This window comes from Sinohyriopsis cumingii, chromosome 10 (assembly GCF_028554795.1).
Source record: "Sinohyriopsis cumingii isolate HCF-2022 chromosome 10, ASM2855479v2, whole genome shotgun sequence".
In the NCBI taxonomy this organism is placed as follows: Eukaryota; Metazoa; Mollusca; class Bivalvia; order Unionida; family Unionidae; genus Sinohyriopsis; species Sinohyriopsis cumingii.
In genome coordinates this window covers 37,783,208-37,850,340 of record NC_142970.1, presented here as the reverse complement: position 1 = coordinate 37,850,340, position 67,133 = coordinate 37,783,208, and the positions used below count along the sequence as shown (strand labels likewise).

The following is a 67,133-nucleotide window of genomic DNA, read 5'->3' as shown; positions in this document are numbered from 1 at the left end:
TAGACCATGCTGGTATGACAGTGCTTTCTTAAATACATTCCTTCCTTCCTTCCATCTTTCGTTCCTTTTATTTATTCATTCATTCATTCATTCATTCATTCATTCATTCAGCTAGTCTAGTAAGTCATGTCTTGTCATGTCATGTTATTTTAATTTTGATTTTTTTAATCTTTATTTATTTTGCTTTTTAATTTCTTTATTTGTGTCTTCATATTCAGAGAAAACTGTTTCGACCTCTCCATAGGTCTCATCAGGTGGTAGTAAGTAACACAACTGCACATAACATGCGTTGTGTTACCTACGGATTTCCCCACTACAGTTTTCCCTTCTGTACAATGTGTTATTCATGGTGTATTTGAGCGCTTTCATTTTGCACATGGAATTAAGATAACTTTTTCTGTCTGCAGTGTCCATTGGCTCCTGCTAAACCTTTGCATAGGAGTGATCGCCCTTGGTATCTAGCAGTCCTTTGCAGTAGTCAGACTTCCTATTGCCTTGCTGTGTCCTGTACCTCAGATGGGCCTGTATCATATTTCCTCGTCTTGTTAGAATACGTTTCCTGGTTTTGGGATGCTTTTGATACAACTGCTGGTAAGTGCAGTCTTTATCCATTGTCTCCAGTGATCTCAGAGTCCTTGTTGAAAGTTTACCTCCCAAGTGTGTCACTTTTTTTTTCAGTGATGATCCCAGGCTGTTATTGAGTCTGTGTATTGTTGAATGCACTCTTGCCTCAAAGTTTCTGGAATAGTTCACATTCTTAGGTAATGAAACACTGATTGATCTGTTCACTGCCTCACATTTCTGTGTGTTTGTGTTCAGTCGCAATCTTTCTACAACATCACAGGAGAGTTTCATTTTCAGAACTTCTAGCAGGATGTTCTTATCATTTTCTGTCATGTTGAGATGAGTCATTTGATGAGGGCCCAGGTATGCTGATCGCATCCACCAGCTGTTAGTACTTCCTCCCCCACAGACCTTTGAATAATGCCGGCATTTGGAGCAGTCCCCTGAATAACAGCGCAGAGTGGCATCCAATACTTGGGGAAGTTGACATTTAATTTTTTTAACATCACCACTATTGTCCTCCATCATTTGTTTGAAGATTAAACCGCAACGTGCTTTAATGTCTTGGCTGAAAATTTTCTGTTTGAGCCTTTTTCCTTCTCTTGTTCTTATTCCTGGAAACATGTTTTCACTAAATATTGCAGAATTACACCGTTTGAACTGTAAACGACCCAAATGGATGGGATCCGACAGTCTTTCTACTTTCCACATTGGATGCAGAATGGTATAAGCATTTTGGAAGCCAGCAGCAGCCTGTGCATCTCCATCTGTTGTTGCATGTCTGATGAGAATCTCTTGCAGAACAAATTTTTGTCCCATTTCTCTTGCCATTTCATACTCTGAATGTGGTGCAACTGGTGACAGATTTGCTGTGCAGTCAACATGGCCTCCTGGACATTTCACATCAAAACCTTTTCCCTTCAGCCATGCTCCAGTCCAACACAGCTTGTTTTCTATTGTAGTTCCCACAGTGTATTGCTTCTCTGTAACAGTTTCGCAGGCAATTCCAACAGCTTGTGATGAACTTTGACCAGGTTTCTTTTCATGTCCAAAGCTAATGGCATTGTATCTCGCATCAAAAGCAACATTTATTTGCTCAGGATGCTGAACACCACGCATAACATTAACTTGTCTGACTAGTTTCAGCTTCTCTGTCATGTCCATTTCATTCAGCTCCACAGTTGCTTTGCCTACAATGTTGGAGGCCCTTTGCATAGATGTTTTGCTAGGTGGCGGAATGTCAGTGGCTGCAAGCAAGTATCTAGCCCTGGTGTTGCCCATTGGTGTATCTTGTAATCCAGCTTGAAACATCATATTTACAGCAGCAGGATTTGGCCCAGGTTTATTTGTTTTTATCTCATCATACAACTTATACTCTGGTGACTTAAAGCTGCAGTTTTTACACATCATAGTATGCTTCCAAGCAAGTCCCCATTTTATTTCATTAGCAATTTGGAACTCTGGTCTACCACATATGTTGACTTGATTGCCATGGCGATGAATGATATCATTCCACATTTCAACATTTTTTTTCATACAGATCATACGTGTCCCATCATGCTCATTCAAATTTGTCTCTTTCAGGTCCAGTTTTGCTTTGGATGATGGTTGTAGAATGTTTGCAGTCCCATGTGTGCCATTACAGTCTGGTGCCTGAACTGACTTGAGACCCCCATTTGTCGGCTTTGTCACTGCTGTGAGAGAGAACTTGTCTGCATCCATTCTTCTTGTCACTGGAACAGATGCAGCACTGGAACTTGGTAGAGTATTATCAGTCAGATATGTGACTCCTTTGTTATGTGGAATATATCCAGGTTTAAAAAAAGTTGTCTTCCTCTTCTTGTACCCTTTCATGGTTTCAGTTACGATAACTGCATGTAAAATACAAGAATCATCCTCTCTCTCTCACTTATATAGTTAGGAGAAGGCATGCTAGCTTGGTTTCAGAGAACTTCACCAACTCTTCAATACTACTGGAAGCCTGACATCTGAAGACTCCTCCCCTTCATGGGTGAAAATGATGTCATGTACTTGGTTAGACCTAGCTTGCGTATTTAGATGCTACCAGATTTCAGGTGTTACCTTTCATTGACAAGCTTTGGTTTAATTGCTTCACACCTGATAAGGAAAACCATTGATGTTTATGACAAAGGATTGGAGAGACTTTGCCATAGAACAAAATTTGTCAACTTCAGGTTTTTAAAATTTCATTAAAATTTAAGTTAAATTTAAATTTTCATATCAAAATATGTATGATTTTTTAAAATTGAATTTTCTAAGAAAGTTAAACAGTCTAGTTTAATTTCTAGTAATTTCCAGATTGGTGTTAGAACTAAAAACTAATTACAGTTTATTTGAAGTGTTTATCTTGATTAGCAAAATCACAATTAAACTTTAAGTTTTGTGCATTTTTGAAATTCGGCCATTTGGAATTGAGTTGTGTCTGTGTTACAGTGGTGTCAGCTAAAAGCCTGTATCTGTCCTATTCATGGATGAAAGTCCTTAAAACTTTGCAGCAGCATTTAAGAGACATTGATTTGATCATGGATGGAAGTTTTATCCATGGAGGTGAAATTGTCTAACCCTGTCAGGAATCAGTTCACAATTAATACTTCCAGTTCAGTACCCACGAATGTAGTTCTAGTCTATTTTTAGAACATTTTTTCCTCTCTCATTTTGGTGGTGATAGAAGAGTTTTATTTATGCATTTTTGGTAGGGATTTAAAGGTAACTGTTTATTCTTCATAATATGAGCTCAGGGTGTTGTTGTATGTGTGTATTTCGGCGACAGTGCACAGTGAGTAATAAGGCCTTGGTGATGCTCCGGAAGTGAAATGTGTGTTCTGTTTACATGGTGATGTGTTGACAGTTCAGCATCTAAAAAAAGAGCAGGTCAACCTTTGACGAGAACTTCACCGTGAAGTCATCTTTGAAGGTAGTTTAGATTAGCATATGATTTGTATTGATTGTCACACAGTGGAAAGGTCAGTACTGAGAAACCAATGTAGATAACATATAGTAAAATTAATTGTGTCCTATGTCCTGTCAGGGAAGCATTGATTCAACTTTAAATTGCTATAATATTTTTATTATTAATGATAGACACATGAGATTTTCACACCTTGTGTATATTGACTGTAGCAATCCGAAAATATAATTAAAATTTTAAAAAATTAATTAATTTTTTTTTTAAATTAATTTTAAAAAAATTTAAAAATTAAAAAAAAAAAAATTCCCTATAAATTCACAGAAATGGTATCTGTTGGAGATGACACTCATTATTATTAGCAGCAATGTATTCCTACACCATATTGAAGTTGCAATGGAGGATTTTTTTGAAAGCCTGTCAGCAAAAATTTCATTGAATTCTGTAATAGCACATAATAGTGTTTGTAAAATATGGACAGGAAATGTAACAGCCAATGGATTATATGGCCTATTGTCATATAAGGATCCCACAACAAACACGTGGAGGAAAAAACATGTTCACAGACTGGCACTGATGGTGAAGTTGAGAAGTCTGACTATACCAAAGGAGCTAGATGCATCCCATTTATGCCATAATAGTCTGTGTGTGAATGTGGATCATCTAGTTCTAGAGCGTCATTCCATTAATAATAATAGACAGTATTGCAAAGGTTATGGTCATTGCATTGGCCATGGTGACTATCCTGACTGCATGTTAAAGTTGAAATTGTAATATGGAATAAATTCAGGTATCATGATATATCCTTTACACCCACCCACATCCATATCAATGTATGTCTGGCATGGAAGGAAGGAAGGAAGGATGGATGGATGGATGGATGGATGTATGTATGTGTTGAGTAACAAGGAGAAAGGAAAGAGTGTGGTCTTTATTTTAGTAGACCATGCTGGTATGACAGTGCTTTCTTAAATACATTCCTTCCTTCCTTCCATCTTTCGTTCCTTTTATTTATTCATTCATTCATTCATTCATTCATTCATTCATTCAGCTAGTCTAGTAAGTCATGTCTTGTCATGTCATGTTATTTTAATTTTGATTTTTTTAATCTTTATTTATTTTGCTTTTTAATTTCTTTATTTGTGTCTTCATATTCAGAGAAAACTGTTTCGACCTCTCCATAGGTCTCATCAGGTGGTAGTAAGTAACACAACTGCACATAACATGCGTTGTGTTACCTACGGATTTCCCCACTACAGTTTTCCCTTCTGTACAATGTGTTATTCATGGTGTATTTGAGCGCTTTCATTTTGCACATGGAATTAAGATAACTTTTTCTGTCTGCAGTGTCCATTGGCTCCTGCTAAACCTTTGCATAGGAGTGATCGCCCTTGGTATCTAGCAGTCCTTTGCAGTAGTCAGACTTCCTATTGCCTTGCTGTGTCCTGTACCTCAGATGGGCCTGTATCATATTTCCTCGTCTTGTTAGAATACGTTTCCTGGTTTTGGGATGCTTTTGATACAACTGCTGGTAAGTGCAGTCTTTATCCATTGTCTCCAGTGATCTCAGAGTCCTTGTTGAAAGTTTACCTCCCAAGTGTGTCACTTTTTTTTTCAGTGATGATCCCAGGCTGTTATTGAGTCTGTGTATTGTTGAATGCACTCTTGCCTCAAAGTTTCTGGAATAGTTCACATTCTTAGGTAATGAAACACTGATTGATCTGTTCACTGCCTCACATTTCTGTGTGTTTGTGTTCAGTCGCAATCTTTCTACAACATCACAGGAGAGTTTCATTTTCAGAACTTCTAGCAGGATGTTCTTATCATTTTCTGTCATGTTGAGATGAGTCATTTGATGAGGGCCCAGGTATGCTGATCGCATCCACCAGCTGTTAGTACTTCCTCCCCCACAGACCTTTGAATAATGCCGGCATTTGGAGCAGTCCCCTGAATAACAGCGCAGAGTGGCATCCAATACTTGGGGAAGTTGACATTTAATTTTTTTAACATCACCACTATTGTCCTCCATCATTTGTTTGAAGATTAAACCGCAACGTGCTTTAATGTCTTGGCTGAAAATTTTCTGTTTGAGCCTTTTTCCTTCTCTTGTTCTTATTCCTGGAAACATGTTTTCACTAAATATTGCAGAATTACACCGTTTGAACTGTAAACGACCCAAATGGATGGGATCCGACAGTCTTTCTACTTTCCACATTGGATGCAGAATGGTATAAGCATTTTGGAAGCCAGCAGCAGCCTGTGCATCTCCATCTGTTGTTGCATGTCTGATGAGAATCTCTTGCAGAACAAATTTTTGTCCCATTTCTCTTGCCATTTCATACTCTGAATGTGGTGCAACTGGTGACAGATTTGCTGTGCAGTCAACATGGCCTCCTGGACATTTCACATCAAAACCTTTTCCCTTCAGCCATGCTCCAGTCCAACACAGCTTGTTTTCTATTGTAGTTCCCACAGTGTATTGCTTCTCTGTAACAGTTTCGCAGGCAATTCCAACAGCTTGTGATGAACTTTGACCAGGTTTCTTTTCATGTCCAAAGCTAATGGCATTGTATCTCGCATCAAAAGCAACATTTATTTGCTCAGGATGCTGAACACCACGCATAACATTAACTTGTCTGACTAGTTTCAGCTTCTCTGTCATGTCCATTTCATTCAGCTCCACAGTTGCTTTGCCTACAATGTTGGAGGCCCTTTGCATAGATGTTTTGCTAGGTGGCGGAATGTCAGTGGCTGCAAGCAAGTATCTAGCCCTGGTGTTGCCCATTGGTGTATCTTGTAATCCAGCTTGAAACATCATATTTACAGCAGCAGGATTTGGCCCAGGTTTATTTGTTTTTATCTCATCATACAACTTATACTCTGGTGACTTAAAGCTGCAGTTTTTACACATCATAGTATGCTTCCAAGCAAGTCCCCATTTTATTTCATTAGCAATTTGGAACTCTGGTCTACCACATATGTTGACTTGATTGCCATGGCGATGAATGATATCATTCCACATTTCAACATTTTTTTTCATACAGATCATACGTGTCCCATCATGCTCATTCAAATTTGTCTCTTTCAGGTCCAGTTTTGCTTTGGATGATGGTTGTAGAATGTTTGCAGTCCCATGTGTGCCATTACAGTCTGGTGCCTGAACTGACTTGAGACCCCCATTTGTCGGCTTTGTCACTGCTGTGAGAGAGAACTTGTCTGCATCCATTCTTCTTGTCACTGGAACAGATGCAGCACTGGAACTTGGTAGAGTATTATCAGTCAGATATGTGACTCCTTTGTTATGTGGAATATATCCAGGTTTAAAAAAAGTTGTCTTCCTCTTCTTGTACCCTTTCATGGTTTCAGTTACGATAACTGCATGTAAAATACAAGAATCATCCTCTCTCTCTCACTTATATAGTTAGGAGAAGGCATGCTAGCTTGGTTTCAGAGAACTTCACCAACTCTTCAATACTACTGGAAGCCTGACATCTGAAGACTCCTCCCCTTCATGGGTGAAAATGATGTCATGTACTTGGTTAGACCTAGCTTGCGTATTTAGATGCTACCAGATTTCAGGTGTTACCTTTCATTGACAAGCTTTGGTTTAATTGCTTCACACCTGATAAGGAAAACCATTGATGTTTATGACAAAGGATTGGAGAGACTTTGCCATAGAACAAAATTTGTCAACTTCAGGTTTTAAAATTTCATTAAAATTTAAGTTAAATTTAAATTTTCATATCAAAATATGTATGATTTTTTAAAATTGAATTTTCTAAGAAAGTTAAACAGTCTAGTTTAATTTCTAGTAATTTCCAGATTGGTGTTAGAACTAAAAACTAATTACAGTTTATTTGAAGTGTTTATCTTGATTAGCAAAATCACAATTAAACTTTAAGTTTTGTGCATTTTTGAAATTCGGCCATTTGGAATTGAGTTGTGTCTGTGTTACAGTGGTGTCAGCTAAAAGCCTGTATCTGTCCTATTCATGGATGAAAGTCCTTAAAACTTTGCAGCAGCATTTAAGAGACATTGATTTGATCATGGATGGAAGTTTTATCCATGGAGGTGAAATTGTCTAACCCTGTCAGGAATCAGTTCACAATTAATACTTCCAGTTCAGTACCCACGAATGTAGTTCTAGTCTATTTTTAGAACATTTTTTCCTCTCTCATTTTGGTGGTGATAGAAGAGTTTTATTTATGCATTTTTGGTAGGGATTTAAAGGTAACTGTTTATTCTTCATAATATGAGCTCAGGGTGTTGTTGTATGTGTGTATTTCGGCGACAGTGCACAGTGAGTAATAAGGCCTTGGTGATGCTCCGGAAGTGAAATGTGTGTTCTGTTTACATGGTGATGTGTTGACAGTTCAGCATCTAAAAAAAGAGCAGGTCAACCTTTGACGAGAACTTCACCGTGAAGTCATCTTTGAAGGTAGTTTAGATTAGCATATGATTTGTATTGATTGTCACACAGTGGAAAGGTCAGTACTGAGAAACCAATGTAGATAACATATAGTAAAATTAATTGTGTCCTATGTCCTGTCAGGGAAGCATTGATTCAACTTTAAATTGCTATAATATTTTTATTATTAATGATAGACACATGAGATTTTCACACCTTGTGTATATTGACTGTAGCAATCCGAAAATATAATTAAAATTTTAAAAAATTAATTAATTTTTTTTTTAAATTAATTTTAAAAAATTTAAAAATTAAAAAAAAAAAATTCCCTATAAATTCACAGAAATGGTATCTGTTGGAGATGACACTCATTATTATTAGCAGCAATGTATTCCTACACCATATTGAAGTTGCAATGGAGGATTTTTTTGAAAGCCTGTCAGCAAAAATTTCATTGAATTCTGTAATAGCACATAATAGTGTTTGTAAAATATGGACAGGAAATGTAACAGCCAATGGATTATATGGCCTATTGTCATATAAGGATCCCACAACAAACACGTGGAGGAAAAAACATGTTCACAGACTGGCACTGATGGTGAAGTTGAGAAGTCTGACTATACCAAAGGAGCTAGATGCATCCCATTTATGCCATAATAGTCTGTGTGTGAATGTGGATCATCTAGTTCTAGAGCGTCATTCCATTAATAATAATAGACAGTATTGCAAAGGTTATGGTCATTGCATTGGCCATGGTGACTATCCTGACTGCATGTTAAAGTTGAAATTGTAATATGGAATAAATTCAGGTATCATGATATATCCTTTACACCCACCCACATCCATATCAATGTATGTCTGGCATGGAAGGAAGGAAGGAAGGATGGATGGATGGATGGATGGATGTATGTATGTGTTGAGTAACAAGGAGAAAGGAAAGAGTGTGGTCTTTATTTTAGTAGACCATGCTGGTATGACAGTGCTTTCTTAAATACATTCCTTCCTTCCTTCCATCTTTCGTTCCTTTTATTTATTCATTCATTCATTCATTCATTCATTCATTCATTCAGCTAGTCTAGTAAGTCATGTCTTGTCATGTCATGTTATTTTAATTTTGATTTTTTTAATCTTTATTTATTTTGCTTTTTAATTTCTTTATTTGTGTCTTCATATTCAGAGAAAACTGTTTCGACCTCTCCATAGGTCTCATCAGGTGGTAGTAAGTAACACAACTGCACATAACATGCGTTGTGTTACCTACGGATTTCCCCACTACAGTTTTCCCTTCTGTACAATGTGTTATTCATGGTGTATTTGAGCGCTTTCATTTTGCACATGGAATTAAGATAACTTTTTCTGTCTGCAGTGTCCATTGGCTCCTGCTAAACCTTTGCATAGGAGTGATCGCCCTTGGTATCTAGCAGTCCTTTGCAGTAGTCAGACTTCCTATTGCCTTGCTGTGTCCTGTACCTCAGATGGGCCTGTATCATATTTCCTCGTCTTGTTAGAATACGTTTCCTGGTTTTGGGATGCTTTTGATACAACTGCTGGTAAGTGCAGTCTTTATCCATTGTCTCCAGTGATCTCAGAGTCCTTGTTGAAAGTTTACCTCCCAAGTGTGTCACTTTTTTTTTCAGTGATGATCCCAGGCTGTTATTGAGTCTGTGTATTGTTGAATGCACTCTTGCCTCAAAGTTTCTGGAATAGTTCACATTCTTAGGTAATGAAACACTGATTGATCTGTTCACTGCCTCACATTTCTGTGTGTTTGTGTTCAGTCGCAATCTTTCTACAACATCACAGGAGAGTTTCATTTTCAGAACTTCTAGCAGGATGTTCTTATCATTTTCTGTCATGTTGAGATGAGTCATTTGATGAGGGCCCAGGTATGCTGATCGCATCCACCAGCTGTTAGTACTTCCTCCCCCACAGACCTTTGAATAATGCCGGCATTTGGAGCAGTCCCCTGAATAACAGCGCAGAGTGGCATCCAATACTTGGGGAAGTTGACATTTAATTTTTTTAACATCACCACTATTGTCCTCCATCATTTGTTTGAAGATTAAACCGCAACGTGCTTTAATGTCTTGGCTGAAAATTTTCTGTTTGAGCCTTTTTCCTTCTCTTGTTCTTATTCCTGGAAACATGTTTTCACTAAATATTGCAGAATTACACCGTTTGAACTGTAAACGACCCAAATGGATGGGATCCGACAGTCTTTCTACTTTCCACATTGGATGCAGAATGGTATAAGCATTTTGGAAGCCAGCAGCAGCCTGTGCATCTCCATCTGTTGTTGCATGTCTGATGAGAATCTCTTGCAGAACAAATTTTTGTCCCATTTCTCTTGCCATTTCATACTCTGAATGTGGTGCAACTGGTGACAGATTTGCTGTGCAGTCAACATGGCCTCCTGGACATTTCACATCAAAACCTTTTCCCTTCAGCCATGCTCCAGTCCAACACAGCTTGTTTTCTATTGTAGTTCCCACAGTGTATTGCTTCTCTGTAACAGTTTCGCAGGCAATTCCAACAGCTTGTGATGAACTTTGACCAGGTTTCTTTTCATGTCCAAAGCTAATGGCATTGTATCTCGCATCAAAAGCAACATTTATTTGCTCAGGATGCTGAACACCACGCATAACATTAACTTGTCTGACTAGTTTCAGCTTCTCTGTCATGTCCATTTCATTCAGCTCCACAGTTGCTTTGCCTACAATGTTGGAGGCCCTTTGCATAGATGTTTTGCTAGGTGGCGGAATGTCAGTGGCTGCAAGCAAGTATCTAGCCCTGGTGTTGCCCATTGGTGTATCTTGTAATCCAGCTTGAAACATCATATTTACAGCAGCAGGATTTGGCCCAGGTTTATTTGTTTTTATCTCATCATACAACTTATACTCTGGTGACTTAAAGCTGCAGTTTTTACACATCATAGTATGCTTCCAAGCAAGTCCCCATTTTATTTCATTAGCAATTTGGAACTCTGGTCTACCACATATGTTGACTTGATTGCCATGGCGATGAATGATATCATTCCACATTTCAACATTTTTTTTCATACAGATCATACGTGTCCCATCATGCTCATTCAAATTTGTCTCTTTCAGGTCCAGTTTTGCTTTGGATGATGGTTGTAGAATGTTTGCAGTCCCATGTGTGCCATTACAGTCTGGTGCCTGAACTGACTTGAGACCCCCATTTGTCGGCTTTGTCACTGCTGTGAGAGAGAACTTGTCTGCATCCATTCTTCTTGTCACTGGAACAGATGCAGCACTGGAACTTGGTAGAGTATTATCAGTCAGATATGTGACTCCTTTGTTATGTGGAATATATCCAGGTTTAAAAAAAGTTGTCTTCCTCTTCTTGTACCCTTTCATGGTTTCAGTTACGATAACTGCATGTAAAATACAAGAATCATCCTCTCTCTCTCACTTATATAGTTAGGAGAAGGCATGCTAGCTTGGTTTCAGAGAACTTCACCAACTCTTCAATACTACTGGAAGCCTGACATCTGAAGACTCCTCCCCTTCATGGGTGAAAATGATGTCATGTACTTGGTTAGACCTAGCTTGCGTATTTAGATGCTACCAGATTTCAGGTGTTACCTTTCATTGACAAGCTTTGGTTTAATTGCTTCACACCTGATAAGGAAAACCATTGATGTTTATGACAAAGGATTGGAGAGACTTTGCCATAGAACAAAATTTGTCAACTTCAGGTTTTAAAATTTCATTAAAATTTAAGTTAAATTTAAATTTTCATATCAAAATATGTATGATTTTTTAAAATTGAATTTTCTAAGAAAGTTAAACAGTCTAGTTTAATTTCTAGTAATTTCCAGATTGGTGTTAGAACTAAAAACTAATTACAGTTTATTTGAAGTGTTTATCTTGATTAGCAAAATCACAATTAAACTTTAAGTTTTGTGCATTTTTGAAATTCGGCCATTTGGAATTGAGTTGTGTCTGTGTTACAGTGGTGTCAGCTAAAAGCCTGTATCTGTCCTATTCATGGATGAAAGTCCTTAAAACTTTGCAGCAGCATTTAAGAGACATTGATTTGATCATGGATGGAAGTTTTATCCATGGAGGTGAAATTGTCTAACCCTGTCAGGAATCAGTTCACAATTAATACTTCCAGTTCAGTACCCACGAATGTAGTTCTAGTCTATTTTTAGAACATTTTTTCCTCTCTCATTTTGGTGGTGATAGAAGAGTTTTATTTATGCATTTTTGGTAGGGATTTAAAGGTAACTGTTTATTCTTCATAATATGAGCTCAGGGTGTTGTTGTATGTGTGTATTTCGGCGACAGTGCACAGTGAGTAATAAGGCCTTGGTGATGCTCCGGAAGTGAAATGTGTGTTCTGTTTACATGGTGATGTGTTGACAGTTCAGCATCTAAAAAAAGAGCAGGTCAACCTTTGACGAGAACTTCACCGTGAAGTCATCTTTGAAGGTAGTTTAGATTAGCATATGATTTGTATTGATTGTCACACAGTGGAAAGGTCAGTACTGAGAAACCAATGTAGATAACATATAGTAAAATTAATTGTGTCCTATGTCCTGTCAGGGAAGCATTGATTCAACTTTAAATTGCTATAATATTTTTATTATTAATGATAGACACATGAGATTTTCACACCTTGTGTATATTGACTGTAGCAATCCGAAAATATAATTAAAATTTTAAAAAATTAATTAATTTTTTTTTTAAATTAATTTTAAAAAATTTAAAAATTAAAAAAAAAAAATTCCCTATAAATTCACAGAAATGGTATCTGTTGGAGATGACACTCATTATTATTAGCAGCAATGTATTCCTACACCATATTGAAGTTGCAATGGAGGATTTTTTTGAAAGCCTGTCAGCAAAAATTTCATTGAATTCTGTAATAGCACATAATAGTGTTTGTAAAATATGGACAGGAAATGTAACAGCCAATGGATTATATGGCCTATTGTCATATAAGGATCCCACAACAAACACGTGGAGGAAAAAACATGTTCACAGACTGGCACTGATGGTGAAGTTGAGAAGTCTGACTATACCAAAGGAGCTAGATGCATCCCATTTATGCCATAATAGTCTGTGTGTGAATGTGGATCATCTAGTTCTAGAGCGTCATTCCATTAATAATAATAGACAGTATTGCAAAGGTTATGGTCATTGCATTGGCCATGGTGACTATCCTGACTGCATGTTAAAGTTGAAATTGTAATATGGAATAAATTCAGGTATCATGATATATCCTTTACACCCACCCACATCCATATCAATGTATGTCTGGCATGGAAGGAAGGAAGGAAGGATGGATGGATGGATGGATGGATGTATGTATGTGTTGAGTAACAAGGAGAAAGGAAAGAGTGTGGTCTTTATTTTAGTAGACCATGCTGGTATGACAGTGCTTTCTTAAATACATTCCTTCCTTCCTTCCATCTTTCGTTCCTTTTATTTATTCATTCATTCATTCATTCATTCATTCATTCATTCAGCTAGTCTAGTAAGTCATGTCTTGTCATGTCATGTTATTTTAATTTTGATTTTTTTAATCTTTATTTATTTTGCTTTTTAATTTCTTTATTTGTGTCTTCATATTCAGAGAAAACTGTTTCGACCTCTCCATAGGTCTCATCAGGTGGTAGTAAGTAACACAACTGCACATAACATGCGTTGTGTTACCTACGGATTTCCCCACTACAGTTTTCCCTTCTGTACAATGTGTTATTCATGGTGTATTTGAGCGCTTTCATTTTGCACATGGAATTAAGATAACTTTTTCTGTCTGCAGTGTCCATTGGCTCCTGCTAAACCTTTGCATAGGAGTGATCGCCCTTGGTATCTAGCAGTCCTTTGCAGTAGTCAGACTTCCTATTGCCTTGCTGTGTCCTGTACCTCAGATGGGCCTGTATCATATTTCCTCGTCTTGTTAGAATACGTTTCCTGGTTTTGGGATGCTTTTGATACAACTGCTGGTAAGTGCAGTCTTTATCCATTGTCTCCAGTGATCTCAGAGTCCTTGTTGAAAGTTTACCTCCCAAGTGTGTCACTTTTTTTTTCAGTGATGATCCCAGGCTGTTATTGAGTCTGTGTATTGTTGAATGCACTCTTGCCTCAAAGTTTCTGGAATAGTTCACATTCTTAGGTAATGAAACACTGATTGATCTGTTCACTGCCTCACATTTCTGTGTGTTTGTGTTCAGTCGCAATCTTTCTACAACATCACAGGAGAGTTTCATTTTCAGAACTTCTAGCAGGATGTTCTTATCATTTTCTGTCATGTTGAGATGAGTCATTTGATGAGGGCCCAGGTATGCTGATCGCATCCACCAGCTGTTAGTACTTCCTCCCCCACAGACCTTTGAATAATGCCGGCATTTGGAGCAGTCCCCTGAATAACAGCGCAGAGTGGCATCCAATACTTGGGGAAGTTGACATTTAATTTTTTTAACATCACCACTATTGTCCTCCATCATTTGTTTGAAGATTAAACCGCAACGTGCTTTAATGTCTTGGCTGAAAATTTTCTGTTTGAGCCTTTTTCCTTCTCTTGTTCTTATTCCTGGAAACATGTTTTCACTAAATATTGCAGAATTACACCGTTTGAACTGTAAACGACCCAAATGGATGGGATCCGACAGTCTTTCTACTTTCCACATTGGATGCAGAATGGTATAAGCATTTTGGAAGCCAGCAGCAGCCTGTGCATCTCCATCTGTTGTTGCATGTCTGATGAGAATCTCTTGCAGAACAAATTTTTGTCCCATTTCTCTTGCCATTTCATACTCTGAATGTGGTGCAACTGGTGACAGATTTGCTGTGCAGTCAACATGGCCTCCTGGACATTTCACATCAAAACCTTTTCCCTTCAGCCATGCTCCAGTCCAACACAGCTTGTTTTCTATTGTAGTTCCCACAGTGTATTGCTTCTCTGTAACAGTTTCGCAGGCAATTCCAACAGCTTGTGATGAACTTTGACCAGGTTTCTTTTCATGTCCAAAGCTAATGGCATTGTATCTCGCATCAAAAGCAACATTTATTTGCTCAGGATGCTGAACACCACGCATAACATTAACTTGTCTGACTAGTTTCAGCTTCTCTGTCATGTCCATTTCATTCAGCTCCACAGTTGCTTTGCCTACAATGTTGGAGGCCCTTTGCATAGATGTTTTGCTAGGTGGCGGAATGTCAGTGGCTGCAAGCAAGTATCTAGCCCTGGTGTTGCCCATTGGTGTATCTTGTAATCCAGCTTGAAACATCATATTTACAGCAGCAGGATTTGGCCCAGGTTTATTTGTTTTTATCTCATCATACAACTTATACTCTGGTGACTTAAAGCTGCAGTTTTTACACATCATAGTATGCTTCCAAGCAAGTCCCCATTTTATTTCATTAGCAATTTGGAACTCTGGTCTACCACATATGTTGACTTGATTGCCATGGCGATGAATGATATCATTCCACATTTCAACATTTTTTTTCATACAGATCATACGTGTCCCATCATGCTCATTCAAATTTGTCTCTTTCAGGTCCAGTTTTGCTTTGGATGATGGTTGTAGAATGTTTGCAGTCCCATGTGTGCCATTACAGTCTGGTGCCTGAACTGACTTGAGACCCCCATTTGTCGGCTTTGTCACTGCTGTGAGAGAGAACTTGTCTGCATCCATTCTTCTTGTCACTGGAACAGATGCAGCACTGGAACTTGGTAGAGTATTATCAGTCAGATATGTGACTCCTTTGTTATGTGGAATATATCCAGGTTTAAAAAAAGTTGTCTTCCTCTTCTTGTACCCTTTCATGGTTTCAGTTACGATAACTGCATGTAAAATACAAGAATCATCCTCTCTCTCTCACTTATATAGTTAGGAGAAGGCATGCTAGCTTGGTTTCAGAGAACTTCACCAACTCTTCAATACTACTGGAAGCCTGACATCTGAAGACTCCTCCCCTTCATGGGTGAAAATGATGTCATGTACTTGGTTAGACCTAGCTTGCGTATTTAGATGCTACCAGATTTCAGGTGTTACCTTTCATTGACAAGCTTTGGTTTAATTGCTTCACACCTGATAAGGAAAACCATTGATGTTTATGACAAAGGATTGGAGAGACTTTGCCATAGAACAAAATTTGTCAACTTCAGGTTTTAAAATTTCATTAAAATTTAAGTTAAATTTAAATTTTCATATCAAAATATGTATGATTTTTTAAAATTGAATTTTCTAAGAAAGTTAAACAGTCTAGTTTAATTTCTAGTAATTTCCAGATTGGTGTTAGAACTAAAAACTAATTACAGTTTATTTGAAGTGTTTATCTTGATTAGCAAAATCACAATTAAACTTTAAGTTTTGTGCATTTTTGAAATTCGGCCATTTGGAATTGAGTTGTGTCTGTGTTACAGTGGTGTCAGCTAAAAGCCTGTATCTGTCCTATTCATGGATGAAAGTCCTTAAAACTTTGCAGCAGCATTTAAGAGACATTGATTTGATCATGGATGGAAGTTTTATCCATGGAGGTGAAATTGTCTAACCCTGTCAGGAATCAGTTCACAATTAATACTTCCAGTTCAGTACCCACGAATGTAGTTCTAGTCTATTTTTAGAACATTTTTTCCTCTCTCATTTTGGTGGTGATAGAAGAGTTTTATTTATGCATTTTTGGTAGGGATTTAAAGGTAACTGTTTATTCTTCATAATATGAGCTCAGGGTGTTGTTGTATGTGTGTATTTCGGCGACAGTGCACAGTGAGTAATAAGGCCTTGGTGATGCTCCGGAAGTGAAATGTGTGTTCTGTTTACATGGTGATGTGTTGACAGTTCAGCATCTAAAAAAAGAGCAGGTCAACCTTTGACGAGAACTTCACCGTGAAGTCATCTTTGAAGGTAGTTTAGATTAGCATATGATTTGTATTGATTGTCACACAGTGGAAAGGTCAGTACTGAGAAACCAATGTAGATAACATATAGTAAAATTAATTGTGTCCTATGTCCAGAAGCAGATCTAGGGTAGTGGGACAAGGATTTTCACTCTGTGGGATTCGTAAAGACATAGAAGTTATCGGTACGGAAATTTTACAGTATTTCCAGTGATGCAAAGCGAAAACTTATAGGTAGTGAATATATTTAATAAGACAAGAGAAAACGTTGCAATAATGACTTAAATTATTAATTTATCCGTCCGTGACACTGACAGGTGAGAATAACACAGGATTATAGAACGGATTGGAAACCAAATAGGTTTGGTTGATCATTGCACGTTTTTTTTTTTTTTTTTTGGGGGGGGGGTTGGTTTAAAATTGTAATCAAAGCAGATTAAGTATCACAGCAGTGATATATGTTGAAAATATCTGCTTTATTCACCTTTAGACTTGTTTTTATTGTTTTTAATCGAAATGATATGGAGATAATTGTTGCAATTTTTAACCCAGCCAATGAAGTTGAACTTTGACCATCTGCCTTGTTTTTGTATATTTATATGTTTCTCCAATCTTTTATTGGAGCACCCAGACCCCATATTGAACATGGTCAGGATTATATATGTGTGTGTGTGTGTGTGCACAAAAGTGAAACAATCTGTTGCTGGTGGAAGAGGATTACTATGGTGCTACTCATCTTCTTGTTTCCACGTGAGTACTTACACAAATGAATTCAGTATGATACAAATACAATCCACCTGAGTACTTACACAAATGAATTCAGTATGATACAAATACAATCCACCTGAGTACTTACACGAATAAATTCAGTATGATAAAATCTGTCTATTAATTACAAACATAATGCTATCCATTTCTAGTCATTAAGATGACAGAATGCAACAGTCACTGTTATGCACTGAGCACAGGCTGGTGGGGTGGCCACGGTTCTTTGTCCTATTGCCCCCCAAATCTTGACCCTGTTTGTGCTTTTTGTTGGGGGAAAAAATTGAAAGTATTTACTGGCTTTCCATCCACAGTTTAGTTGGTGCAAGTAGCCGTTAAAGTTGATAAAACTTTAAGATGGCAATGATTATACATTTGAAAACAATGCATAATAATTAATCAAATGCTTTTTTCAGAAGTTTCGGCTGAATATATTTTGGTACTAAAAGGACAATAAAAGTCCAACCATTTATCATATACACATATAATAATATTTTGTACATGGATAGGCAAGTGCTCTATACATCACAATCAATAATTAATGATATCGCCAATTTATTATGACTTGAGTGCATGGTCTTACATCAACATAAAGTTCATGTGAGAAGTGATCATGAATAGGCAATTTCTTTAATGGTTAATTGATCTGTTTATTGTGATAATTGAGTACCAATCAACATCCTGCAGATGACTGGTTAATTGATCTGCTTATTGTGATAATTGAGTACCAGTCAACATCCTGCAGATGACTGGTTAATTGATTTGTTTATTGTGATAATTGAGTACCAGTCAACATCCTGCAGATGACTAAGTACAATAAATGCTTTTGACACAAATTGACAGTTATCAAATTACTGATCCACATGTCCAGTATAATATTGTGATTATTGTCAAAACAGTTTTCTCATACATGGAACTATTCTGGTGTACTCTGCCCAAGTACCAAGTTCTCTCTTGATAACAACAGGTATAGGGTCTGGTGTTAATATTAACCATTTTGAAAAGATCACTTTCACTGACTCTATGATTAATCCAGAATTGTACCAATGTGTTTTAACAGTTATGTAATTCTTGATAAATATTGTATGCATTGTGCCATGATAATTGTAAATGGAAATATTTGCATAGTAATTACTGTGATTATTGTCAAAACAGTTTTCATGCACATGGAACCAGCCTGGTGTACTTATTCTGAGTTCTTATTGATAAATACTTATTCTGAGTTCTTATTGATAACTTAGGGTATAGAGTGTTGGACTAATACTGAGCAATCAGAAAATGTCAGTTTTTGCTGTCAGTGAATAATCCAGAATTATACTGAAAAATTTGCTTTAATAATAGTATCATTGCTGATAAACATTCTGTGCATTGTGCTGTGGCAGTTATAAACAATTGAAAGTATTTGCATGGTAATTACTTTGATTAATGTCTAATCAGTCTTTATGCACATGGAACCAGCCTGGACTACTTTCAACAAGCAGGAGTTCTTATTGGTACCAAACGATATAATGTCTTGGATTAATACAAACAAATCGGAAAAGGTCAATGACATTGCAAAGGTTGATGTTTTGATGTAATACCTACATTCAATGACATTGCAAAAGTTTTTCTTGTTTTAGGGTTTAATGCCATATTTCAGCACAAGATAGGCTATACATGGCAGCCAGTATAAATGGTTCAGGAAGAACCTGGGAAAACCCCAGAAAGAACCACCAACCCATGAGAAGCTACTGGCAAGCTTTCTCATATACCCACATTGGCTGATCCCAAGACTCGAACCCATGCAGGCAGAGGTGAGATGGCAGTGATCCATAATGGTGATTGCTTTAGAACATTCGGGGGCCACTCATTGCAAATGTTGATATATATATATATATATATATATATATATATATATATATATATATATATATATATATATATATATATATATATACTGTATATGCACAAATTTATTAAATGTTGTGACCAGTCTGATTTCATTTCCATCTTAAGTAATAGTGTTAGAAATCATTCCTATTGAGATATTTACTGTTTCTCCAAGTTTGAAAAAAAAATATTTTTAGGTGCTTACTGGACTAAAAAGCATGATTCATTAATGGCTACTTTTGCATGTATTTTGCTTGTCTTAGTTGGCTTAAAATTTAAAGTAAGTCAGATGCAAATTATGTAACTTATAATAAACATGTAGAATGTATATATATATATCATATGACATTGTGTTGTTGAGTTAGGCTAACAAGGTCTTCTCAAAGGAATAAATACTTTCTTATTATTTACAATTAATAACATCCTGTTTTGATATTTTTGTGATTAATTTCATCAGTATCCAGTGGTTATGTTTGTTTTTCATGAAAAACTGTCTATTACGGGCTAAATATTTTATCAGTCCTTGGTTTATAGTCACTGTAGTAGTTCTAGAGTAAACAGTAGGTCACAATGACCTATTCCTTAATTTCACTTGTCTAAGACTAATAAGCATGGATTAACATCAGATTGGAAAGTGTAGTGTCCAAGATAGGATGCCTAGATTTTGTAGAAAGAGTTACTGAAGACAGTTAAGTCATAGTGACTTTTGACTTAATTCCTGGATGCAGTTGTTTAGTAGTTTTGATGTGACTTTTATTTTACTGTACAAAGCACTTGATCCATTTCAGATCAGCCAACAAGAAGATGTACTTGAAGATTGTTCTGTCAAGTTTGTTTCTTATCTTCCTGCAGCATCTAGCTCGAGTCATGTGAGTAATAATTTACATAACTTAAAGGATTTTTCTGTGAAATTACAATGTTATGACCAAATGAAAGAGTGATGCATTGATAACTTGAAGGATTTTTCTGTGAAATTACAATGTTATGACCAAATGAATGAGTGATGCATTTATAACTTAAAGGCTTTTTCTGTGAAATTACAATGTTATGACCAAATGAAGGAGTGATGCATTGATAATAAATTAGGAAGGAGAAAGACTAGTAAAAGAAAACTGCTGATTATGCAAATACTCTCATTAAAAGCAGTGACTTTTATCATTGATAAAACTCTGAAGTATTTTGTCTTGAAAAGTAGTTCTACTATGATCTGACAGAGATGATGGCTCTGTTTCATCGCTGTATTGCATACATTTAAAGAAGAAAAACTTATTACATGTATCTTCATGGGACACAAATTCCTGATTATTTTATCAATAGAAGTATATGGCAAGTTTTTCAATTCCTTAAGACATTTAATTTTACTTGCAATATATTACATATATTTGTTATCTCAATGTATAATGTTGTCAGTATCTTACAACAGGTATTTAGCATATATTGATGTGTATAATGCGTATAAAATTATGTTTGCGTGTGATGCATTATGATCTGGCCAGTATGAAATGATTTTAAAGAATATGAAAATGATTTTAAAGAAATAGCTGTTAGTAAGTACTACTGGCTAATTTGGTGTTTTGTATGTGAAAAAACCAAAACAGGTAGGGTGTTTTTGCATGATTAGCAAAAAATTAGATTTCATTTGTTTTCACTTTGTATTATTTAGCAAAGTAACATTGATAAAAAGGATAGCAACCGATATGACTGAAAAAAGAGCCAATTTATTTCATGGAAAGTTTCAATTTTCTCATTGTCTTGAATATTTTCATGGCCTACAGTTACAACATGGATTACCATAGGGTGGTCTACAATCATCTGCCTGGCCCATGTCGACTTGTACCTGGGGTTGGTAAGTTTTTATTTTTAGCTTAGATTTCAATTTTTTTTCTTTTTCTTTAACTCATTGAATATCACACCAACTGTTTAATAAATGTTAGCAATATATACAATGTATATATTGGCATCAGTGCTCCAATAAACTGTATACAAGGTGGCCGCTATCGCTTAACCGGCTTGATGCAGCTATTCCGTTTTTTTGTGTGCCATTTTCATGATATTTGTGCTTGTTGCCTGTCTTCGTCTACGTTTTTGTGTTCATTATGTATTGGCTGTTTAGTTCGTATGTGTTTCTTCATCTCCTTGTTTTGGAAACGAGAACAATTAGACCTTTTCTCAGCTGTCTTGCTCCACTGCTACAACTTTCATTTGAACAAACCACCATCACGTGATACTCGCCAGTCAACCTGTTTATGCTATGATGGACCCTCATTAAGTGCTTTAAATGACCACTCCTTGGCTGTCCACACTACATTGTGCTCTAGACTAAATGAACTGGGACTACTTTAATCATTACTTAAATGTAAACTTAAATGTAAACAGAAACGAGAAAAGAAACGTTTCAAAGCTGGCCGGCATAGAACAGGAAGAAGAATTCCAATTATCTCCCTTATGCCCTTTCCGGCTTGACAATTTAAAAAATTAGACCGTTAGATTAGATAACCTTAATTCAAATCCCTATTAATTCGTCAACCTTCATGTCAACTATCCAAGAAATACTTCTGTGTATTGCGTTATTCAATGCCCAATCATAAGGACCACCAGAAAAGCACACAGAAATAGTTAATTTTATCAACGACCAGAATATTGACGTCTTTTTCCTGACAGAAACATGGCTAAAAACATCAGGTGATGAGCCCAAGTGTGCAGATCTAACACCCACTGGTTACTCCATCAAGTTGTTCCCGCGTAACTCTTGCGGAGATGGAATTGCTGTCATCACAAAGAACTCCTTGATCAAACATCTTAACCACACCACAACATTCAGTATCGACCACATATCGTTTGAACTAGTCCAAACCACACTCACACTGGAGCAAAGGTCAGTCCATATTTTCTGTGTATACGGCCCTCCTCCTAGTAGAAAAAACAAGCTAAATCTCTCTTGTTTGAGCTGTTTCATAATTTCCTGGAGTATGGAAATTCGATAGGTGGCAACCTGATTATTCTTGGAGATTCAACTTTCACTTTGACTGTCCCAGAAACGCAAACACATCAAAACTCCTAGATTCCATTAATGTTTTCAACTTCAAACAGTCAGTTAACCAACCCACCCATAAAAATGGTCACATTTTAGACTGGATTCTTCATAGGCCTGATGATAACATTCTACGGTCCTCCCTGGTATCCCATGAACTTGCATCAGATCACCTCTGCATTATATGCCATCTTGATGTATCAGTCCCTAACGCTCCACCTTTATCTGTTACTAAGAGAAACCTCTGTATGATAAATAGAACCAAACTAATGCGTGACATCCAAGCAAACCTAACAACTTGCTTACCTCCTACAGCAGAAAAACCTGATAACTGCCTGCATTCATTGCTCGACAAACATGCCCCAGCTACCAAGTGCAGAGTATCAATTCAAAAGTGTTCTTCATGGTATAGCAGTGTTAGGGACCAGCTTCACACTGCTAAAAGAGACTGCCGTAAAGCAAATCTATGAAGCCGCAAAGAAGAATGTCACAAATATAGTTCATGCAGCGAAATCAGACCACTACGGTACTAAGATCATGGAAAGTTCCAGCTGCAAAGAGCTCTTTGAGATTACTAACAAGCTAATGTCAAGGAACAAATCTGCACCACTTCCAGCTACCTTCTCTCCAGTCGACCTTCTGGACATGTTTGCAAATTTCTTCTGTGACAAAATGCAAACCATTTGAGTTAAGCTTGACACCACAATTTCAATTGACTCTGCATCACCATACAGTTGGGATACAGAATTTGAGCGGCAACCATTAGCAGCATTTCAAACTCTCTCTATGGATTTTGTACATACAATCCTGATGAAGAGTGCATCAAAGTCACGTGAACTTGATCCATTTCCAACATCACTGCTGCTTGAGTGCTTAGATCCAATATTGCCTTTACTAACTGATGTTATTAATACCTCTCTGTCATCCGGGGAATTCCTATCATTTTTCAAAACTGCCATTGTAAAGCCTCTGCTGAAGAAACCAACACTAGACCATAACGATTTAAAGAACTGTCGCCCAGTTTCTAATCTCCCATTCATATAAAAAATCTTAGAAAAGGTTGTTCTATCCCAGATTGTATCTCATATGAATTCAAACAGTCTTTTTTGCAATGTGCAATCTGCATATCACCCTTGCCACAGTACTGAAACTACTCTTCTAAAAGTAGTTAATGACATTCTCTCTGCTTTGGATAGCAGAAAGACTAGTCCTCACCCTCCTTGATTTGTCTACAGCATTTGACATAACAGACCATGATATATTACTTCACCGTCTCCCGCATGTATTTGGCATTCATGATACAGCCTTACTGTGGTTCAAGTCCTACTTGGTCAACAGGATACAAATTGTGTCTGCAAATGGAATACACTCCAGCCCAGTTGATCTATGTTGTGGTGTTTTACAGGGGTCTGTTCTTAGATCTGTTCTCTTCATTCTATACACTCAGCCGCTCTCAAGTGTCATTGATCATCATCCAGTGTCTCACCAATTGTACGCTGATGACACCCAAATATACAAATCTAGCCACCCAGCTGAAGTTGATGCTACCATCCAAGGTGTAGAAAGGTGCATTTCTGATGTGAAATCATGGATGACATGTAACAAGCAGCAGATGAATGATTATAAAACTGAGGCCATTCTGATCACAACACAAAGACTTTCTCATTCACATCATTTACCTCAAACAATAAATATCAGCAACACCAACATTAAATTCACACAATCATTATGAAACCTGGGTGTTACTCTGGACAGTACTCTCACGTTGCACCATTGCAAGGCTGCATATCTTGAGCTGAGATGCATCAGCTCAATTCGCAAATATCTTTCAGTTGATGCCACTAAAACACTAGTTCATTAGTACTTTCAAGACTGGACTATTGTAACTCAATTCTCTCTGGTTCATCTCAATATCTACTCCAAAAACTTCAAAACGTTCAAAACACAGCTTCTCGGATCATACTTAGAGTACCACAGTCAGAGCACACCTCACCGCTGCTCTGTACCCTACACTGGCTATCCATTCAATCCAGAATCAAACACAAAATTTGTTCTCTGTGCTACATTTTACTGTCGGACTCGAGTCCAACATACCTATCCGACCTCACCCATGTGTACACACCAGCAAGATACTTACATTCCTCTTCCGACAATTGTATACTCATTATTCCCACTATGAAAAGTCATATGGATAGTGTTCTTTTGCATACCAGGGCCCAGCAATGTGGAATGAATTGCCTACTGAACTTAGACACAAAGACACAGGGATCACATTCAAGAGTGCTCACAAAACTCACTTATTTCAACTGCAAGAACAAACTTAAAGACCTAATAATGTTTCCTACCTTAAATAGTCTCAGCATGTTTTTTTTCTCCTATGTTTTCTAATTTCATGGTGTTTGTATTTGTAATCATATTATTATATATGTTTTTTATCTTTTAGGTGTTGTCTAATGTTGTAAAGCGCTTAGAGTTTCTAAAGATTAGGTGCTATACTCATTATTATTATTATTATTATTTTTATAGTGTGACTCCGCTATAACATGGTAGTTGGGAGCATGATGGAACCCAACCATGTTATAGACCAAACCGTGTTATAAGCAACCAGATCAGTTAGCTGAGGAAAATGATGCATGTACCCCAACAAATTTGGGAGGAGGGGTGCAGGTAATAAATGCAGGCAGTAAAATATGTGCTTCATTGGTAGTTACCATCTCAAATCAATGCATATTAAATGAGAAATACACCTGTAGTCAAAACAGGTAAGGCACATAGAATATTTTACTGTTTTTAGAGAACCATGGATTGGTACATATACATGTATACTATTTTTATATATACATGTCTTATGTATAGCATGAATAGAGTATCAATACCATGTATTCACCCGCGAATCTCATCACATACATTGATTCCAAAATACAAATAATTCCATTGAAAAAATCCATACAGATTTAAAATATTCAATAATTTTGTCACAGATCATTTAAGTCTGAATTTAGTGGATAAACATAGCACAATCATGTAACAAAGGATGAAGCACATTTACTTTTCAATACGTACAAAGTCGGTAAATTTAAATTGCATTTTAAGCTGCCGTTGGTAGCATTCGTAAGCACAAACTTTTTCCCTGCAAAAAGGAAACATTCATGGCCCAGTAAACGTGTTTCACTCACATTGGAAAATGCAAAAATCCATCAGATTCCACTGCTTTTATTTAAGTTTGGTACAGACTTCTCTGAAGAAAAGTTCTTCATTTTTATTGTAGTTGGCTTTCCTTGATAAAATATGCATGCGCTGTTGAAGTCACTGCTAAAAGCCAGCTTTAGAGAACCAAACAAATGCCTGTTTCTTTTTGCGGCGGCAACATCAAATAATTGTATCGCATTATTGAGACTGATTTTTTTTCCATTTGCTAAGTACATTTCATAAGAGTCGGTGTTTCAAAGGTAATATTTGCTTTTTTTTAAATTTAAGCAATCTATTTTATCTTGGTACATTTTTGAACAAGGAATTAGCTGTCGTTTGGTATATCATAGATACAGTTCCTCCCTGCCTGTTAAATAAAGCAACAAGTAAGATTTTTTTTTACATTTGTGGTTGCTGAGTAATGCCGCCTTCCACTCAATTTAAGAAAGGGTCAGCAGATGATAGAGATGCAGGTGTTCTGGTCTGATGACAAGGATTTGTACAGAACATGTGGGTGTTCTGAAAGATTTAATTCTGTGTGAAAAGAAGAGGAATATTGCATACCATCCACACTATGTAAATATGTTAATTACTAGCGAGCGGCCTAAAATCTGACAAAAAATAGATTACGATATAATACCGCTTCTGGTTGACCTCCGATCATAGAATAAACATTTTACACTTTATTTTTCGTACTTTTTAGAAGAAAAAACTTTTTTTGTGTACGAGAAAAATACATATAAAATTTCAGGAGCCACTTTTGTATTATTCATGAGCAATCTCTTCCCCAAAATGATAATAAACATTTTATGTTTTGTTTGAGTACTTTTCAGAAATAATTTTTTCATGTGCAAGAAAAATACATGTATATAAAATCTTGGGAGCCATGCCATGATCGTGTTATATCCGAATTTGCATTATAACGGAATGCACAATAGCAGGGTCATACTGTGTATATATATATATATATATATATATATATATATATATATATATATATATATATATATATATATATATATATATATAATCAATTTAGTAAGTAAACAATGTTCCATTTATTGTTTATTTCTAACAGATTATGGCTCAGAAGATATGCAGACTCTGTCCAATGGGTTGACTTTTATCACCTCTGTAAGTATTTCAATGGGTTGACTTGTATCACCTCTGTAAGTATTTCAGTGGGTTGACTTGTATCACCTCTGTAAGTATTTCAGTGGGTTGACTTGTATCACCTCTGTAAGTATTTCAGTGGGTTGACTTGTATCACCTCTGTAAGTATTTCAGTATTGTTATTAATAGTATGTATTGGTTGACTTGTGTAAGTACATCCAATGGGTTGACATTTTTACCTTGGTAAGTATTTCAGTGGGTTGACTTGTATCACCTCTGTAAGTATTTCAGTGGGTTGACTTGTATCACCTCTGTAAGTATTTCAGTGGGTTGACTTGTATCACCTCTGTAAGTATTTCAGTATTGTTATTAACAGTATGTATTGGTTGACTTGTGTAAGTACATCCAATGGGTTGACATTTTTACCTTGGTAAGTATTTCAGTGGGTTGACTTTTATCACCTCTGTAAGTATTTCAGTGGGTTGACTTTTATCACCTCTGGAAGTAATTCAGTGGGTTGACTTTTTTAACATCTGTAAGTATTTCAGTGGATTGATGTTTATCACCTCTGTAAGTATTTCAATGGTTGACTTTTATCACCTCTGTAAGTATTTCAGTGGGTTGACTTTTATCACCTCAGTAAGTATGACAATGCATTGACTTTTATCAGCTTTGTAAGTATTTAAATGGGTTGACGTTTATCACCTATGTAAGTATTTCAATGGGTTGACTTTTATCACATATGTAAGTATTTAATTGGGTTGACATTTATAACCTCTGTAAGTATTTCAATGGGTTAACTTTTATCATCTCTGTAAGTATTTCAGTGGTTTGACTTTTATCACCTCTGTAAGTATTTCAGTGGGTTGACTTTTATCACTTCTGTATGTATTTCAGTGGGTTGACTTTTATCAACTCTGTAAGTATTTCAGTATTGTTAATAACAGTACCTATTGGTAGCCCTGTGTAAGTATTTCAATGGGTTATCTTGTATCACCTCTTTAAGTATTTCAATATTGTTAATTACAGTACCTATTGGTAGCCCTGTGTAAGTATGTCCAATGGGTTGACTTTTATTGCCTCTGTAAGTATTTCAGTGTTGTTAATTACAGTACCTATATAAATGGTACTGTGTATATTATGGCTTGTAGAAACATTGAATTCACATACTGGTTGAATAAAATAGTTGTGATTTAGAATCAGACGTAATTTAATGACTGTGATTTTATTGGTATGTCGATTTCTCCATCAAATACATTACCCAATCACATAAACGTAGGACAAAAAGCTCTGCTACCTCTGAATAAAGCACGTGTATCATACAGATGAGCAGATAACTCTTATTGTTTATGTGATTGGGTAATGTATTTTGAAGGATGAGAATATTTTAGTAAATTACCTGATCACATTACTGTCAATAACTTCCACTTATCCCTGCAGTGCAAGGATCCTTTTAAATATATGCTTAATTTTAAACTGGTAAACATCATTTATCTGGATAGTCACCTTGTGCAGGTAGGAATAGTTTGTAACAATTATTTCCCTTTGTCACTATATTATTGGGTAATAATTTTGAAGAACAATAATTTCCAACAAAAATTTCTTTCTTCAAAATCAAAATTTTTGTCTTAGAAGCTCCACACAAATGTTTTTCTTTTAAAAGTAGTATTAACTGGTAGTAAATAAAGATTTTTTAATATTCATTAGAAAGATGGCCTATTAAAAAGTGTCCTAAATAATGCAGCGTCCAATATAACTCTGAGAAATGACTGTGCCTCACAAGATAATTCAAAACTGTTAACAGTGGACAGTTATTGTTTTGATCAGTTTACTTTGACTAAATTCACACATTTATTCAATAAATCGGTTGTGTAAATTGTACATAAAATGAAGATTTTGTATAGTTAGAGTTACATTTTCCTTCTAATGAAATTTCAGTGAGGATCAGATCACAAAATGTTAACCTTAAGCAATTATATGAGTTCCGACAACATATATAGTATAATATAGTCTGGACTGCTCAGATTACAGTACGAGATATTCTGGACTGTCCAGATCACAGAACAAGATTGTCTGGACTGTCCAGATCACATAACAAGATAGTCTGGACTTTTCAGATCACAGTATGAGATATTCTGGACTGCTCAGATTACAGTAAAAGATAGTCTGGAATGTCCAGATCACAGAACAATATAGTCTGGACTGATCAGATCACAGTACAAGATATTTTGGACTGCCCAGATCACAGTACAAGATGGTCTAGACTAATCAGATTACAGTACAAGATAGTCTGAACTGCATAGAACACAGTACTAAATAGTCTGGACTACTTAGGTCACAGTACAAGATAGTCTTGACTTATCAGATTACAGTACAAGATAGTCTGAACTGCATAGAACACAGTACTAAATAGTCTATACTGCTTAGGTCATGGTACAAGATAGTTTGGACTGATCAGATCACAGTACTAAATAGTCTATACTGCTTAGGTCATAGTACAAGATAGTCTGGACTGATCAGATCACAGCAAAGCTGTACTGATGTCATCTTTTGCCGATTATGCCGATACCGCGTATAGCCGATTATTAAAATTGCAATACCGATTATGAGACCGATTATTTCAAGAGACCGCCTGTTCTACAGTTAGTGAAAGCACTAGCATTCGATTAACAAGTAAACCATGCTCTATTTTTGTTATAACTAACAATGCCTAAAATGGGTGTGGATTTATGTTAACAGTTCAGAAGTGGTCTCAAGCTACCATACACAGGGATCGTCCTGGGCTTCGCCAATGACGCAAATTGCGATTTTTTCTCCTTATTGGCGACAAAAATATCCCATCTGGTGATTTTTTTGGCGACAGACTTTTTGGTTATTTAATTTGTACATACAATCATGGATTTTGACTGGATAAATTAAAAGGGAGAATGAAAGGAAGCCACAAACTTGACTAAGCAATGCATTGGAATCAATCTGTTACACAAACGATCCTTTATTCGTATTGACAACCCCATCTTTAGAGTGCATTGTTACATCATAATCTGCTTATGCTGACATCTGGGCTGAGTACTGTATAATGTGATACAGTCAATCATGCTACCGAACTATACCTACAACTGACCGACTTCTGAAGACGCGAATAGAACAGATACAATTAATTGAATGGCTAATCCTTCTGTTGTTGTTTTTTTTTTTACATATACCAATACAATAGTTTTGCTGAACCTTCATAGAAAACTGATAACCTTTGAAGTACCGACTGTTGCGTATAAATACAAAGCAAATGAAAAAAATCTCAATCACAATTATATCTGTCGCCAGTGCAGCATTTTACTCATTGATCTTTTCCTTTTGCCATCAATCCGTGTTATGGCTGCAGAGACTTAAACTCCGCAACAAGAAATAGCAAGAAAAAAACAGTTTTGCATAATTAATAATAATTATTTATTTCTCAAAATACAGGAGTGAAAGAATCCCTAAATTGGGTGTGAATTTATGCTTATATATACGGTCCAGTATTGCCAGGTGTTGACTCATGTAAGTTTCATTCGTGGGAATGGAGATCCTAGTTTGCTTGTCGTGAAAATTTATACAGCATTCAGTGATCATTCTTGGGATTTAGGAAGCAATTCACTTCAAACTTTGTGAAGCTAGCCATAAGGGGGAGAGGGGGAGCTGCCAAGAGACTACTGGTGTCACCTGTCAGCACTGTAGACTGTGAACGTGGATTCAGTAAGATGAACCTCATAAAAACTGACATCAGAAATAAACTCTGCATTTCATCTCTCGAGAATTTAATGAGAATCAGCATGTACAGATGTGAAAAATTAGACTTTGAAACTGCATTCAACAAGTTGGCAGCCCTAAAATTGCGACGGATCTTCATATAACACTTTGTAACATTTTGTTAATGCTTATTGTAATTAGAGTATTAACTAACCCATCTTTTGTAATTTTCATTGCCTGTTACATTAATAGACTAAATTAACACTTCAAAAAATGTACACTACTTGTTCTGGCGACACTTTTTGAAAATTGGCGACAAAATATTGAGGTTGGCGATTTTTTTGGCGACAGCTTTTTAAAAGCCAGGACCATCCCTGCATACATGTGGTAACTATTTCCCACATTTTATATCCCCCCTTATTTCTTATTGTTAACTCATATATGCAAATAAAACTCTTTACTAAATAACATATTTATGCCAAATAATTTTTGGGGCCACATATGCTCTGTGATATGTTTCTTCATTCCTTTTTAATGATGGTAATCAATGCTTATATATACGGTACAGTAATGCCAGGTCAGGTTGACTCGTGTAAGTTTCATTAATGGCAGAGGAGATCATAATTTGCTTGTCGAGATAAAATCTACAGCATTCAGTGATAATTCCTGGGATTTAGGAACCATTTCACTAACAAGCAAAGCATGTAAAGCATGGCAAAAATAAATTTTTGAACTCCTGGTTAATGGAGATGTACTTTGTGAAGCTAGCCATAAAAAGGTTGGGGGGGGGGGACATTTAATTCCTGAATGCGTGAAATGGACGGTCGCATTATACATCACTTATCTTACATTGCAAAGTATGATCATAGGGTTTTAGTATTAGAATGTCATTATCTAAATAAAGTTTCTTACAAAACTATGATTTGGAAAATGATATAGATTTGCTTAATACCTGATGTTTCTATTAAAAAAAGAGAGACTGTAGGAAAGTAGATATTTTACATTTGATAATGCATTTATTTCAGGTGACAACAGTTAGACCTATGTACTAACAGTGATGCGCAATGTAAAGACCATGGAAGTAGTGCAAAACAGTCATGTAATGATTTATTTTGTAATATTATGGCTGTATTGCTTGTTGTCAATAAAGTAATAACTATCCCATCTTTTTCAATTTTCATTGCCTATTACATTAATAGTCTTGGAAAAATATTCACTACTTATTCTGGCAACATTTTTTGAAACATGGCAATAAAATATTGAGATTGGTGATTTTTTTGGCGTCAACTTTTTAAAAGCTGGACCATCTCTGTAATGTGTATGCTGGAAGTTCAACAGCCACACAAGGCCTCATTGGCTGGTTGGCTGCTGTCATTGGGATGAGTGCATGCATGGTACTGATAATCTGTTGTGAGCAGACAATCAGCGGTAGTTTACTGCAGGTGTGTTAAAAAGTATTTACTTTTAAGAATATACTTTCTTTCAATTAACCCCCAAATCAAATGTTTATTCCCTAATTTCCACTATTTAATTCTGATTGAAGCCATGTCAAGATGAATGTTACAAGTGAATTTATATTTTGGAAATTTGTTTACATTGGCACCAATTATTTCTGCCAATACCAATTATACCGATTGTTCCAATAATCAACCCGATTATAAGTATGGCCGATTAATCGGTACAGCTTTAGATTACAGTGCAAGATAGTCTGTGGAGCTAAGGTCAGATAATCATCTTTCGTCTTCATTCCCTCTGGAATATAGGGCCTTCACTGCAACTTTCCATTTGTCATGATCTTAGGTTATTTGTTTTGCCTCCCTCATCTTAAGTTTGTGTCCAGTTTTCTTTGCCAAACTATGAGTGGTCTTCCGCTTCTATGTTTTGACTTGAGGGCTCTAATCCAGTTTATGGTGAATGATGTTTGGTTAATGTCTACACTAGGTATGCCCAATTCATCTCCACTTGTATTCTTTAATGGTGTTTGGTATGAGTTTAGTAAACTTCTCAGCCATAAATCCTGTTTTAGGGATTTGGTCTGGTCATCTGATGTGAAGGATTTGCTAGAGACAAGTATTGATGATGACATGCATCTTATGTTCCAAGTTCTTTGTGTGTCGCATTGTCTCTGTCAAATACAACATCATTGATTTGACAGTGCAGTTAAACAGTGTAAGCTTTGTATTCAGGTGGATGTTATCATTCCTCCGGACTGGACTGAGAGTGGTAAAGGCATCGCATGCCTTGGTAATCATGTTCTTCCTGACTTGTTCATCATAATGCTGTGATGGTTTGTGAACTTGTGGACATTCACAATGGCTTTTGTCACTAAGGGAATATGTGCATTTTGGTTTGTATTGACTTGCATGCATTTTGTATTATTGGTATTGATCTCTAGGCCTGTAGTTTGGGTTAAGCTGTGTAAGCTTTCTGTTTTTAATTGCACATGCCAGAGTGTGTGACTGCAGTCTAATGTGATCTGCAAAGTCCAAATCTTCCAGTTTTTTTGTCAGGGTCTGCTGTATTTCTTTTAAAGAATTATGACATTTTTACTGTGATATTTTATAATAATGTACTACATATCTACATTTATTTCGATGGATTTTTCTACCTGAAGTTTGTATTCAGTTAATCATTTTTGTATTATTCAAACTTTATCTTTGCTTGACACCATATAGCCTCTGTTGGGCTGAGATGTTATTCAGTCATCTATACATACATACATACATACATACATACATAGAACGCTGGGGTTCTTTATAATTCACTGAATACTTGGCATCACTACATAGTCATTGGAATACTGGTCTACATTAATTGCTGGAATACTGGTCATCACTACATTAATCACAATTACTGGCCTGCATTAATTGTTGGAATACTGGACATCTCTACATTAATCACAAGTACTGGCCTGCAATAATTGTTGGAATACTGGTCATCACTACATTAATCACAAGTACTGGCCTGCATTAATTGTTGGAATACTGGACATCTCTACATTAATCACAAGTACTGACCTACATTAGTTGTTGGAATACTGGTCATCACTACATTAATCACAAGTACAGGCCTGCATTAATTGTTGGAATACTGGTCATCACTACATTAATCACAAGTACTGGCCTGCATTAATTGTTGGAATACTGGACATCTCTACATTAATCACAAGTACTGGCCTGCATTAATTGTTGGAATACTGGTCATCACTACATTAATCGCAAGTACTGGCCTGCATTAATTGCTGGAATACTGGACATATCTACATTAATCACAAGCACTGACCTACGTTAGTTGTTGGAATACTTGGCATATCTACATTAGTCATTGGAATATTAGGTATAGATTCATTTGTCACTGGAATACTGGTTATCACTGCATTAATCACTGGAATTCTGGGCTTCTCTACAAAAGATACTGTATAATGGCCTTCATTTGTTGTTGGAATACTGGGCATCACTACATTAGTCATTGGGAAACGTAGTACAACTAAATTTGTCAGTTGAAAACCAGGCATTACTCCAGTCACATGCTCAATCCCAGGGTGAAAATTCTTTTGTCTGTTAATTTGAATCGTAAACATTTGCAAAAGTGAACAAAACATTTGGGCTAACAACTCTTGAATTTTCAATATTTCCACTGGAAAATTTAAAGGACATCAGGTAAAAATAATAATGATAACAATAATAATAATAATAATAATACTTTATTTATAGAGGATGACACATTAATCAAGGACTGTTCTCCCTTGAGGCCCTCTTAAGGAGAGTATAACAATGCATTATATAAAAGATAGCAATAATAACTGTTTATTTCAACATATTTAGTATTAAAATACTAAATTCCATTATCTATTAGAAACAAATATATGCTCATGATATCTCTTCTTAAATACTGTAATATTTTCTTGTAAGTTTCTTGTATATTTATATATATCTTTAGTTTCTAATATATTTGCAGGGTCTTTTGTTACATCCTTTGCCAAACTCCGTATACAAGTACCACAAAGAACACAACATCAAGGGTAAAATCTTACTTTTTGACTTCAACCATCCAGAGAATGATCCATTTACCCTGAAGATAAGCAAAGGGTTTGATCAAGATACATTTCATCCACATGGCATCAGTATTTTAGAAGACCAGCAGTCAGGTATTGTACATTTCATCCACATGGCATCAGGTATTGTACATTTTATCCACATGGCATCAGCATTTTAGAAGACAAGCAGTCATGTATTGTACATTTATCCACATGGCATCAGCATTTTAGAAGACAAGCAGTCAGTTATTATACATTTCATCCACATGGCATCAGCATTTTAGAAGACCAGCAGTCGGGTACTGTACATTTCATTCACCTGGCATCAGCATTTTAGAAGACCAGCAGTCGGGTACTGTACATTTCATCCACCTGGCATCCGCATTTTAGAAGACCATCAGTCAGGTATTGCACATGATTTTATGAGATATATTAGTGAGTGAAACTAGAGCAGGATTGAAGATAATGTATATAATTATGTAAAGCAGAGAATGTAAAACTAAATCTGGAATGTTGAAATCTGGCATTGAATGTGCCTGTAGTCTCTGTCATCTTATTTGTTGTGCTCATTATGAAAATGAATGAAAAAGAGCAAGTGTTTGTAGCATTCAGCATGGACTATTTTCTCTGTATGGGACTTGTTCACCATTAACAGTCTCTAGTAGCATATTTACAGCATTAAGCTATTTACAGAATATATATACAAATTCAAACTTACACCAACACCAGAGGTGTTGTCTCTACGATCAACAGATTTATACTGATAACTTTAAATTTTGTGCACACCTCCCACCAATCAACCAAATGAGAGTGCCAAATAGCACCCACCACGTTGCTGACATGGTGGGAATATGTACTTGAATTTTCAGTTATAATTACATTTTTCTGTTGAAGTTTGAGCTCTGGAGAGCCCCAATTATTATAATGTTGTTTTTGTTGTTGTAGGGTTTAACGCCATTTTTCATTTCAAGATATGCTATACATGGCGGCCAGTATTAATGGTGGAGGTAGAGCCTGGAAAACCCCTCGGAAAGAACCACCGACTCACAAGAAGCTACTGGCAAGCTTTCTCACATAACCACAGTAGCTGAATCCGAGACTCGAACCGATGCAGACAGAGGTGAGATGGCAGTGATCCGTAATGGTGAGCGCTTTAGACCACTCTGCCACTCGGGGCCCCAATTAATATAATATAATTTATCACAAACCATCAGCAAATTTGTCAGTCTTGGGATTGTGGAATGCTAATTTCCACAAGTTGAGATTGAAAATCTGCTGCGTTAGATCTTCTCTACTATCATATGTTTCAGAAATTATTATAAAGTCAACATGTACCTGGAAATCCAAAAATAGCTCACCTAAGGGACATGGCTTATTTTTATCCTTGTCTGTTTTTTTTCTCGTTTCCCTGACAAAGTCCAGGGGGTGTGTGTCAAGGAACCTGACAGAGTTAGAAAAACAATGATGTTTTTTTATATTAAAAAACACAACCAAAATTTTTAAATTTATAAGTGGAAGTCATCATAAAATACAAATGAGGTTATTCTTTAATCTCTCCAGACATGGAGGAAGCTTTACTTAACAGAGTTGTTTCCCTTCATTGAATTTCAAGAGTGTTTTCTTGTTCTACTTCAGGAGTGAGATACTTAAATATTATTCTTTGTTTGTATTTCTTTGAAAATGTTGATCTGGCTAGTTTATCTGTGACACGTTATACCGACGCTGGAAATATACAGAAATATTTGGCAACTGCATGTATTGATTGAAATTCTATTTCTTTCCATGTCTCTGTATTTTACAGACGTAACTGGTCTTGGAGATTTATCATATTTCCAAGTACCCCCCAGTATCCAATTCTGACTCTATAATAACCTGAAGGTTACTCAAAGAATTATCAAGTTCGTGTCTGTTGATGAGATCAATCACAAGACCTGTTTCAATTAGACCATTAAAACACTCATAAGCAAATCTATGTGAGTGATAACTTTTTCCCCAACACTGAACATGAGATAACCAGCATTAGTGACAAAACCAACTGGTTTTTTTGTTGTTGACAGTTTCTAATTACACCAGCATGAGATGCCTCATAATTCTTGATGATGGTGATTCTTCATGGATTCATCAGTGTTATTTCCTTTTTCCATTTATATAGTATATATTATTTATTTCCTTTTTCCATTTATATAGTATATATTATTTGTCTAAATTATTATTTTATTACTAGAAAAATATGTGGGATGCTAAAATCTTGCGAGATAGTCTCCAATGTTTTTTTTGTAGGAGATTCAATGTTGATGTCGTTGGCGTTGATGTCATTATTTTCTTTATCATATTACCATTTCAGTGTGATTCCACATGGATTTATCACAATAAATTTACATGATCGTTGGTCGTAATATCGCATTGGTCTTGATAAAAGTTTGGGTTGAAAGACCTGTCACATTTTTTGCACAAACAGGGTGATGACCAACAAGTCGGTAAATGAATATGCATAAACACTTTAACACGAGAAACAATAATAAAAATATATTAACCCTGTAGAGGCCTCAGTGATGCTTGTATTTTCATTTTCGTAGGAAGGTTTATTTTTATGAATGGACACTCCTAAAAATAGTCTGTTTACCTTCCCTTCTGCTACTCAAAACCCAAGACTGTATTATTTGTATGTACAATTTTTAACAGCCAAAAATGTTGTCACCAAAAAAGATTGCCAGATGGTATATTTTGTTGACAGTAATTTGCGCCATTGGTGGAGCTAGGCATGATCCCTGCCTCTTATCTATCCTCCTAATGTATTATGATTGGATAACTTATTTGAAGAAGATGCCAATTTTTCCTTGTAAAATATGTTTCTTCGAAAATACTTACCCAATCATAATATACATACACCCTCCATGCCTCCCTGCAGTTACATCCATAGGGAGTGTACCCTCCGCTCCAGTAATAACTTGGATATTCTTACGCTGTACTGCCAAGTCTTGTATGTGAGGGGAGATCACTCTCCCAACTGCCAAATAGGTCAGCAGACAACTTTTAGCTCCCTTTAGCTCAAAGTAGTGTCTGGGAGGGCTGGATTTGTGAGGTAGTGGTAGTTCTTCTAAGTTATTAAGATTTGGTAAGTATTTTTGAAGAAACTTATTTTATTAGGAGAAATTGGGTTTTGCAGTAACATTTTTGCCAGTTAGATACGAGGAGGGGGACCTACATTATTACATTTATGTAATAAGATACCTGATTCTCTATAACACTTAAAGATGCATGAAATGAGAGAAAATGAAGATGAAGTTGAAATAAATTTGAAGATTATACAACGGTCAAATTTTTTAACTGGAAATAAAATATATCTTAATAGTTTAAAGAAGCAAAACATGTATTGTTAGAATAAGTTAAACTTAGTTCATGAGCTCTGTTAGAACATTTAGAAAAATTGAATAACCATGTCTGTTGCACATTCCATGAAATAATAATAATAATTTTTTTTCAGGACAAGTCATCCTATTTGTTGTGAATCATCTTCCAGGATTTGATGCCATTGAGAAATTTGAGTTTGTACCTGAGGAGAATCTTCTGCAGCATATTCAGACCTACGTAGATCCAGCCATTTATTTGTGAGTAACTTTTTTACTTACCTAGATCCAGCCATTGATTTGTATGTACCTTTTTGTATCTACATATCACTTCCATAATTCATGCAATCGGGACAGGTTCCTGATATTTTCTGCATCTTTAAAATGATATTACTCCAGCAAGGTGAGAACATTTATCAAATAGATCCCAGTAATCAAGCTAATCAGAGTTAGTCTTGGACACTAAGATGTTTTGTGTTTCTCAAAAGATACTTGTGATACTTTTCATAGTATCAGGTTGTGAGAATGGTACCTAATATATTCCGTCTTCATTTTTATTAGAAACATACATCTTAGTTTGAAACACAGGCAAGGTATTGTCCTTTGATTCAAACTATGAGAAGGAAAAACCATTAGTACTTCAGGTCTCAAGTTTTGTCAGAATTTGCTCTCAAAGGATTAGTCTGGGGATATTCCCAGAATTGTGTGAAATATCACAGATACTTGTAGTGGCTTCTTCATAATCGATGAGCTCCACAATGCTATAGAGGTAATTTCATGCCCCACACTCCTGGAGAGGTAATTTCATGCCCCACACTCCTGGAAAGGTAATTTCATGCCCTACACTGCTGGAGAGGTAATTTCATGCCTCACAATGCTGGAGAGGTAATTTCATGCCTCACAATGCTGGAGAGGTAATTTCATGACCCCACACTCCTGGAGAGGTAATTTCATGCCCTACTCTGCTGGAGAGGTAATTTCATGCCTCACAATGCTGGAGAGGTAATTTCATGCCTCACAATGCTATAGAGGTAATTTCATGCCCCACACTCCTGGAAAGATAATTTCATGCCCCACACTCCTGGAGAGGTAATTTCATGCCCTACACTGCTGGAGAGGTAATTTCATGCCTCACAATGCTGGAGAGGTAATTTCATGCCTCACAATGCTGGAGAGGTAATTTCATGCCCCACAATGCTGGAGAGGTAATTTCATGACCCCAAAGTACTGGAGAGATAATGTCATGACCCCACAATGCTGGTACGTTTATGTTGTGCCCAGCAATGCTGGAGAGGCCATGCCATTGGTGTCAACCCCTTGAGTGAAAACCTGTATGCAAGACTACTAAAAACCTTACAAAGACCAAATATCCTTTCATGAAAAAATGTATTCATACAGTATAAAAGATCAACAGTTTTAAAACAACAAATGCTATACACAAAGTATCATCTTCCTGCTTTGGCTGAGCAAGTAAGCTTTTGATGGATGCTTCATTTTCATTTCACAATTTCTTTTATCCAGTTTTGTCCTGAAGTGTTGCTCCAGATCATATGTGCCTGATGCCACCACTTTAATGTCTTTACTGCATATTTTACTAAAAGCATGTGAAGATCCTAACTTGGATACATCTACAGTGCCATGGAAGACTTTAATCCAATCAACCTGAAACTTGCTATGACCTCAGTCAGTGTCTTCAAGCTTGCATTTCTTTGAGTTAGGCCCAGCCATTTGATGGATGTAATATTTCAACTAGATGAAAGAAATGAAAAAAGAAATAATTAAAAAATTTAGATTTGACATGTGATAGAGGAAGATCTCCCAATTAAAAATGTGTTGCAAATTTATTTTTTTCCCATGAACCTGAAGATATTACGCTAAGACTATCCAAAAATTTAAATCTGAAAATAAAAAATTGACAAAGTAGCAGTCCAGAAGTTTACACCTCGTAAGCTGTTAAACATTCCTTTTAAAATTGTAGTTTTTGAATAGTTGTGAATTTGCTATATGTTGTGCCGATTTTGGTAAAAAAGCTTGATATAAACTGGCAGTGTTGCATATGTTTGAGCCACAAGAGTGACGTCACTCAAGTGTCTGTACTGCTTCAGTCATTATGGCAATTCATCTTCCAGTTTGCATTACGTATCTGACAAACTTCATTCAAAACTATGACAGCATGACAAAATACCAGTGCTAAATTCAACAAACTATTTATTTTTAATTAGCATATTGTTAAAATATTTAATAAATCAACTTTATCTCCACACAGAAAAGTTGGACGAATTATGGTTACACCAACACGACTGTCACACCATGTAAAGTATGAATTGATGTAAACTTTATGCATTTGATAGTAATAAGCATAAATAATAAAATAATAATGTATAAAATAAGAAAACATTCTTACTACACAGTTAATTAGTCAGTATTAGAAATCCAAGTGAGCGTCAAATTTTAGAACGACAAACAACAACATCTTCACACACAGGAGTTGAACTATGAAATGCAACTCATTTAGTTATCAAACGGAAAGCACGGTGTTGAGTATGATTTGATTGGTTGTTTCGGGGCACCCTGATATCCTTGAATTCTTGTTCTAAAATAAATTATGTCCAGAGTCCCAGTTGCACACAAAATGAAAAGAAAAAAATGTAAAAAATAAATTTGTACAAAACATCTGTACAAAACAGTTGTATGGCCGTACACTGATGAAAATGGAAACCAAAAGTACAAATTATGGGTTAACCATACAATATGCCATGCCCAACAATGCTGGAGAGGTTTTGCCATACCCTGCAATGCCAGAAAGGTTATGCCATGCCCCACTATGCTGGAGAAGTTATGCCATGCCCAACAATGCTGGAGAAATTTGTCATGCACTCAGTGCTAGAGAGATTTGTCATGCGCTCAGTGCTAGAGAGATTTGTCATGCGCTCAGCGCTAGAGAGGTTTGTCATGCTCTCAACACTAGAGAGATTTGTCATGCTCTCAGCGCTAGAGAGATTTGTCATGCTCTCAGCGCTAGAGAGATTTGTCATGTGCTCAGCGCTAGAGAGATTTGTCATGCTCTCAGCACTAGAGAGATTTGTCATGCTCTCAGCGCTAGAGAGATTTGTCATACTTTTTGCGTCATAGTTATCACTGGCATCAGCTAAATAAACTTATTTGATGTGTACCTTACATTTCACTGTCATTTCTTACTTACCATAAAATTGATGTATGTTGTATCCTTATAAGTGTACTTTACAATTTTATATTTCTTGTTTTTGTAACCATGACCAACATCACCAATGACATTGTTTTCATATCACAACCACCATTATCTCTATTATCATCATCACAAAAATTGTAAAGTCTGTTGTGTCTAATTTCATCATTCAGTCCAGTGTTGTTTGCTGTATCAAACACAAAAAAAATAAGAGAGAGAGTAGAGAGGGTTTTTTAATGTATAAAGAGAGGAATTTATGTGTCTGTATTTTTTTTGACAGTGCCAATGATGTGCTTGCCACAGGAGAGAATTCCTTCTATTTTACAAACTATGGCTATTTCCGAGGATACTGGAGCCATTTGATGGAAATGTTATTGGCTCTACCATTTGGAAATATTATGTATTTTGATGGAAATGATTACAAACTTGCATCAGATGGACTTTTGTTGCCAAATGGATTAGCCTTGTCCCAGGATGGAAAGTAAGGAAATATGTTGTTTATATTGCTATATTTGATCATTGTTTTTAAAAAATGGCAACTTTTTATGAGGTATGAGTTTCAGAAAATTGCATGATCTTAAATTAAAAAATTTCCCTTGTGTTTTGTTTGTAACTTGTAGCCTAACAATTTGAATTTTATGGAACACCACATAGTGAATTGTTTGAATTTTGGTTTCATATTCTTTAACTTTCTGAAAATGAACTTGGGCTAAAGATAAACATTTTTAAGCACAATTAACTACAATTAAAAAATGTTTTTCTGTTACTATAATTTAAAAAATCTGTCATTTGGTAACTAAAATAAAAAATTCATCATTCTCTAACTATAATTGATCTTTTGGGAAGACAAATGATCTGTCTACTTGTTGGCATGTTTATTTAAAACTTTTATGTTGTTCTTTTATTAAAACTTTCCAAGTGCTTCAAAGAGGACTCCTTTAAGTATATTGTGAAGTTGTTGCAAGAATTTGATGAACACATATTTGCTCTTGTATTTGTTCATTCCTTCATTACAGCTCACATATCTTGGATCCTATTTCACCTACATTCATGAGGATTGACATGTGGATGCGTGTCAGAAAGCATAACTAGGTCACATCAAATTTTGGTCAATAACCAATTTTCACGTTTGAGTGGCTTTTGTATTTTTAGGTATCAACAGTGACTGCTCTGTACATGCAGATTAGACTTGCTTCATCAGGAAAGCATTGTTTGAATAAAGGAATAGCACATGAATTGATGTTTACACATTGATATCAGTTAAATTTTACAGCTTACTTGAATTAGGTTACAAGTACAAAATTAGGCATTTGCATTGTACCATTCTTAAATGACATTGTTTTTATCCAGTATGGCCACCATGGCAGCCATCTTAATTTTTTGTATGACTACAACTCTGAATGGATGGTCATACAGACATGAGGTATTCACTGTAAGACTTCTTATTGTCTATAGTTGGTCCTGAATGAATATGGTGCAGGTCTGATTTCCCAATATTGCTGTCACAGTATTTTGCAGACACAAACCTAATTGTTAACAAAATTCAGTTGACATATATTTGGTCATTACAGATTTGGATTTTAAAAAAAAGTTTTTGGCCAGACCAAGATCAAACAAATGGATATAAAATAAGATAATAAGATAATATAACTTGGGTGCAATTTCTTTTACCCAATTTTAGCAAATAACTTTGCAAAAATGCTTCTTGAAACCCAATGAAACATCCAAACAGTTTTGAAGTAGTTGATATTTACTGGTCATTGCCTATCGTAAACCAAGTGAAATGGAAATCGAAAAGTTCAGATTTCATTGATCTCATAACAAAAAATTGGTTCCCCGACCACTGTTTTCAAACTTATGATAAAATTGAGCCTGCAGAAATTACAGGTGTCATGCTGTAATCATTGATATTTTGGCAGTTAGTATTTTATTGTTGTTGTTCTGTTGTTTTAAATTTTGGGGAGGATGTTTGCTACATTTTGTGAAAACTACAAGATATATTGCAGTCCTAGAGAAGGTAATTTGGCACAGTGGCATAGGTAGGTCAATTAGTACCGAGCAGTTGGAGTAAAGTACCTTGCCGAGGAACACTTCATGGTAATCAACACAAGCAAACTGGATGGTAGAATTCAAACCTGCATCTGTTTGGTCATGAGCCCAGCAAGTTGACCACTGAGCCACTGTCACTCTTTCCTAGACAAAGTAAACAGAAACGTAGAATTTAGTAAGCTATTTTAGTAAATTCTTGTTCTGTGTTGACAGAAGTACATTTAATTAACTTGTATATGTATATAGTCAGATCTCTGTTGATTTGTAGGCAAAAGATGACATGTTCTTTCAAGGATTAAACAATATTTTAATTTTTCTTGGCAGAACAGTGTATGTTGCAACTTCCTTGACAGAGGACCTAAAAGTCTTCCGGAAGGAGAGTGATAACACCTTGGAATTAGTGCAGGTATGACATTGTAAAAAAAAAAATACCAAACAATTGGATTCCTTGGTAACACCAGTCTTCATACTGAGAAATGAAATTTTATTGATTTTGATTAAACCATATAATTGTATAACAAGTTCAGATCGTGTAGAAATTACTTGTAAAAAAATAAATTAACATTCACTGTAATGATTACATAATGGCAGTTCCAGCAAAATATACTTGGGACCCAGGGAAGGCACTTTTAATGTGGAATAGTCACCCATAGATGCAATTTAGAATTTTGTATTGTTTTATATAAACTCTCTAATCTGAGTACCCTGGCATATGTTTTCAAAAAAGTGCCTTCCCTGAGTACCTTTGTTTGTAACAGCCCTAATAAATTTGCTTTTTTCCTTTTACCCGGTATATGGTAATTGTGTCTTAACAAAGAAATTGTTGCTGATTCTTAGGGCTTGCCTAAAGGTAAGTCCTCAGTATTGTTTTAATCATATACTTAGGAATAGTACAGATTTATCTGAATAGAAGAATATTGACTTTTGTTTTAATATTAATTTTGTGAGATGCTTTCATTATAAACTTAGGGATGCTCCATCACAACATACTTGGGACTGGGGGAAGGCAATTTTGAATTTCGGTAGCCACCCTAAGATGTTTTTAAAGGCTTTCAGAACCCACCAATAGAATTTTTTTAATGTTAAATTCACCCACCTATATATTTTTTGGGGTGGGCTCGGAAGTGAAGATTGTTTGTAACAGTTACCAGGAAATGGGAAATTTTAAAACATTACAACTTTGAATACATTCAAATTCAGTATTGTACACAGTATATACTGGTAAGATTACATGGAGAATTTTTTTATTATAACTTGTATATACTTGTACATGGACATACATTTGAATACATGTTATCATGAAAAACAATTTTAAAAAACCTCAATAAACCAGTTAGTGTAAACATGCATATAATAGCCAGTGAATCATAAAAATTATTTTTGTGTTGAAATGTTGCTTTTCAGTAACCTAACAAGTAATTTAGTCATTTACTTGACGTGTTTATTGGAATGGAGTGAACTTGTTAATAGTCGTGTTTTGTTATTAAACTGAGATTTGTTTTCTTCACACATTTTCAAATGACATTGAGAAAATCAGGTGTGTCAATATGAACTGTACTCAGTTATTTAATAGAAACGTAAATTTATAAATTATTGTATCCAAAGTACAAAATGAAAACATTTTTATTTATGCTTCAATTGCACTGAATCACCTTACTGCAATATAAATTAATGTTATGAATAAGGTATTATTATTTAGTCTTTATTATTTAAATGACTGCCCTTGTTTGCCTGGCTTCAGCTTGTCAGGTGATAAAAATGATGTAATTGAGCTTATTTTCTCAGATGGACCACTCAAATCAAACTCATAACCAATTAACATGGTAACAAAGAAACTTAACAAAGCCTTTCAAATTTGACCATGGAAAATAAACTTTAACCTTCTAACAAAAAACACTATTCAAGGATGTAATAATGTCATTACCATTTGACTATTTTGGGAAATCTGTTTATTTTATGCAACTGTCTTGTGCTGTAGGCAGACCTCCAGAGCCAGTTTTTAATGAATAAACAGTCAGGGATAGAAGCAAATTTGGAACTAAACTACCCTGGCATATATGTTTTAAAAAGTGTGATCCCTGGGTTCTGTGTATGTTTTAACGGAACAGACCTTTGGAAAAGTTTTGAATAGTTGAAATATTTTTAGATCTGACAATAATCTTTTCACTTCAGAGAAAACTACAAGACTTGCTTCTTTGAGCCCATATCAGAATTTGAAACACTTAACCTCATACCCTTAGTAACCTACTAAACATTTTTAATACGATTTTAGGATTTAAGCAGCTTACTGCAATCTTGGCAAGAGTCAATGGTGATACGAGTTCCTATGCCTGGAAAGGACAATGCCAACACTTCTAGCTATTGTCCACATTCACCTTCAAGCCGTTATTGCAAAACCATAGAAGAGATGATAAATGTAACATTACTGAAAGTAAAATATAGTTTTCAGGATGGACTAAAACTAATTTTAATTATGTAATACTTTTGTCACTACTGGATGCTCTCCTCTTACCCTGCTCTATTATACTTCAGTAGCCAAATACCCTTTAAAATAATGAGGAAGCACTATCACACATGGGCTGATGATGTAGGTCAGACTAGGTCAGTGCATATTTTCTAAGAATTTATGGAACATTAGGATAGTGCATCTAGTACAAATGAAGTTTTACCATTACAGAAAGTGTGGCTTAACAACAATGATAGGTAAGTATTGCAAATTTAAATTAATTTACTCCCCATAGCAACTACATATTCATCATTCCTGGCAAACTATGTGGAATGAAATTTCAACAAACTTCAGAACATCAAATTTGTTGTTGAATTGTAGGATCCTTTGTATACAACAAATCTTTGGGATGAGGTGGTATTGTTCCAGTTGCATATGGGACACACATACCTAACTATTGCATAACTTCTGAAAGGTAAACTTGTCAATAGTTCATAACTTGCCAGTGTTCACTGACAGTGGATCACATACTTGGCTGGTGTGTTAACGTCCACCCTTTGGAATATTTAGATTTGAAGTGTTAACTTCCACCCAGTGGAATATTTAGATATGAAATCAATGTGTGTAAACTTCCACCCTGTGGAATATGAAGTCTGCAGTGAAGAAATTTTATAATGCTGTACCACCAAAGAAAATCTTGAACATTTTGAGTGAATGAAGGTTAACTCATAAATTTTGACTTTATTTGGGGATATTACACGTTTTATTTCACAGACTTTACAGAATTTGAACGTCTTTACATATTTTATTTTGTACTTCATGTTTTCATTTTAATTGAGATTTATTTTTTATTAATCTTCCTGTGGATTTTTGTCGAGCTTTTCACGTTTTTTACATTTTTAAATGTTTGATTGGCATCATGTAGCCATTACAATACTGAGGTGTCATTATATATACATGTACATAGAGATAGACACACACACACACACATACACACAGGGAGCTGTCCACTTGAACAAGTTATTGCTATTCTTCATAAAATCTTGAAATCTATTTTATTCCATGGTATAGTTGGTCCTAAACAAAAATGACACTGGCTTGACAACCGATATGGACAACACAGTGGTAATCTTGAATATCCTTTTATCACTAATACTCCTGTCATCGTCCCAAACGAGAAGTCATATTAACATAGGGTTTTCATAAAAAGACTTTGCATTGTGTAATCTTGGTTGTACTTGAAAATGGACCCAATAAGACATCAAATATGGGCTGTCATGGGAGCCATCTTGAAGATTCTATCACTTCTCCTCCAGCATGGATGGTGCTGCTTGGGCAGCTATTTTTGAAATTCTTATAGATATTCTGGAGGAAAGGATGGCCTTATGAACATGAAGTCTTCATTAAAAGACTTCCTATGATGTCTCATTAGTCCTAAAGGAAAATGGTGCCAGTTCAACATCCAATATGACCACTATAGAAACCATCTTTAAAATTTACTGCTGCTGCCTTTCCTGAGAGGAAAGTCATATTAGCGTGTGATTTCGTTGAAACCTTTTATCATGTCTGGTTGGTCCTAAATAAAAACTGTGCCAATGTTACCTCCAGTATGGCTGCCATTGTGGTCATCTTAAAAATCTTTGAACACTACTTCTAGATGGATGGTGAAATCAATATGGGGCTTTCATCAGAAGACTTATGTCGTCTAGTTGGCCCTCAAAGAAAATGGTGCTGGTGTTGCATCCAATATGGCCAACCTAACAACTATTTTGAAAATACCATTTGAAGTTACATCTTAAGGAAAAGTTTAATCATCATAGGATTTTCACTGTAAAAGATCTTATGATATCTTATTTGCCCTCTCTGAAAATGTTGCCAATCTGACCTCACTATTGAAAATGGTACCAATCTTACATCCATTATGGCTGCCTTGATAGCCATCATAAAGATAGACTTATCACTAGTCCTTCTGAATCAATGGGAGTTTCAACAAAGACTTCTAATTTTGTTGTTGTTAAATGAAAATGATGCTGATCTCCCATCCAATATGTCTACCACAATGCAATTGGTCAGTAGTACTAGATATGATTTCAACACAGAGCATTTACAAAGACAAAACTTATCTTGGAACCCTGGAAATTGTTTGGGTCAGTAGACTGTTAGTGCCTTTGAAGGACATTACTCTCCTTGAGGTTTTAGACACACTTCATGGAAACCTTGATGAAAACCTGAGAACATTCCTTGGTAAGTAAGGAGAACTTTGCACTTGCTTCATTTGATTTTTAATTGTTGTTATAGTTTCGTTTTGTTGTTCATTATCAATCCAAGGAGAAATTATCTGTTAATGTTAAGTACAGTCTTAAGACAGTCCAAGAATCCCAAAAGGCAGGGAATCCTTAAACCAAGAGCATCCTCATTTATGGTTCCAGAAAGACAGGAAATCCCTTCACCAAAAGCAGTCTAATCTAGGTTTCCAGAATGACAAGGAATCCCTACAGCAAGAGCAACATAATTTAGGGCCTCAGGCAGTGAATCCTACACCAAAACGAACCAAATCTAGGTCCCAGAAATGCAGGGAATCCTTAAACCAACGACAATCTAATCTAGGGTCCCAAAAGAAAAGGAACCCCTAAACTAACATTTGGGTGAAACGGTTAAAAGTATCCCAGATCAAAATTTGTTTTGGTTTTTTGCAAAACAAATACAAAAACAAAACAAAAATCAACTTGGGACATAGTTTTCTTCTTTTCCATCCATCTGTACATCACACTTTCATGTTTGCTTTTTAATTTCAACTTTAAGTCATTTTAGATAAGGATGACAATTTAAATACCACTATCACCTTTCGAAAGCACATGCTTACAATATTTGGAATTTTTATTTTAAAAATCATGGTTATAACTTACTATATTAAGTTTTCTGTAATAGTTTCCATTAAGTACCTTAACATAAATGAATGCCACTCAATATTAGGTGTGTCTGCAAGGTCAAGAACATGTTTTAAGCATTTATATCTGTTTTTATCACTTGATTACTCAAATACTTTCTGGGATACAGTCATGAAAACTTGGTTACTTTTTGTGTCTGTGCTGCAGCTAGACAGCTCTTGTCACAGTGGTCATATTTCTTTATTGTATGTTTTCAACTTCCTCACAGGTTCTTGACAAAATCATCAAAAATGCTTGTCTTTTCATGCCCCTAGATTGTTTCTTTTTTGGCTTTTTCAACAAGTTCCATTGTACTCTACACTAGATAATCCAACAGTTGAACCAGAGACAGGCAATATCCTGATTGGTGCACACCCAGTTATGTACCAACTTGCTGAAAATTTGCATTTCCCAGAGGTTCCTGCTCCATCACAGGTGATTGTATTCAGCCACTAATGCAAGGCAAAATAGAAACTGTCTGCATCCATCAGTCTGCATATGCTTCCATTCATCTGTCTGTCTATGCCTGTTTCCATCTGTTTGTTCTTGCTGCCATCTGTCTGCCCATGCTTACATATGTTTGCCCATGCTTACATCCATCCGTCTATACATGCTGCTATCCATCTCTCTGTCCATGCTTGCATCCATTTGTTTATACATGCTGCCATACATCTCTCTGTCTGTGCTTTCATCCATCTGTCTATACATTCTGCCATTCACCTGTCTGTCTATGGTTTCATCCATCTGTCTGTACATGTTGCCATCTGTCTGTCCATGCTTCTGTTTGTTTGCACATGCTTCCACCCATCTTGCTGTCGATGCTTCCATCTCTGTACATGCTGCTAGCCATCTGTCTATGCTTCCATCTGTCTGTGTATGCTTCCTTGTGTCTCCATGCTTCTGTCTGTCTATGCTTCCATCCATCTGTCTACGCTTCTATCCATCTGTCTGTGCTTTCATCCATCCATCTGTCTGTCCATGCTTTTGTCCATGTTTATATCCATCTGTCTGTCCATGCATTCATCCATCTATTTGTCTGTCCTTCCATCCGTTCATCTGTCTGTCCAGGCTTCCATCCATCTGTCCACCTTGTGAATGCCTTAGTGTCCACATTTATTATTGGATTTCAACCAAATTTGCTGTAAAGCTTTACGTCAGCAGTAGTTCCAATGCTTTCAGTAACATTTTGTAAATATTTCTTACAGCTATGGGCCGTATGGTCTCTTGATCATAGCATATTTGGTGCACACTCTGTAATCAACCTGTGCACCACCCAGAGATGCAAGACTTATTGCAGTAATGTCCCCAGCCTCCAACGCTAGGGGATATAGAAATGTTCTCGTTCTTGCATGCATCCATCCATATTGTTGATTAGGTTGGAGACATATTTTCTGTAAAGCTGCAGATGAGATTGGTGATTAGCATGCTCTGTACATTTCTTCAGAGTTGATCTAGATTTGCATAGGCAGTGCTGATACACAACATTGTGAAGGCTCTATCATCAGTATTTATCAGATTGGTTGTGAAGCTTCTGCTTCATCTCAACAAGAATTTAAAAAAAAATTGATTAAGGGCATATTTGGCTTATATATTTCAGAGCTATTTTGTTTAGCATAGAAGAGCAGTGTACACAGCAGACCTTCAAACCTACAATTTTTATTTTGGTCTTAGAAACATAAAATAATTGCCTAAAAGCACTGAAGAAAACCGAAGAAAAAACCCCCTTCAAAATGTGAAAAAATATTCTTTGTTCCAAGTTCATGAAATAGTGTATAAAATATTTATTATCATTTTAGGGAAGAGCTCCCGTATGAATTCCAATATAATATGATTGTGGCGTGCTTCCTGAAATTTTAAAAACATGTACGTGTATTTTTCTCATAACAGGAAACTTTTATTTTGTTCAAAGTACGTGAAATAGTGTATAAAAAATGTATTATCCTTTTGGGGAAGAGTTCGCTTATGAATTTTAATATAATATGATTGTGGTGTAGCTTCTGAAATTTAATAACTTCACCAGGTTCTTGAAGTGCTATGCCAAAATAAACGTTATCGGAAATGTTACTTATTACTGATCCATGAGTAAAGTCAGTAAGTCGTCTTTGTGATTGTCTTCAATTAATTCCATATACAATCATTCCTCAAACAATAGCCAACATGTGTTTCTTCTTTAAATGCATACACAACCAAGCAGCAGACAATGCGGTGCTTGATAACAGATTCTCAAAATTTAATAAACATCAAAAAAACGAAAGCTGCCAACATGTTTGCTGGGCTTGGCAGTGTTATTAGATGCAATCAGTTGACCAGTAAATATTGTCCACTTTATTAGCTGGAAATTGAAAGGGTATGAAATCATACCTTCGTTCAGCTAAAAAAATATGTAAAAGTGACTCATTACCATTGCGGGAATACTGCACTTAGTTCTCTGGCTTTACATGTTTATGGTGTTTATGAACTCATTATTAATTTCTTATTTTTTATAAAACTATTTTACCATTATGGAAAAGCAAGTTCACAAACGCAAGTGGTTCTCTGCACTTTGTGCAATGATTAGTATAGTAGTTTTCACACGTTTCTTTCGATATTCACAAAATCTGAAGTAAAAGTTATTTGCATGCTGAAAGCATGTGTTGATTGTTAATTATTCTTGCTGTAGACATTCAAACAAATAGGTATACAATTATTGGAAATTTGCAATGGAGAAATGTACATGGAAACGCATAAGAGAAAATTTAAGAAGTATGAAATTTGTACAGACACCGTTCATAGACCCTGGAACGTAATGAACCGTATACATGCTTCTTCATTCTTAACCTAATTTTGCTGTTGATTTTTTTCCATTGAATTCAGACACGTAATGATCTGTGACAAAATTATTGAATAGTTTAAATATGTATGCAATTTTTGCAATGCAATTACATGTAAAATGGATTAATTGCAAGCCCTGACAGTACGATATCAGACAGCAAGTGAACGGTGTTAATACTCTGTTCATGCTGTATATTAGACATTGAATTCAGACACAATGATCTGGGACAAAATTATTGAATATTGTAAATCTGTGTGCAATTTTCAATGGAATTACATGCATTATAGATGAATTGCATGCCTAGATGGCACGATATTAAACGGTGTTGATACCCTATTCATCATATACCTTAGACATGAATACAGGTATATATGCCAATGAGTTGTTCTTTGAAAAATGTAAAATACTGTAAAACCCCTACTTAACATGACTCCAGTATTAACACAATCCAAATTTTTTTTACCCCAATTATCGCGTTATAGAGGGGTTCCACTGTAGTTTTTGTTAGGCTAGCTTAGGGGTCGAGAAGTCACACAAATTATTGAAACTAAAGACATCCAGTCATTTTATCGTCCTTCATTGGATAGGTCCATATTGTTAATGTTTCATCAAGAGCATTAGTAACTGATTTACTGAAATCTTTGCATAGTTTGAAGTCTGTTTGCTTCAGCCTTTTGTTTGGATTAAGATTCTTTTACCAGAAGTATTTTTTTACCACTCCAGTGACCAAGTGGTCAGATCATCCACCTCAGGTGCTAAAAGTTATGGGTTCAAAACCTGGTTGAGTAACTTGTAACAATAGTACTAGCAGTTACCTCCTCATGGCAATAGACATCACTATAAATTGTCACAGTGCAGACATCATAGTGATAGGATTAAAATTGTTAAAGCCATGTTAAAAAAATGGATGTGGAGGCATTCTGTCCCATCTGCTGGGGTGGTCTAGCCACCCCTGGTCCGTTACCAGTTTCATTACTACAGTAGAACCTGTCTTGAAAGACCACCTCTTTTGCCAAAAAAGTATGATCAATCAAGACAGATGGTCTCTCATAACAGGTCACAATCCTATATAATCAATAAATTTGTGCATTGAGAATGTGGTCTCTAAAGACAGGTGGTCTCACATAGCAGTGGTCTTTCAAGACAGGTTTTACTGTATTTGACTCATCAGCAGGAATAATTCTGGTTGATTCATTTGTTTCAAACATCCATTCAGTCATTATTCTCCTTTATCAATGAAATTAAGTCCACATTCTTTTTATACACAGTATCATATAAACATCACTGTCTAATACTGTAAAATCTGGGACAAAGTCCAAGAATTCATCCTCGTTGTCTGATAAATATCTCAAATCCTCTATTGAAGAAAACAATAGTTTTTTAGTGCCGTTTTCACAATATTTGTTGCCTGTTTTCATCTAGGATATTGTGTTCATTATGTATTGGCTGTTAAATTTGTATGTGTTAACATTTTTTCATCTCCTTGTTTTGGAAATGAGAACAATTAGACTGTTTCTCAGCTCTCTTGCTCCACTGTTTTTGAACAAACAGCCATCACGTGATACTCACCAGTCAACCTGTTTATGCTATGATGGACCCTCATTAAATGCTTTAAATGATCATTCCTTGGCTCAACACACTACATTGTGCTCTAGACTAAATGAACTAGGACTACATTTATCATTATCTAATGCAAACAGAAGCGGAAAAAGAAAAGTTGTTTCAAAGCTGGCCGGTGTAGAACAGGAAGAATTCCAGTTATTTCCCTTATTTCAGCTTAACAATTAAAAAAAATTCGACCATTAATTTAGATAACCTAATTAAAATCCCAATTAATTCTCCAACCTTTGTGTCAAATAATCAAGAGATACCTCTGCATATTAAAATATTCAGTGCCCAATCAGTAGGACCACTGGAAAAGCACACAGAGATAGTTAATTTTATCAACAATCAGAATATTGACATCTTTTTCCTGACAGAAACAGGACTAAAAACATCACGCGATGAGCCCAAGTGTGCAGATCTAACACCCACTGGTTACTCCATCAAGTCATTCCCCTGTAATTCTCATGGAGGTGGAATAGCTGTCATCACAAAGAACTCCGTGATAAAATGTCTTAACCACACCACAACATTCATTTGCGAACACGCATTGTTTGAATTAGTCCAAACCACACTCACATTGGAGCAAAGGTCAGTCCATTTTTTCTGCCTATACACCCTCCTCCTAGTAGAAAAAACAAGCTGGCTGACTATTTCTTTTTGGAGCAGTTTCTGAATCTCCTGGAATATGGAAATTCGATTGGTGGCAACCTGATTATTCATGGAGATTTCAACTTTCACTTTGACTGTCCCGGAAACCCAAACACACCAAAACTCCTAGATTCCATTAATGTTATCAACCTCAAACAGTCAGTTAACCAACCCACCCATAAATGTGGTCACATTTTAGACTGGATTCTTCATAGACCTGATGATAACATTTTACAGTCCTCCCTGGTATCCCATGACCTTGCATCAGATCACCTCTACATTATATGCCATCTTGATGTATCAGTCCCTAATGCTCCACCTTTATTTGTTACTAAGAGAAATCTCCGTATGATAAATAGAACCAAACTAATGCACGTCATCCAAGCTAACCTAACAACTTGCTTACCTCCTACCACAGAACAACTAGATAACTGCCTGCATTCATTGCTTGACAAACATGCCCAAGCTACCAAGTGCAGAGTATAAATTCAAAAGTGTTCTCCATGGTATAGCAGTGTAAGGGACCAGCTTTGCACTGCTAAAAGAGACCGCCGTAAAGCTGAGAGGCTTTGGCTTTCCACCAGACTCACTATTCATAAGCAAATCTATGAAGCCACTAATAAGAGTGTCACAAATATAGTCCATGCAGCGAAATCAGCCCACTATACTACTAAGATAATGGAAAGTTCCAGCTGCAAAGAGCTCTTTGAGACTATTAACACGCTAAAGTCGAGGAACAAATCTACACCACTTCCAACTACCTTCTCTCCAGTCAACCTTCCGGACATGTTTGCAAATTTCTTCCATGACAAAGTACAAACCATTAGTAATAAGCTTGACACCACAATTTCAGTTGACTCGTCATCACCATACAGTTGGGATATAGAATTTGAGCAGCAACCATTAGCAGCATTTGAACCTGTCTCTATGGATTTCATATGTAAAATCCTGATGAAGAGTGCACCAAAGTGATGTGAACTTGATCCGATTCCAACATCATCGCTGCTTGAGTGTTTAGATCCAGTATTGCCTTCACTAACTGATGTTATTAATACCTCTCTTTCATCGACGGAATTACCATTGTAAACCTCTGCTGAAGAAACCATCACTAGACCATAACGATTTAAAGAACTACTGCTCAGTTTCTAATCTCCCATTCATATAAAAAATCTTAGAAAAGGTTGTTCCATCCCAGCTTGTATCTCATCTAAATTCAAACAGTCTTTTTAGTAATGTACAATCTGCATATTGCCCATGCCACAGTACTGAAACTACTCTTCTAAATGTAGTTAATGACATTCTCTCTCCATTGGATAGCGGAATGATTACAGTCCTCACCCTCCTTGATTTGTCTGCAGCATTAGACACAATAGACCATGATATATTACTTCACCGTCTCCAGCATGTATTTGGCCTTACTGTGGTTCAAGTCCTACTTGGTCAACAGGACACAAATTGTATCTACAAATGGAATACACTCCAGCCCAGTTGATCTTTGTTGTGGTGTTCCACAGGGGTCTGTACTTGGACCTGTTGTCTTCATTCTGTACACCATTCTAATGCTGACTGTGAAACTGAATTCAGATCCAGGCTCTTTTACTCATCACTTATAGCTCTACTGGTGTGCAAAACATTCATAGTCTCTGCTGGTAAAGAGTGTTCTAAAATGTAATATGAGAGTCTGCTGCTTTTTTAAGCTCAAAGTGTTATATATAAAAACTTGAAGCAGTTATTGATGTTAAATGTCCAGAGGGATAAATCATTTTGTACATATGGTAATTGAATTTTTAACATTTTTTATGTGGATTACTCCTTTTTTAGTTGGATTACTCTTTTTGTCCACTTGGATTACACTTTTTCCTCACCAGGGGTTGGCATGCCTGCACTGTATTCAAACATGACATGTGCAGGCCCACAGGTGTATGCTTCTCCTGATTACAGGTGGTATTTGTCGTTATATTTTACCTGTACTCTTCATGACTTTATTAGACTCTCATTAATCAATTTCTGGGTCAACTTTTTAAGATTTAACTCTGCACTGACCTTGCATTCTAAACAACAGGTGCAGGGCTACAGTTTTATATGCTTTACTCAATTTTTCTTACAGATTAAAACTATGGGCAAAGTGCCAAGCTCAGGACAAAGACGTCACCAGTCTGCATGGTAGCCTTTCCTCAATAGGAGAATTTATGGTTGGCAAGTGAGATAAATCAGCTTAATGTTCAGTCATGAAGTGGCCAACATTGACTCGATCCGAAACAGCTCTCAGCTGGCATCCAAGTCACCAACACAAAACTCTGTATTTATTTATTGGCAACTCCCTCTACCTTGCCGCTTTATGGTTTGACTTGATTCTTATTGCAAGAACACTGAAGGATAGAGCAAACAAACAGCAAAGTTCCTCTCACTCAGCAGACATACAGAGAGGTTATATGGATCAAACATCCCATAACCCATCCCAGACTGATAAATCTGACAATATCCTGCCCACATGGATGGCCTATTTCCATTGCGGCTAGCCTAGGCCATATGCTAGGGGTCATGAAGGGCCAAACATCAATATTATGGGCTCAATCAACAATAGCCTTCCTTGCAGTACATCAAACCCAGTTTTTACATACATGCAGGGACCAGTCTAACCCTCATACCACCTTGAGACACTCATTCGGCATGATGCCACAAATAATCCTCACATTTCAACAGATGTTACTGCACAATTTCTCTACACTCTGTCAAGAGTAGAGACACCTTACTCGGCAACTGTCTCAAAGTCACAGTTTCTAATTCAGGGTGTCCTTTGAGTTTAGTGAGTGACAGACCCTGTCACTCTTTGCCAGCTAAGTCTCAAATATTACAGGGGACCTTCACCTAACCTCATGCAACAAAGATAATGTTGCTTGTTTTCCAGTGCTATCATCAATTCTACACTAGAAGATTGAGCCTTCAACACATCCATTGAGGATATTTTCCACCTTTGAGACCTGGAATTTTGTCCTCCTCCCACTCTAGCAACAACCTGGACCTGAGCCCCAGCATCTTAGGATGGAATGAAAGTGTCTGACTTCAGTTACTTTCAGCCGAGGAGAGTTATGCAAGGTTTGGAGGGAGTGGTCGAGTGGTCTAAAGCACTCTCCATTACAGATCACTGCCATCTCACCTCTGTCTGCGTGGGTTCAAATCTAGGATTCAGCCAATGTGGGTATGTGAGAAAGCTTGCCAGTAGCTTCTCGTGGGTCGGTGGTTCTTCCCGGGGTTTTCCAGGGTTCTTCCTCCACCATTAATACTGGCTGCCATGCATAGCCTATCATGTGCTGAAAAATGGCATTAAACCCACAACAACAACAACAAGGTTTGCAGGTATTAGATTCCAGTATATAATGAATTTTTGGTAAGTCCCTGAGCCAAAGTTGAGAGTGATTTGGAATAGTAGACATGAGAATTAGCCATAATGAACCATGGAAGTAGCATTTGTGATTCCTTCTTGACAACAAAAATAAATTGAATAAAATCAGGCAATGAAAATAAATCAGGTAGCAAATTATAAAGTGAAAAATAGCAAATTATTTAAAGGAATTCTTTATTATGCCATTGTTTTATGAGGGTTTGTGGAACACTTGAGAACTTTATATTCAAGGATTATCTATTACTTTGTTAAAGTACCCCATAATTTTCTTCTAGGTTTGACACTCAGATTATGTGCTGCTTATGAAAAACTACATCAGTTTATTTTTTCTTACACTTTTTGTCTATTACTAATCTGGCTAATTTATTTATCAGACTTAAGTCTAATCTATATTAGAACCAGATCAGCTGAAAGTATGCATAATGCATAATACTATGCATTAAAAGAGATGTACTATGTAGCTCAAAGAGAGATACAATGCATTAAAAGAGAGATACAATGCATTAAAAGAGAGGTTCTGTGCATAAAAGAGATGTACTATGCACTAAGTCATTAACCCCTGGAGGTTTTTGTCATTCTTGTCTGAAATACAAGTAGGAAACACATTTTTGGGGCTATTTCTGAATACATCCTAATACATCGATTTACAAGAGATTTCCCATTAACCTAATGCTTAGTTGTGTTAGAAACGTCGATTTTCAATGGCTTTTTCACTCGCACGTGAGCAGAAGGGTAAAAGTTGGAGGTTTTTTGTTGTTTTTTTGCTGAATGAACCCATCATTTTTGTATCGAAACCACTCTTTATTCCAGATGCCTATCTTAACCTACTGTTTGCAAAGGTTCACCTGTCTGTGTGCAGTTCAGACCGGTTTGCCTTAGACCTGAGGCCCAAAAGTCTAAAATCCAGACACAAAATTGGATTCTGACCACGGGTGAATTTTGGGTTGGAAAAAAATCATGTCCAGAAAATTAGATTTTTCCCTCTATTTTGTAGTGCAACCAGAATGTCGAGATTATTTGGCATCATTGTAGAGATACATCTGTCTACCTTTCTATAATACCGCCCACTTTAGTGTATCATACATGACCTTGATGCTACAGAGCTCAGCAATAGGCTACTACCTCCTGATGAGTAAATGAGGTGCCAGGGGTTAATTACTTAAAAGAGAGATACTATGCATTAAGAGAGAGGTACTGTGCATAAAAGAGATGTACTGTCTTGCTAAAAGAGAGATACTATGCATTAAAAGAGAGGTACTATTCATTAAAAGAGAGATAATTTGCATTAAAATAGAGATACTGTGCCTTAAAAGAGAGATGCTATCCATTAAAAGAGCAATACTATGCAATAAAAGAGAGGTACTGTTCATTAACAGAGCTGCTATCCATTAAAAGAGAGATACTCTCCACTAAAGGAGAGATACTATACATTAAAAGAGTTACTATGCATTAAAAGAGAGATACTATACATTAAAAGAGAGATAGTATCCATTAAAAGAGAGATACTATGCATTAAAAGAGAGGTACTGTGCATTAAAAGAGAGGTACCATGCAACTAAAAGAGATGCTATGCATTAAAAGAGAGATACTATGCATTAAAAGAGAGATACTGTACAATAAAAGAGAGATACTATGCATTAAAAGAGAGATGCTATGCATTAAAAGAGAGGTACTGTGCATTAAAAGAGATGTACTATGTAGCTAAAAGACATGCAGCATAGCTAAACCAGAGAAGTACTATGTAGCTACAGGGGGGAACTATGTAATTAAAAGAGAGGTACTAAATAGCTAAATAAGAGGTGCTAATTGATAGCTAAAAGACAGGTACTGTGTAGCTAAAATAGAGATACTATGCAACTAAAACAAGAAATACCACATCCCAAAAAGAGAAACACTATTTAGCTAAAAGAGGAGTATTACATAGCTGAAAGAGAAATACTACATAGCTAAAAGAGAAACACTACATAGCTAAAAGAGAAATACTACATAGCTAAAAGAGAAACAATACATAGCTAAAAGAGAAATGCTACGTATCTAAAAGAAACACTACATATCTGAAAGAGAAGTACTATGTAGCTAAATGAGATGTACAATGTTGCTAAATGAAATGTACAATGTTGCTAAAAGTAGGATACTATACAACTAAAAGAGAAGTATTATACAACTAAAATAGAGTACATATCTAAAAGAAAAGTAGTATTTAGCTAAATGAGAAATACCACATAACTAAAAGAGAATTACTATGTAGCTAAAAAAAGAGGTACCATGCAACTAAAAGAGAGTACCATGCAACTAAAACAAGAGGTATTATGCATTAAAAGAGGTACCATGCAACTAAAAGAGAGTACCGTACAACTAAAACAAGAGGTAGTATGCATTAAAAGAGGTACCATGCAACTAAAGAGAGGTAATATGCATTAAAAGAGAAATACTATGCAACTAAGAGAGGTACTCTGTAGCGATGAGAAGTACTACATAGCTATGAGAGTGATATTATGTAGCTAAAAGAGAGTACCATGCAATTAAAAGAGTACCATGCAACTAAACGAGAGGTACTGTGCATTAAAAGAGAGATACTGTGCATCAAAAGAGAGGTACCATGCAACTGAAAGAGAGATTCTATGCATTAAAAGAGAGATACTATGCATTAAAAGAGAGATACTATGCAACTAAGAGAGGTACTCTGTAGCTAAGAGAAGTACTACATAGCTGTAAGAGTGATATTATGTAGCTAAAACAAAGTACCATTCAACTAAAAGAGTACCATGCAACTAAATGAGAGCTACTATGCATTAAAAGAGAAATACGATGCAACTAAAAGACAAAAGAGTATGAGGATCATAGTTATGTAGCATTTAAGAAACATTCCCTACGAAATGATCATGAATAATTCATGAACTGTTCTTGAATGGTTCATGAACCATTCATGAAAGTTCTTCAAAAGGTTCATGAACTATTCATGAATGTGCATGAACTGAAAATGGTAAGTTCATGAAATTATGAATTCATGAACAGTTCACAAACTGGATCATCATCATTCATGAACTATGATGAACAAAGTTTCTCAATGATTCATGACTTCATGAACAGTGCCTATTGTTATTTGATTACCAGACAAAGTCACAAATACCTATTTCATCCTGAATCATAAAATAACCTTAGATGTGGGGGTTTTAATACAGCATAAAATGCAACATATTATCTTAAAAACAGTATTTAATTTCAGATAATTTTTTAATATGCAACAAAGAACATGTAAACTGACAAGCGATATTATTTTTTGTACTCGTAGCAACACTTTTTGTATGTTTTGTAATTTTTCTTTGAAAAGTTTTCAAGAGATATTAGGGCAGTTGTGTGCAATCAACTGTTGAAGCGTATTTCATCATCAAGGGGCTGTCTTTCAACTGGGGTTTCTCCTGACTTGACTAATCATTTTCCCAGAGACTGACCTGTCTGATAACTCTTTTGTGAAAATGTTCAGGGCCTATAATTTAATAAAATCCTGCACATTGTCACAACTGAATGTCTCCATCTGCAACTTAAGCTGTTCCATCCGATTACTGTTTGGATCTTTAACATTGCTGCAGCAGTCACAATTTAATGTCTCTTCCATCTTGGCCATAGGATCCTCCAGTTTTCAAATTTTCCTCCTTAACCTACAAACTTCATCCTCTAATAATTTTACTTTTCTGCTGTCTGGTCTGAAAAAAAGGTAAAGTTAGTTAATTACAGATAATCTCTGATCAACATTCTTTTTAGATTTTAGCACATTATCATTGTACTCCACTTTACTTGTTGGAATAATATGATCCAACTCAAAAATGATTTAATCCCTTACACATAATACTGAGCATTTATATTATTGCAGAATTTTGTCACTAGTTTTATATTAACTGAAGCTGTCTCGCCATAGGTATAGTCACAGGAGTCGGATGTTTTAATCAATAAAATATGACCAATTTTTTGGACAATATCGTTACACTAAATAACCTTATCTCTGTGTGTGTGTGTGTATACATACATACATATATATATATATATATAACATATAACAGTTATTTCATGCTTTCAAATATTTTCGCCATTTTTTATTGATGATACGTCAGACTTGTGTGGTATAGGCCTTTAGTATGTCACTAATGTATCCACTCTGACTCAGCATGTTGCATATAGCAGCTTCCGGTTTCATCACGTTATTTGCACCTGTAGTTTCACACATTAACTGTTTTTATGTTTGTTTGTTGTTGTTTTTTTTATATTACCAAATTACATCAAATTATAGAAATAGTGATGTCATGTAAAAAAAAAATGATCTCAATCATCTCAGTTCCTATCGTAGATGTCGTAAGCATCTGGTATCCATATCTAAGGGGGGCGGGTATGATACTGTTTAGTGATTTTCAAAACTTCGATGAGCAAGTTTAAATTAGGTCTGAACAAAATCGTGTATCATTAGCTTGGTTATAAATAATATGATGACATATAGAAACTAATATATCCATATAACTTCCACTGAAATAATCACGTATGACCAAGAAAAAGATACCATAATTTTGATCATCCAGGCTGGGTATGCTTTTGCTCTCACCAAATCATTTCCTTCACATTCTTCATAATAGCTTCTCTGCACTTCTGCTTACTTAAAAAAATGATATTGAAAATATTCTCATCTGTCCATTCCATGGAGTCCACGGTTTTTGTTTGAGGTTTTTGCCCAACCGCCTGCGTGCTCATTCGTTTCTGGGGAAAAGGATGCTCAACTGTTGAAATCTCTCGTGTATATTGACCAATCATATCATTTCTTCTTTCACAGTCATCCAGTCAGGATAATCGTTGTTTAAATATTTTGGTTTTTATGGCAAATTGGCAACCAGTGACTAAGTCAATAGAATATGCAATTTATTACAGTAATGGACAAAAACATTAGAATAAAGTCATTGAAAGCTTTTTAAAGCAAATACATTTTGTTCATGCTGGCCAGAAAATATTTTCCCATATTAATCCAGCACTACTCGGGTTAAGTACACAAGTATTGAATTAAAGAACTGTACGAACATTTATACATGATATCATTTAAAAAAAGAAACAAATATTCACCTTTATTTAAATTTTACTAATATTGTGAGATGTTTATATGATGAATTTCAATGAACATTTTATGAATATAATGATATAGAAATTTTATATACATTTTTAAGTCATATCTTGGTGGTGCATCAAAGTACTTGAATTGTTCATGAACCAAATTCATGACATTTCAGGAACTTCAAAGATATTATACTAGTTCATAAAAGTTCATCAGTATGTTCATGAACTTCAAGTACATGATTCGTCAAAATTCTTGGAGTGTTCATGAACTTAGTTGAGGAACTTTCATGAACATTTGTTCATGAACTCAAATGATGAACTGATCATGAACATTCATGAACAGTTCATGATTGTTCATGAAGTCATGAATTTGTTTTCGATGGGGTTATAAAAATAAATGCAGGGAAAAGGAAAGAATGGGACTGTATTATGAGTAGAATGGGTATACTTTATTTACCATATGTACTTGCTTAATAATAATAATAATAATGCTTTATTTATTGAGGGTGACTCATTAGTCAAGGACTGTTCTCCCTTGAGGCCCTCTTAAGGAGAGTATAACAATGCACATTATATGAAGATAGCAATAATTACTGTTCATTTTAAAATGTTTAGTATTAAAATACTAAATTCCATTATCTATTAGAAGCACATACATGCTCATGATATCTCTTCTTAAATACTCTAATAATATTTTCAGCAGATTTTACATGTAGTGGAAGCTTGTTCCACAGAACGTTTCCAGAGTATTGGAAGCTCTTTTTAAATTGCTCTGTTCTTGGTTTTGGTGCTAGGTTTCCATGTGATATTGATCTCAACTGGTATTGTGTTGAAAAAGGCCTGATTAAGTCCTGAAGATACTCTGGTGCAGTTCCATCAAGAAGTATATATAAGAACTGCCTTGTGAAAATCTGTCCTGTCATATATTGTGAACCATTTGAGTTATGTAAATAATGCTTTTATGGGATGATCAATAGATGCATCTAAAATTACATGTGCTGCTCATTTCTGAAGTTTATTAATCCTGTCAGGCTCAGATTTAGCACAGTTTCACTTACATTTGAACAATAATCCATTGTTGGAAGAATCAAGTGCATTGATGCTTTATGCATCAGGTCCAACTGCAAACTGCACTGACCCATAATGTGCCTGGCAGATCAGGTTTATTAGGAGTAATCACAGAGACCATAATCCTGCTGGCACATTATGGCATGTAAGTTCCGGGTCTGTGTTGTTGGCTGTTTTACTCGACTTGTAAACAAGTATATATGGTACTGTGAATAAACCCTGTGCTAATTGCAGTTGCATGTAACAAATCTAGCCATAAAGTGGTAATTATATTTTTCCTGCTGACTGAAAAATTGAGATTCAAGATTCACAAAAAGAACAAAAATTATTGAGTCTTGTGGATTGATTGTCTTAACGGAATTTCTGTTTTACTGTTTTCACAATTTTATAATTAACTTTTAGTTTTCCTATTTGGTCATTCAGAGTAAAGGATTGATATAACTTATGTAATTAGACAATATCAAAATTGCAAATGTGAAACAGATATTTCTGAAACCATGAATTGGAGTGAATGGAACAACTTATATTTACTATATTAAAACAGCTGAATTTATATTTATTTATGAATGTAAATTAAATATCGTTACTTATTTATTTTATTTTATGCTTGCAGGTTTTGTATCTATACACTAACAGCACTAACCATGTGACATTTGTGACAGAACTGTATTCGGATGCAGGTCACACTCTGTATGCTTCATCAGTTGCCTCCATGTACCAGAAGAAGATGCTGGTGGGAACCGTTTTACACAAATTAATGTACTGTGAAGTTAGGAGTTTGTAGAGTTTTTTTGTCAATAACAAAGACATACCTGGAGATTTATTCCCAAGTGTACATATATTTAAATGATGGCTGCATGCAACATTTCAGCAAAATATTCCAATTAAATATATTATGGCCGATATAAATGGGGAAGCTGGGTAGCATAGCTTTTTCACCTGCAAAGTCAGTGGCTTACAATGCAGGGTTTTCATATGTATGTGACTTTCTTATTGCAGTTATCAAGCTGAAGTTTAAAATTGGAATCAGAATCTGAGGTCAAATTTTCATTGTTTCAAATATTTGTAGCAATATAAAACCCAAAGTTAGCCTTTTGTTCATTATGGATTTTCTTTCAGCAGGTTTTTATAGTAGCACTACTAGCTGGTCATCCATTACAAAACCTAAGTATGATTTTATTTGAATACTACACATATAGGGGTTGTACCAAATTAATACAGTAGAACCTGTCTTGAAAGACCACCCCTTTTGTCAGAAAATAATGTTTGCTCAAGACAGGTGGTCTCTCATGCCAGGTCATAACACTATGTAACGAATAAATATGTGTGAAGGGAACCTGGTCGCTCAAGACAGGTGGTCTTTCATAGCAGTGGTCTCACAAGACAGGTTTTGCTGTATCATATAAATAATGTTCATCTTCAAGCTGTACCTGGGCTCAGACTTGAGACAAATCACAAAGTATGAAAATTTTGCATTGTAACAGAGGTTGTTTGATGATGTGGGCAATTACATAGCATAATTAATTTGTTTTTCATATGCTCAAGGTACATATTTTGGCTGTATTGGTGCCAAATCTCAACTATGTGTGTCAGTGTTATCACCTTCAAATCGTTTTGTGCTTGTACCCCCTATTCCAAGCTATTGCCAGTGCTGAAAAGCAGCATAATGTAATACCATATGAAGGAAACAACCCTTGTAAATTTGGCATTTACTCACCGGCATGCATAGTTAATATAAAAAAGGATATGTTTACTAAGTGGTTGCAAAATATGCACACAAAAGTCAGTTTCATATTTAAGGTCCCTAGGCTACATTAAGCCATTGCCACACAGTACACATTTCATCAAGTTCCAAGAGAATATTGCATCATCTCGTAGCCTTTGGGTGTTGCTTCAAAGTGTGGGGATACAGCATCACCTTCTAAGTGTATTGCAAAATCATGGCATCATCTCCTAGGAATCATTTTCTGCAAATAGATTTACTCAAAATATCCTATTTTGATTTGGACTTTTAAACTAAGTTTGGAATTTGATGCTCCAAAATATGTTAAGAATCTGGTGCCAAGTCTCTCTACTTTTTCAATACATAATTTTTCCATTTTCGTTAGTAATTGTTGGTGATCTAATAATGACATTTGTCAGAACATTGCACTTAAATTCCCATTTGTTGTTTCATATACATTCATTATTTTTTGGACATGTCCATAAAGTCAGTTTTTACATTACACTTTGAGTTACAGTATACAGTCCTAACCGTTTATGTCGACATCCGCAGGCCCTAGGAAATATTGTCAACATAGGCAGATGAAAAAAAGATACACAAGTTAAAGGGGTGACCTATCGTCAGTGAGTAGCATTTACACTTTGAAAAAACAAACAATGGAAATTTTTAGTACATGAAGACAAAATCAGACTGTAAAATACACTTGTATATTGACAAATTACATTTTGGTTACCTTTGTGTAACAAATTCCACAATAAAATATTAATTCGGTCACATCCTGATATGAAAAATGTTCACTACGATATTCAGTGTTGGCATTAGAACATGGTGGCATAGTTGTTATTTACATGCTTCAAGTACATGTACTTAAATTGGCCTAGATTTTGGTCAGTCTGTTCCCATCTTATTGAGGCTACCAAGGGGATGGGGCTATTCACAGGGAAATGAAAACCTGTCAACAATTTGGTTTGTCAGTACATGTATTTAGTTACAGAAGTCATCATGAAAAGTAACAAAAGTGAACGAGAGATATGTGGCTGATATGATTAATGAAGGCATAATATTGTATACATTGACACATGCTAAATAAAGTTAAAAAGGAAACTTTCACAGCACAATTAACTTGTTTTAATCACCAATCACTTTGGTAAATGCAAGAATTGATCAGATTTCATTGCTTTTATTTAATTCACCATGAGAGGCCAACTTTATAGGACCAAACAGAAGCCTGTTTTTTTATCCAACATGACATTAAAGCATCACAACCAGATCAACTAATTGTTGAATAAAGTAGAGGTTGGAACTGGCTGCTTGCCAACATGAATGATTAGGCAGGAAAATTAAAGTCTGTCGGCAAGATCAACTAATTGTTGAACAAAGTATGGGTTGGAACAGGCAGCATGTCGACATAAATGATTAGAAAACAAAGGATTTGTTCAAGCTGGGACCGAGGGCTTCTGTCAACATGTACGTTTATTGTTATCTCGACGTCAACATAAGCATGATAATTTTGGTGGTAATAGTAGACCAAGGGACCGAAACTTTTCTTTTTTGTCAAAATAGGTGGCTTGTCGACATAAGTGATGTCGATATAAGTTGGTAGGACTGTATAGACAAAAGTTTATTTGTAAGTTAGCTTAAAGTTTATTATAATATTTTGTAAACAAATTGAGATCCTTGTCAAGAAATAATATGTGAATCCAATCTGTAATGTAAGTCTAATTCTGTAATGTGTATCAAATTCTGTAATGTGAATCTAATTCTGTAATGTGAATCAAATTCTGTAATGTGAGTCTAAATCTGTAATGTAAATCAAATTCTGTAATGTGAGTATAAATCTGTAATGTGAATCAAATTCTGTAATGTGAGTCTAAATCTGTAATGTGAATCTAATTCTTTAATGTGAGTCTAATTCTGTAATGTGAATCAAATTCTGTAATGTGAATGTGAATCTAATTCTGTAATGTGAGTCTAATTCTGTAATGTGTATCAAATTATGTAATGTGTATCAAATTCTGTAATGTGAGTCTAATTCTGTAATGTGAATCTAATTCTGTAATGTGAGTCTAATTCTGTAATGTGATTAATGTGAATCAAATTCTGTAATCCGAGTCTAATTCTGTAATGTGAATCTAATTATGTAATGTGAATCCAACCTGTAATGTGAATCTAATTCTGTAATGTGATAATTCTGGTTGATTTACATAAAGGAAAAGATGTAATGATTATTTAGAAATTATTGGACTCAAATACAGCTGATTGTATCAATAACCCTATTGTTTTCCATTGGACTCAAATACAACTG

The 67,133-nt window shown here is 35.6% G+C and overlaps 1 protein-coding gene across 4 annotated transcripts; it reads left to right on the top strand.

The window, feature by feature from the left end:
* Nucleotides 1-16,886: 16,886 nt before the first annotated feature.
* Nucleotides 16,887-65,264, top strand: LOC149789888 (serum paraoxonase/arylesterase 2-like). Of its 4 annotated transcripts, none has more exons than XM_089971953.1 (10): nucleotides 16,887-16,960; nucleotides 20,198-20,278; nucleotides 21,185-21,255; nucleotides 26,708-26,763; nucleotides 34,426-34,615; nucleotides 37,989-38,112; nucleotides 41,337-41,537; nucleotides 43,430-43,511; nucleotides 48,779-48,913; nucleotides 63,719-65,264. In XM_089971953.1, the coding sequence occupies exons 2-10, from the start codon at nucleotides 20,214-20,216 to the stop codon at nucleotides 63,887-63,889; spliced, it is 1,095 nt and encodes a 364-aa protein (XP_089828079.1). In that variant the 5' UTR covers nucleotides 16,887-16,960; nucleotides 20,198-20,213; the 3' UTR covers nucleotides 63,890-65,264. The 4 variants fall into 4 exon arrangements, with proteins under 4 accessions (XP_089828079.1, XP_089828078.1, XP_089828080.1 ...); XM_089971952.1 differs by having other exon boundaries at nucleotides 16,893-17,009; XM_089971954.1 differs by lacking the exon at nucleotides 48,779-48,913 and having other exon boundaries at nucleotides 16,893-17,009.
* Nucleotides 65,265-67,133: the final 1,869 nt, after the last annotated feature.

What these genes read in the sequence shown, in the direction of transcription:
- LOC149789888 (XM_089971953.1), top strand. Translation starts at nt 20,214, where the DNA reads ATGTACTTGAAGATTGTTCTGTCAAGTTTGTTTCTTATCTTCCTGCAG. An exon ending in GCCTTGTCCCAGGATGGAAA is followed by an intron (nt 41,538 to 43,429) that starts GTAAGGAAATAT and finishes TTTTCTTGGCAG; the next exon opens with AACAGTGTATGTTGCAACTT. An exon ending in ACACCTTGGAATTAGTGCAG is followed by an intron (nt 43,512 to 48,778) that starts GTATGACATTGT and finishes TGGCTTTTTCAA; the next exon opens with CAAGTTCCATTGTACTCTAC.